Source organism: Salvia splendens, chromosome 3 (genome assembly GCF_004379255.2).
Source record: "Salvia splendens isolate huo1 chromosome 3, SspV2, whole genome shotgun sequence".
Classification (NCBI taxonomy): domain Eukaryota; kingdom Viridiplantae; phylum Streptophyta; class Magnoliopsida; order Lamiales; family Lamiaceae; genus Salvia; species Salvia splendens.
In genome coordinates, this window is record NC_056034.1 from 35,191,336 (window position 1) to 35,261,938 (window position 70,603).

General features: G+C 40.8%; 6 protein-coding genes, 1 long non-coding RNA gene and 1 pseudogene across 12 annotated transcripts in view; 5 read left to right on the forward strand and 3 right to left on the reverse strand.

The window, feature by feature from the left end:
* The window catches only part of LOC121793930, a 5,259-nt gene extending 983 nt beyond the window's left edge, over positions 1 to 4,276 (reverse strand). The window contains exons 1-7 of one of the 2 annotated variants that reach the window (XR_006049196.1): positions 4,160 to 4,276; positions 3,646 to 3,747; positions 3,471 to 3,556; positions 3,068 to 3,111; positions 2,321 to 2,988; positions 1,887 to 2,226; positions 1 to 1,366 (exon numbers count right to left, since the gene is read on the reverse strand). The exon at positions 1 to 1,366 is cut by the window's left edge and continues 368 nt beyond it. This is a non-coding gene — a long non-coding RNA (uncharacterized LOC121793930). The remainder of the gene's footprint in view (positions 1,367 to 1,886; positions 2,227 to 2,320; positions 2,989 to 3,067; positions 3,112 to 3,470; positions 3,557 to 3,645; positions 3,748 to 4,159) is intronic. The other variant, XR_006049197.1, reaches the window with a different exon arrangement.
* A 4,665-nt stretch (positions 4,277 to 8,941) lies between these two features.
* Positions 8,942 to 13,302, forward strand: LOC121795787 (probable ADP-ribosylation factor GTPase-activating protein AGD14). 3 transcript variants are annotated; one of them, XM_042194398.1, is made up of 14 exons: positions 8,942 to 9,158; positions 9,273 to 9,334; positions 9,673 to 9,760; positions 9,845 to 9,912; positions 9,994 to 10,090; positions 10,232 to 10,446; positions 10,537 to 10,642; positions 10,950 to 11,582; positions 11,747 to 11,872; positions 11,949 to 12,062; positions 12,165 to 12,251; positions 12,479 to 12,629; positions 12,724 to 12,769; positions 12,976 to 13,302. In XM_042194398.1, the coding sequence occupies exons 1-14, from the start codon at positions 9,063 to 9,065 to the stop codon at positions 13,028 to 13,030; spliced, it is 1,944 nt and encodes a 647-aa protein (XP_042050332.1). In that variant the 5' UTR covers positions 8,942 to 9,062; the 3' UTR covers positions 13,031 to 13,302. The 3 variants fall into 3 exon arrangements, with proteins under 3 accessions (XP_042050332.1, XP_042050330.1, XP_042050331.1); XM_042194396.1 differs by having other exon boundaries at positions 10,232 to 10,642; XM_042194397.1 differs by having other exon boundaries at positions 10,232 to 10,642; positions 12,485 to 12,629.
* Positions 13,303 to 13,424: 122 nt separating this feature from the next.
* Positions 13,425 to 15,174, forward strand: LOC121795788 (presenilin-like protein At1g08700). The gene has a single exon (XM_042194399.1). It carries the CDS (start codon positions 13,598 to 13,600, stop codon positions 14,915 to 14,917), a length of 1,320 nt encoding a protein of 439 aa, XP_042050333.1. The 5' UTR covers positions 13,425 to 13,597; the 3' UTR covers positions 14,918 to 15,174.
* A 379-nt stretch (positions 15,175 to 15,553) lies between these two features.
* LOC121795790 (membrane steroid-binding protein 2-like) lies at positions 15,554 to 16,969 on the reverse strand. Its single transcript, XM_042194400.1, has 2 exons — positions 16,607 to 16,969; positions 15,554 to 16,086 (listed from the first exon to the last, which is right to left on the reverse strand). The coding sequence occupies exons 1-2, from the start codon at positions 16,900 to 16,902 to the stop codon at positions 15,792 to 15,794; spliced, it is 591 nt and encodes a 196-aa protein (XP_042050334.1). The 5' UTR covers positions 16,903 to 16,969; the 3' UTR covers positions 15,554 to 15,791.
* Positions 16,970 to 22,213: 5,244 nt separating this feature from the next.
* LOC121795791 (serine-rich adhesin for platelets-like) lies at positions 22,214 to 28,162 on the forward strand. 3 transcript variants are annotated; one of them, XM_042194402.1, is made up of 4 exons: positions 22,214 to 22,441; positions 22,521 to 22,682; positions 22,760 to 25,496; positions 25,757 to 28,162. In XM_042194402.1, exons 3-4 carry the CDS (start codon positions 22,815 to 22,817, stop codon positions 27,842 to 27,844), a joined length of 4,770 nt encoding a protein of 1,589 aa, XP_042050336.1. In that variant the 5' UTR covers positions 22,214 to 22,441; positions 22,521 to 22,682; positions 22,760 to 22,814; the 3' UTR covers positions 27,845 to 28,162. The 3 variants fall into 3 exon arrangements, with proteins under 3 accessions (XP_042050336.1, XP_042050335.1, XP_042050337.1); XM_042194401.1 differs by having other exon boundaries at positions 22,214 to 22,682; XM_042194403.1 differs by having other exon boundaries at positions 22,214 to 22,682; positions 25,766 to 28,162.
* A 72-nt stretch (positions 28,163 to 28,234) lies between these two features.
* On the reverse strand, positions 28,235 to 31,641 carry LOC121795792 (annotated as a pseudogene).
* A 14,517-nt stretch (positions 31,642 to 46,158) lies between these two features.
* On the forward strand, positions 46,159 to 47,712 carry LOC121795793 (calmodulin-7). The gene is made up of 2 exons (XM_042194405.1): positions 46,159 to 46,375; positions 47,039 to 47,712. Exons 1-2 carry the CDS (start codon positions 46,300 to 46,302, stop codon positions 47,410 to 47,412), a joined length of 450 nt encoding a protein of 149 aa, XP_042050339.1. The 5' UTR covers positions 46,159 to 46,299; the 3' UTR covers positions 47,413 to 47,712.
* A 4,031-nt stretch (positions 47,713 to 51,743) lies between these two features.
* LOC121796914 lies at positions 51,744 to 53,033 on the forward strand. The gene has a single exon (XM_042195680.1). It carries the CDS (start codon positions 51,744 to 51,746, stop codon positions 53,031 to 53,033), a length of 1,290 nt encoding a protein of 429 aa, XP_042051614.1.
* Positions 53,034 to 70,603: the final 17,570 nt, after the last annotated feature.

Sequence of the window (70,603 nt, forward strand, 5' to 3'; positions counted from 1 at the left end):
TTCATCTTGACTTTCGGACATTCTATTCAATAAAGATGCAATCTTCCAAATTTCCATAAAATAGAGATTGGAAGTAGGGTATGATGAGCCAGAAATCAATGTAGTGATATTGTAAAATGGCTTTAAGAATCTACGCATCACTTCTCCCCTTTCCCACTCTTTCTCTGTTGGACATTGCTTATAATTCAAATCTTCAAATCGAAACATATCAAAAACATGTCGGTATTTAATTCCACTACAAAGCATCAAGTATGTGGAATTCCAACGAGTAGGCACATCCAAGTAAAGAGAAGAAGTGAATTCAACACCATATTTTTTAGCACATTCCTTAAACATCATCAAGATGCCTTCCGATGCTTTTACATATTTAACACTTCCTCTAATCTTTTCTATAGCATCACTAGCAACTTTTAACCCTTCTTGAACTATAAGGTTCAAGATATGTGCACAACATCTAACATGAAAATATTCACCCTTGCACAATTATGAATTTTGTATTTGAAGTCTTGTCTTCAAAATTTGAACCACGTCATTATTGGCAGACGCATTATCCAAAGTTAAAGAAAAAACTTTCTTCTCTATCTTCCAATCTACCAATATTTCAAAAATCTTCTGAGCTAAGTCGGGTCCAGAATGCGGAGGAGGCATAGAACAAAAGGCAAGTATTTTGCTATTCAATTTCCATTTATCATCCTCATAATGCGCAGTTAAACAAATGTAACCCGAATTAGTGCATGCAGTCCAAACATCAGAAGTTAAGCACAACATCCAAGAAATACTATTCAGTCTAATCCTCAGTTTCTCCTTTTCAATTTTATACATATTTATCACATCAGAGGCAAGAGTATTTCTTGAGATAAATTTTACATCCGAGTTCAAATACGAGTGATAATCTCTCACATTTTCAAATTCAACCCAATTCAATGGAAGATCATGTGCAACTGTTATCTTAGTCATCCACGCCCGACAAATTTTTGGGGCAATTACTTTAGACCTAACCTTCAACTTTCCATCATGATCACGTAACATAAAATTCACATTTCCAAACATTGGTTTTTTCTCACACACCTTCAAATGATGACTAAAAAGTTGAAGTACCATGTTTTGTACCTTCATATGTATATGCTTGACCACAATGATTGCACTTGACCGTTAGCTTTCCATCTTTATTAGGCTGTTTTTCCTCCGTAAAGTGATTCCAAACGTCAGATTTTCTCTTCTTACTTTTAGAATCATCTAGAATCTATATATCATCATCACTTCCCTCAACAAAACTTTTCTTCTTACTTTTAAAACCATATAGAAACTGTATATCATCATTACTCCCCTCAATAAAACTTGAAGATGAGTCTTCCATGTCGATCAACTACAACATAAAGACAGAGAACAAGATCAATATAATACCAATTGTACAATTTAAGTAAAAAAAAAATAGATGACAACAAGATCAATATAATATCAATTGTTATATAGCTGTTCGAATAGGAAAACCACATCCTCATTTGGAAAAGCAAGAAGAAACCACAAATATTAAATGGAAATTTGTTGAATAGATTTTCATGGTGGAATGAATCAAGAAAAAATAGATTTTCTGCTCTTAATCTTCAAAAAAGGTAATCCTCAAAAGGTGAAAATGTACAAAAGATCCTTTGGTTATGTTTTGAGTATTAAAAAAAAGACCCAATGTTTTTAACACTAAAAGCTCAAGTTGTGTAAATTCACCTCCGGCAGTTAAAAAAAATTGGGATGCTCGCATTCAAGTATTTTCATTGAATCATGAATATGTAAGTATTCCTAGAAAGATTTGATTTTGATTCAAAAAATAAAAATATAGTGTTTGTGTGAGCAGTAAATGAACTAGAGTATTATTCTGATTTTTGGCGTACACATAATATCTTCAGAAACGACTTGCATCATTGTCATTAGCTCGGCTATGGCGTCGCGTCGGCAGTGTTGTGCATAGTACCTACCCATCATAGCCCGTCTATTTTTGGCACATCCGTTCTCTTGGATTTCATCCTGGGTGAAGAATCGATGCACACAACCTTTGGTTTGGTTGTTCAATAGATACGCTCTCCCATGGGTCAAAGATTAGATGATGAGCATCCCCTACCAAATGGCCCAGGATTGAGCTCCATCTTCTGCCTTTTGTTTAGGACTTGTGTTGTCCCTTCCTTAACCATGGGGAACGCACGTGCAACAACACGTCTATTCAACATAGCATGCCTAATACCAAAAAAAAAATTATTGTAATCAGTTAAGGTCTATTCAATTCAGAACAACATCAATATTGTTCATTACAAATTCCCAACCAACTTACCACAAGAAATGAGAGTGGGCCAGAGAATGCCTTGGTGGTATCTGTTGCCCACATCTCATAAGCAGAGATTAGCGTGTCCAGCACGTACCCGCACCAACTATAGCCCCGCACATTCCCTATGACTTCAAGAATTTGTGAATGGCAGTATCCATCTCCTAAAGGGTTCACTAAGATAGTGTCAAACAAAAAAATGAACAGTTTTCGGAAAAGATCACCTCCTGTCGTATCACTCAGCAACTTCTAAGTGAGGTATTTTGGGCCCATGGTGTTGTTGGTTTTGTTTGCATCACGTGCAAGCTCGTCAACAAACTTGTTGTACTTCTGGTGGCCATCACGTGCAAGCTCGTCAACTAACTTGCTTGCACGTCTTACTCGCAGAGTTGAAGTGTGTCATGTTGCTATTTCACACCGCACCCATTTTGATCGAAATTCTCAAGCATATCGTACGCAAGTTTGCCGGGAAGTGATATCACCTTGTAAAGAACGAGGTTGCCGAACCCCATGTCTTCGACAACAGACATCTGGTTCCCATTTCACTTGCAACAACAACTGTTGGTTCTTCACTGGTACTTCACCGATTTCTTCCATTTTGGTGCAGGCTCATTCATGGCTTTCTCCTTCACTTTTGACCGATCAAGTCATCATTGCTGCTCGTCCTTTCTTTGCTCCTAATTAGTATTTTAAGTTAGTAATGTTAACCACACAGAATGCAAACAAATTAATACTTGAACAAAACAAACCTCTGACCTTTTTTGCTTTTGCTGTATCATCACTTTTCTCGGCATCTGTTACTATCGAATCAGACCAAAAAAGCCAAATGCAATAATTTAATTGGAGCAAGATGGTTTTAACATGAATGCAAACATAAAACAATAAATATCTATAATACTACATCAGATACCCGTATTTAATTCATTGGAACAAAGGTTTTGTTTCATTATGAAGCTAAATGCCTTAATATTTTCATCTTATACAACTAAAAGCAATACAAATTTCCATTATTTGAAACAAAACCTTGTACAAATGAAGTAAATACGTGAAACCTGATGTAGTATTTTAGATATTTCAATGACGTTGCCATTGATTAAATTTGGCACTGATGATGAGATTTGCAATTTAACAAATCAAAGCTTAAAGGACTCTAGCTCACCACGAGTTTCAGACGGAATTATTCGAGGCTAATCTTTTTTGGCGCTATCATTTCCGCCACGTAATGACGTTGACCTCCCATCATCTCTGCAATGCACAACACAACAATGATGGGAACAAAAAAATTTCACATATTCTACATAACAAAAAAAGAATTAGCTGTCCATAATTAATACCTTTCAGTTTTCCAACCGGTGTAACAGAATCATTTAGAAGTTCCAACGTTGCTTGTGGATCAGTTTTGCCATCACCCCTTTCCAGTTCTACCTCATCATTATCTGCAAAAACAAGCAAAACAGAACAAATAGCTAAATCACTTCATATTATCCATGAATCCATTCATGTTATAGTACAACAATCAATGAATGATTACAAACTCAATAACATAACAAATAATTTCATATTGTCAAGGAATTACTTCATGTCATACGGCGATCAATTCAGCTATCATCCAAAAATTCAATAACGCACTACTTCATATTGTGTGAAAAGCACATCATTTAATACAGAAATCAATTCAACTTAAAAATTAAATATGATGGCAATTTACCAATTCAAAGTTTCGAGACAAACAGTTACAAAATATTCAGAGATCCAACCTTGATAACTTAAACAGTAGAGATTTGACCAAAAATAACACCAAAATTCAACCGAGAGCACAAAAAATACCTACAACTAGGGTTAGCTCACCGAGACTTTTGGGTTCAGGTGCCCGAGATCTTATTGTTTTCCACTCGCATCACGCCGAGTTTTAGTTTTTATATCTGTATGCTGAAGCACTGGTTCGAAAAAAAATTTGAATTAAAACCTTCAAAAGCAGAACTGATTACATTTTAAGTTGAACTTACTGGAGCTAGATGATGTGTTCGACCGCAATGGCCTCTCATCTACAACCATAAGAGCATCTCCAATGGCGGCGAGCGGGCCGGCTAGCCGATTTCCGGCGCTCGCCGGTCCGCTCGTCGAACCATTGGAACCGGCGAGCACCATTTTGGCGAAAAAATCGGCTAGCGTTCGCCGATTTGCGAGCGCTCGCCGATGCACTCGCCGGTCCGCTCGCCGCCATTGCAGGCTCAGGACCGGCGAGCGTTCGGTGAGCGAATTTTATTTTATTTTTTTTTAAATTTTCGAAACACTATATATACGCGATTTGCACGTCATTTTCATTCACACCACTTGTTTTAACGAGTACTCTCTCTATCTTAATTTCTGTACAAGATCAATAATGCGAAATGGAGAACAACAACGAAGGTACTCCAGTGACGAGCGGGTCTCAAACTCTCCCCCGGTACCCGTGGGAGGTAGATGAGGTCCGATGCCCGGGTACTACAACATGTACCCGTGGCAGCAGATGATGCCCGGGATGGCACCGGGGGAGAGTATGCCGGGGGGTTTACCGGCTATGCTGGGGTGGACACCCGGGATGCAGATGATGCCGGGAGGGGTACCGGCCACGCAGGGGACGCCGCGGGGGGTACCGGCCACGCAGGGGACGCCGCGGGGGGAAACGTCTATCACCCCAGTTTTGATTTTTCGATTGATTCTTCGCACACATCGACCCCAACGGAGGCGCAGTTCACGCAATATGAGACTTTCTCCTTAGAGGAGTTGGGGTTTGATCATATCGGTGTTCCGGAAACTCCCGTTCAAACGGGGGGAGTAGGGCGGGGTCGGGGCCCCGCAAAGAAGAAGGGCAAGGGGAAGGAAAAGAGGGTCGGCCAGTCATCGCAGCCGGTTGAGGACGACCCCTCGGTGCGGAGAAAGTGGACGGACGCGGAGAACGTCGCGCTTTCCAAGGTGTGGGTGAGTGTCTGTGATGATCCTCTGACTTCGAACAATCAGAGGATCGTCAACATGTAGGTCAAAATTGCTGCAGCCTACATGAGATTTTGCCCGGAGGGAAGGCCGCGCACCGGGGAGGAGTGCCGGAAGGGGTGGGACCGAATCAGGGCTGAGGTCTCCCGATTTTCGGGCTTGTACGCCAACGCCCTCCGCATGCAGAGCAGTGGCCAAACGGAGGATGACTGCAGGAGCATAGCGGAGAAAGCCTTCCCCCAGCCCGGGTTGTATAAGGAGTTCACTTACTGGAACTGCTACGAGGTGCTGAACGACTCCGAGAAGTTCCGGGCAGGTGTCGAAGCTGACTGGCCGAAGAAGCAACGACTGAACTATACCGGTGATTACAGCGGCAGCAGCGGCGGTTCCCACGACCTCCCCGAGGACGCGGAGGAGCTCCCGTCCCCGCCATCGTTCGCTCGCCGAACTCGCCCGGTTGGTCAAAGGAGGGCGCAACGGGAGGCGAGGGGGGGCGCCGGGGGGTCCCAGGAGGTACAGTCGGCATCCCCCCTTGGCCAGTCGACAGATGATCTCAAATTCTTCGCGCGTCAACAAACACGCGCTCAGATGGCCAAGACGTTAGCCGAATGTCGGACGGCGACGGACCCCGAGGAGAAGAGTTTTCTTCACGCAATGCTCGTGAGCATGCGTGACGATTTGAAGACCGGGGGAGCACCGGGGGGTTCCGGCGGATACGGAGGCGGCGGCGACGGTGGCGAGGGGGGCGACGGAGACGAGGAGTGAGGCGGAGGTCGTGTTTTTTTAAAATAATGTATTTTTTAAATTAATGAATTTTTAATGTAAATTATTTTTAAATTAATGTATTTTTTTATTGTACTTTTTAATTTAAATAATATTATTGAATTTCCTCGTATCTGTGTCATACATTTAATTCCGTATTTTGTGTGATTGTCAATTATTTGTTTTATATAATTAGGGGTGATGTGGCTAGGCTATTGCTGGGCTATTTGCTTGTCCTGATGATGTGGCAGGAGGATTTTTAGTGCTGATGATGTGGCAGGAGGAGTTTGTGGCTGGGCTATTGCAGGGCGAAAGCCACTGGAGATGCCCTAAGGGCATCTTCAATAAGAATAGGCCAGCCATTGCCCAGCCACAACCTCCTCCTGCCACATCATCAGCACTAAAACTCCGCATGCAACATGGATAAGCAACTGGACAAGCAATAGTCCAGTCACAGCCCAGCCACAATAAACAAAATTATTAAAAACAAATAATTAACAATCACACAAAATACGGAATTAAATTTACGACACATATATGGGAAAATTCAATAATTTCATTTAAACTAAAAAAAGTTCATTAAAAAAATTGCATAATTAAAAAAACCCCTCTTCCACACACGAATTACGGAATTAAAAATTACAATCACGCAAATACGGAATTAAATTTATGACACGGATACGAGAAAATGCAATAATTTAATTTAATTTAATTTAAAAAAGTAAATTATAAAAAATTACATAATTAAAAAAAAACCTCTCTTCCACACACGAATTACGGAATTACAAAATTAAAAATTACAATCACGCAAATACGGAATTAAATTTACGACACAGATACGGGAAAATGCAATAATTTTATTTAAATTAAAAAAAAAGTAAATTATAAAAAAATTACATAATTAAAAAAAATTTGGCTAGCCGATTCCGGGCCTACAATGGCGGCTAGCGGATAGGCTAGAGCTCGCCGATCGGCTAGCCGTTTTGCCGCTCGCCGCCTACAATGGTTCGGCTAGCGACCGGCCAGCGCCGGAAATCGGCTAGCCGGTCCGCTAGCCGATCATTGGAAATGCTCTAAACATTTAAAAAGTATGAAGTTTTGCTCTCGAAAAATGACTACAAGAGTGGAAATAAACAAATACTTCATATAGTCATTTTTTCATTTGTTAAGAGTGCAAATAAACAAATACCTAGGGCTGGGTCGATACGGTATATCAAATCGAAAATTTTGTATCGTTATCGTATCGAAAGTTTCGGTATGGAAAAAACTATATCGTTACCATATCGAAATTTCGGAATATCGTATGGAACTTTGGTATACCGTTCTGAACGGTATATTGTAATTTCGTACGATATACCAAAATTTTATACCATTTCGAATACCTGTATATCGAAAAATATAATTTCAAAACTGAAAAACTAAAACAAATTAATATGATTTCAACACAATGACATAAACATTGTTCACATCTCCATAATCAAAATCCAACACAACAAAATACCAAAAATACCATAATCAAGTCAAGTCCGAACAAAATACATTCCAATAATTAGCAAAAATGATCAACATCTTGATCTTGAGCACCGAACCCTTCATTTTGTTGAAACCATCTAGAAATATTAACCTACATAAATTCAATAAATATATTTTGAATATATAAATAAATTAAATGGATATCTATTTATGATTTTAAACTTTTAATCTTAAAAAAATAAATTATATTATTATTATAATCGGTATAAACGATATGTATCGATTACTCAATACGTATTGATTTTCGATATATTTCGGTATACAGATAATAAAACGGTATACCGCGGTATAAGAAAATTCATATCGTTATTGTATCGAAAACTTACGATACGGTATTGTTTCGTACCGAAAATTTTGGTATACCGAAAATTCGATATTTTTCGATACGATACAATTGATAAACCATTTTTTCGGTATATTAACCGAACCTACAAATACCCCACGAGAAAAATGACTACAAGAGAAAGACTCTCATATCATCTGCATGGGCCATGCCTTTGAAATTAAGATAGTTGCCTGAATTTTTTTGCATATATACAGAGTTTTTTTTCTGAATTTTAGCATATATACTGAAATTTTTTTCTTTGGCTTTCAAATCAAATTAATTCGTTTTAAATTTACTAGGAGGAGAAATTGCCAACTTAGGGCAGTTAAAAAAATATATAAAACTAAAAAAAATTGATAACTTTTATAAGTATGACATTTCCAGACAAATGTATAGTTGTAAAAAAATATGCACCATATAAATAATTATTGTTAAGTCAACTAGTGGTCACTTGTCTGATTGTTAGAAAAGTTTACTCATTGATTAAAATTGCTAAAAATATTTGCTCCCGAGTTTCTTATATAGCAAATATGTAGAAGCATGTTATTTAATAGTAAAGAGAGGAAGTCAACTTTATTACAAATTCAGCCGTTAATTAACTAATAACTCCATTAAACTATAGCAAAAAATGTACTCCTATTTCATTACCTATGGCTTTTATTTTGGGAGGGCATATCCATGGCTAAATTATTTACTTTACCTTGAAAATAAAAATAAACAATTACTGTATAATTATTGAAATGGCTGTGGAGATTCAATTTTTCTTTTTTTAACAGTACAGCTTAACTTCCAGCTCTATACAGCAGAATCCAGATTCAAGATTTTGTTCTAATTAATTAGCGCCTAATTTAATTGAAACGGTATGCAAAAATATACTTTTGGCAGCACTAGTCCCCTCCCTCCAGACTGACGTTCAAACTATTAAGCACATCGTACTAACCAAATCTAGCGCAGCCTCTCCTGGCGTTAGCGTTTTGTAACGGCCAATAATTATTTAATCATCACCCAAAATTGAATTCCCAACACTGGAGTAGAGAGAGAGAGAGAGAGCCACTGTTAGCAATAGCTGATTCAAAGGAAGCTTCTCTCACACACACACACTCAAATCTCAGTTTAAATTAGATTCAGGACGGATTCGATTGCTTTTTGTTTGCGAAAATGGGCAGCAAAAGGGAAGAAGAGAGAAACGAGAAGATTATTAGGGGTCTCATGAAGCTCCCTCCTAATCGCCGATGCATTAACTGCAACAGCTTGGTATACTTTTTCTATTAATTTTCTCGAGCTTCTGCTAATTCATTCGTTAACGCTATAATTAATTATGCGAATTAGATTGTTGTAATGTTTAACTTATATCATTGTGTGGCGCAGGGTCCTCAATATGTATGCACAAATTTTTGGACCTTTATCTGTACTACATGTAGTGGAATACAGTAAGTGATTTTCTTCTTTTTTTCATGCTTGGAAATTCTCCAGAATTTGTTTATTAGTAGTACTCATTTGTTATGATGCTTTTCATTTCATTTTATGGTCAATGATTATAAAGGGCAGCATATGGAAAGAGGCTGAGGGACACATTAATTTGATAATCATAAGATATGTTTAAGTAAAATTAAAGGCAACTAGATCATTGTGAAGTAGTAGGATATTTGATGCTAAGCTGTGCTTTTCTGATTTGCTTCTAGTTCTTCCACTAATAGGGTATAGATTGATTTTTTGTGTTGGAACTGTTATTCCTGCATACTCTTCTTTACTATGGTTTCTGTTGCAGTCGTGAGTTCACGCACCGTGTTAAGTCAGTTTCAATGGCAAAGTTTACATTTCAAGAAGTGGATGCTCTTCAGAAAGGAGGGAATCAGGTAAAAAGAACGTTCTTGAAACTTCATCTTGCTTCACGTAGATGATGGATTTTGTTGATCATAGATGAAACATTGGTCTTGCAGCGTGCGAGGGATTTATTTTTGAAGGCCTGGGATCCTGAGACTGAGAGGAACAAGCTTGTGGATAATAGGTTACAATTATATCATCTTGTTAAATGAAAGAACTGCTTGTTTGAAGATTGGAATTTAACTCGTGCCTTTCTCTCTTTTAGCAATATTGATAAACTTCGCGGCTTTATAAAGAGCGTATACATTGATAAAAAATATTCCATGGACAAGTCTTCTGATAGGCCTCCAAGAGATCCACAGGTTGTATTTCTGGACCAAAAAGCTCTACGATTTTTGGACAACTATGTTTCTGTTATTTTCTTTTCTTTATAAACTTATCCTTTTAATTTATGAAGACTTTGTCCGTGAATGTTGGCATGACGTTGATCTTATGTTCAATAGAATTTAAGAAGCCAAGAAGATGAAATGAGGCGAGCAAGCTCATATCATTCTTACTCTCAAAGTCCGCCATATGATTTTCAATATGAAGAAAGGCGATACGGGAAACATGCACCTTCACTTACTAGAAAGCCTGGTTCAGATCGAGGACTTTATGAGGGAAAGCTTGCTGGATTTTTGAGTCCCAATCGTTTAAGTGATTATGCAAAGAATGACAGGTTTTCGAATGAGGGTTCTAATTCCAGAATGTCAGATTATACTGGTAATGGTGGAGTTGATCTTTTCAAATCTGATATTTTATCTCCTAGTTCCCAGAATGAAACTTGGAGCCCATTTGGTGAATCAAATTCAAGAGAAGTTCCCTCGTTACATAAATCAGATGTAATCAACAGCAGATTTCATCCTCAGCCTCAGGTATTAGCAGTCTTTATCGCATCTGCATTTTGAACAAGTTGGTGCGCCAAAAATAATATCTCGACTGTTTTTTCTTTGGAAAGAAAATTATTTGTTGAAATATTAATATCGTATACCTATGAAGGTCTGATTTAATGTTGTCTTTTTCAAAATACTTATTGTCAGGGAATATACCTTTCATATGGATTAAACAACAACAGTTTTTACTGTATATGGTCCGATTTAATCGCAACAAAACATCTCTATAATGACTTTGGTCAAGTAGTTCATATGCTTGTAATTGACTCCAGTGCATTCTCCTGTGCAGAGAACTGTATCCTTAGGAAGCTTTGGATATTTTGATAGCAGTTCCACATCTTTCAAGTCATTTGATTCTACAAGCTTTCCTGAAGTTGTGTCTGATCTTGGACATTCTGCTGAGGTTTCCCATGACAAATCTACACCTGGATCTTCAGTGTCCGGGGCCTTTGCTGGCTTGGACCTCTTTAATACACCTTTTGCACAACAAAATGCCTCTTCAACACCTCCAACTGGTATTAATTCTCAATTGCCAGAGTCATTGTTGGCACAATCTGTTAACGTCATCCAAGAGTCTTCCACTTCTGCAGTTCCATCATTCTCTGAGCAACAACCATCAGAAATTCTACAACCTTCACCACTAGACTTGTTCACCTCTCCATTCCAGCAACAATCTGTTGTGTCTAACAAGGAAGAGGCCTCTAATGTGGTGATGTCAAATGATGGAGGGTGGGCAACTTTTGATATGGCTCAGAACATTGAGCCTATTGGCACTGAAAATTCAGCTCCGGCTGCAGTGCCTTATTCTGATGGAAGTATTCTAGGAAACTTTAACCCATTTTCCACCGATGAAAGTTCCTCATTTCAAGCTTCACCTGGCCACGAACCTTCTGCATCTACATTTACTTTTGAAACCACTGATGTTAGTATTATCTTACTACAATTGGCATTTAGTTATCCATTTTTTGCTTGAGAAATTTTAGAATTTGAAGACATCATTGGAGTTATTTATGGAAACTGCTTCAAATTAGTTTATAACAATAAAAAACACCTGAAGATATAATTTAGCTAAAATGTATCTTGCAGAATCCGTTTGATGCTGCGGCTGCTGCTGAAGGACATCCTACCCAAAATGTTATAGAAATTAACAAACAAACTGCTCTTCACTCTGCTTCTGATGCTGAGAGGTTGCTTGGTGATGGTGGATATGAGGTTGCTACATGCCTTTTAAATCCTTGAAGAATTGTTTCTTCTCTTCGATATGTTTACTGACTTCCTTTTGTTTTAGTCTTTGAGTGGTTATGGCAGGGTGACAACTTCAAGTGAGAGTGAACCACCATTATCCAGCTTATCATCGAATTTCGATATAACACTAAATGACTTCCCAATCGGTCCATCAGAGGTACTTTTGTTTCTTTCTTTGAGCTTAATAATCTTGTCTGGACACGTCGTGACTCGTTCGTGATATCTTCAATATATGATGGTCTGTATCTTACTGGTATAGGCTGGCGTGGATTCACTTGCAACTGATCATAAATCCAGCAATCCATTTGATCTGCCCTATGATTCCGACATGGAATCTACCAATATGGTATGTCTTGCTTAATTATGACACACATTCCTGGTATGAATGCACACAGTTAGAATTGTGAATCCACTAACTTTTGTGACACAATTTGTGCATGCTGTATGGCTTATTAGAGGCATTTCATAAATTCTGAAATTACCATTCTGTTCATGTATCTTGATCTATCCAATTTTCCTCAAATATTTAGCTCTTAGTTTGTGTATTACAATGATGTGATGCTTTGTATCTAGTCTCAGTTGTGGAACATGAGCTCTTTGCAAGTAGCTCTGCCAAATTTCCAGATGGCAGCCACTTATGATGATGGAGTAAATCAATTATGGTTTCCCCAAAATCCAGTTCCCTCCTTCGTCCCTGGGGGAGTTTCGTTCGACTCATCCAGTGGTAATATTCACTCACCCCTGCTAAAAAATCCTAAAATGGAACTTTTTCAGTCGTATTATATCCATCACTCCTTACTATTGCTTTTCTTGTGCAGGCTCTATGGGATATATAGCAGAGCAAGCACCAAACACCTCAATAACGTAAGCCCTCTTTATTCTTCATCCAGATTCCTGCTCACTTATTCCATGTCAGCTACATTATGTAATTATATAGGAATCGGGTACATTTCACTTAGGTTTTGCTTTGGTGTAGTATATATCAAGAAAGATCCACAAACTTTCATTGATTGTCACTATTATTTTGTTTCTTAGAATTCCGGTCTCATTAGATGGCTCTTGTCTTGCAGGAGTATCCATACTCATGGTCCCGTTGCCTCCGTTGGTGGAAACCCTTTCGCCTAGACACAGAATCTCTTCATAGAAATGATAAATATTGGCAAAACAAGAGATCACCTAGCTAGTTGTTTGCGCAGATTATCAATAGTTGATTTTCCTATCAAGTTAATCTGCAGTAGAACTTCAAAGAGGCGTATGCTCTCTAACTGTAGTTGCTTTGCTAGCATGATTGCTACACAATATTGTGATTCTTTTTTAATCTATTTTCCCACTTGTTGAATGTAAGAATATTATAGATTTTCTCATTTAAGATGGCCATATATTTGAATTAGAAGAAAGACATGGAGTATTTCTTTTTTTTCTAAATATGAAAAGTAGATATCGTGATTACGATAACTTGAAAATGAAAGATTATTTCAGTAACAATAGAGAAAATAAGCAAATTGTAAATTTCCCAAAAAAGTAGCTGTGTATACTAGTCTTCTTTCCAACCCTTACGGTGACAAAAAGCTCCAAAACCTCTGCATTTTTAATTCAATCCGCCACAGATTTCCCCTTCAATCCGCCCCCAACTCGGCTCGCCCTCGCCGATCCCGCCGACGCTCTCTCCGTCTCCGATCTCCGACACCGGAAATGGAGAGCGGAAGCGTTCTGGAAACTATCGGTCAAGAGATCATCGGCGTGATGGCGCCGGTCTCCGTATGCATGCTCCTCGTCGTCCTCCTCGTCTATACGGTCTACAATCCCTCCTCCTCCGCCGCCGCCGCCACCACCGTCCGCACCGCCGCCAATTTGGTCTACATGGAGTCCCCCACCGATTCCACCGTGCAGAAGCTCGAGGGGGCAATCCTCAACGCCGTCGTCTTCGTTGTCATCATAACCCTAGTTACCTTCCTCCTAGTCCTCCTCTACTACTACCGCTTTAACAATTTCCTCCTCTACTACACCCGCTTCTCCGTCTTCATGATCTTCTCCGCCATGGGCAGCTCCATCCTCATCTCCATCGTCCAGAGATTCAACATCCCCATCGATGCCGCTACATTCTACGTTTTGTTGTTCAATTTCACCATATTGGGCACGATTTCCGTGTTCTCGGATGGGATTCCGATAATTGTGAAGCAAAGCACTATGGTGGTGTTGGGGATTATTGTTGCAGCGTGGTTTTCGCGGCTGCCCGAGTGGACGACGTGGATTGTGCTGGTGGCGCTGGCATTGTACGATTTGGCCGCCGTCTTGGCTCCAGGCGGGCCATTGAAGCTATTGGTAGAGCTGGCATCTAGCCGGGATGAGGAATTGCCGGCATTGGTATACGAGTGTAGGCCAAATGTAGGGAGGAATTCTGGAGCTAGGGTTTCGAATTCAGGGTTTTTCGTAGCAGCAGGGGTTGGGATGAGTAGTGATAACCATAATGGCTCAGTAGAGTTACAGCATTTATTGAGGAATGGGGATAGGGGCACTGCAATGGAGATTCTACAAGGGGAGGATTTGGTCATTCCCATTGATGAAGATGATAGGGCTAGTGGGGGTGAGATTGAGGAAGTGAGAGAAGAAGCAGGGGAGATGGCACCGTTGATGGGAGATGGTGATTCAATTGAAAGGGGTAGTGGTAATTCTGGTCGAGTGGACAACAGTAGGTTGTCGCGAAGAACTGAGAGAGAAGGGATTGAAATGGAGGACTTCAATCCTAGGGGGATAAAGCTTGGCATGGGGGATTTCATCTTCTACAGCGTGCTTGTGGGAAGGGCTGCAATGTATGATCTGATGACGGTGTATGCTTGTTATCTCGCAATCATATCAGGACTTGGATGCACGCTCATATTGCTGGCCGTCTGTCGTCAAGCATTGCCAGCGCTTCCTATTTCGATTACTTTGGGGGTCATCTTTTACTTCTTGACCAAACTGTTCATGGAGCCGTTTGTTGTCGGGGCTTCTACTAATTTGATGATGTTCTGATACTGTGAGCTACAAAACTTTGCTGATTCACAGCATGCTTCTGCCCCAATAGTTCTTGCAATTACAAGTCTGATCCATTCATTGATTCTGAAAATCTTTGTTGATAGCTTTAATGATGTATGTCTTGAAAATGTAATCAGATACTAGATCAGTGAATATAGCTCATTGCTTAGCAGCATAATTTTGCCTCTGTTATTTACTTCACTGTTGGTTATTTTATGGTGAATTGAAAGAATGAAACTGTCTGGGAAGTGTAATTTGAGAATGCACAACACTTGTATGGAAACTAGAGTAACACAAATTCTACTAACTAAAGATTTTGATGCTTAAACTTATGCTATTATGCTGATGAGAAGGGCAACTGTAGGTTTACATCGAGTTTGACCCTTAACACTTTTAATTCACGATGTTTTAGTGAAGGATGTTTTCAACACTGTCCTTTTATATGTCGATGAATATAAGTATTTAATGAGTTGAACAATGCCAATTCCTAATTCAACATTTTAGATGCTCAACGTATCTGTAGAAAGAGCAACGAACATTAACATTCTGCTTCTCCTTTCAGCTTCAAGAAACTGTAAAATCTTGATGGTTGATCATGAGGAACATAAGTTAAACCATTAATGAGAGAAATAGTGAGACCAAACTCCAAACAATATTTTATTACCATACAAAGCATTCTAGTCGCCATTCCTTCATGTAACTGACCAGCATATTACACACACAGCATAGTATCCTCTTACATTTTTGAATCAGTAAAATCCAAACCTCGATCTAAACAGAATATCCAAGACATTTTCAACAGAGATATACACTTCAGTAGAGACTATGCGGTTAGCCAAAAAGGTGAGAAGCATGTGGTCACCAATGTCTCTTACTGCTGTGTTTCATTTCCTTCTGATTTATTCTCTTGTGATTTATCTTCGTCGAGCTTGCTTGCATCACCAACATTTTCAGTTTGTTTGGACTCCAAGGAAAATAATTGACCAACCTTAACATACTTCTCTATGAACTTGTATTCCCAGTCTTGGAGAACCTCCAGCTCTGAATCACTCAGGCCTTGAATATTCCCAGTAAGGTCTTTGGGGTCGAATGACATGAGAGCCAAGGCTCTGCTTGCATCCCTACCAGCAAACAGTGCATATGGGCCACCCGGTCCATAGAACATCCTGCATTAACGCCGAAGGGAGGAAAAACAAAATTATTACCCTCAAATTCAGAGAGATGGAAGCAAAAAAAATTGTGGTAGCATTTGAGAACAACATAGCAAAATCCCTAAATTACCAAATTGGATCAGATTATGATATGACATAGCATCAAGAATCCAGCATATAGACTTAATGAGTGATGCCTGTTAGTTACTCTATATTCCTATCAAATTTCTATATTTTGATAACAAAAATCCTTTGTGTGGAAGATGAAGCTAATTACCACATCGCAGCTGACAGATGAATGATGAAGCTTAGAAGAATGCAAGGCTTAATTATAGAGAGCAATTCATAAGATTTCTCCACAATTCCAATCCACAAACCCCTATCTGAGGACACTAAATTCCAAATGAATTCAACTTTAACTTTAGAAAATCACAATAGATGCTTCCAAATGATCAACATAGCACAGCTCAAGTGCAAGTTGGAAGAAAACTTTGGCAATCCCCAAATTAAAAAAAAAAGATTGAAAAAGATTGACCTAGAACGAGAGACATCGTAGATCTGTCCTTTGATAGCCATGAGTAAGGGCTTGTTGGGATCGGAGCCATCGTATGCTCTCAAATCCTCCTCGGTGACATCGCCCATCTGCACCGGCTCGCGGAGGGCAATTTCGTTAGCCCTTTTGACGGCGGCGTAGTCATCCGCCGCCACAAACATGCCGGACACCACTTTGAAAGTGACGTACATGAGTGCTAGTATAGTGAAGAACGCCGTCGGCGACAGCCCCGTGTAGTTGTTGATCGCCTCCGTTACTGTCTGCCACACTGCCGCCATGGTTCTGGTTCGTCAATTATTGGTGAAGTAAAGTTAAGCTTAACGATTACTGACTGTTTTTTATAGATAGGATAATAATTATTCTATTTAATTTCAAATGTGGTGGCTCTACTCTACTCTGCTAATTATCGTAATTGTTGAATTTATGTCATATGCATAGTGTATAATTTATATTTTCATACTATAATTCATTATGCCGATTAATGTTCGATATTTTGGTAGACTAATTATGAAAAATATTTATATCTGAATAATTATCAAAATATTATATTAGTTCTTAACAAGCATGGTATCCAAGCCCCTATCTCAAGTGGTTGAGAAGGGTGGCAAGGATATGGCACCATCCTGGAAGTCATGAGTTCCACTTTGGGATTAATTTGATTAATTTTCCTGTGGGCCTGTTCAAGGATGGTGCGACTTTGGGATTAATTTGATTAATTTTCCTGGGGGCCTGTTCAAGGTTGTTTCCTTGGGATTAATTTGATGACTTTGGGATTAATTTGATTAATTTTCCTGTGGGCATGTTCAAGGTTGTTTCCTTGGGATTAATTTGATTAATTTTCCTGTGGGCCTGTTCAAGGTTGTTTCCTTGGGACTTGGCAAGCTTTCGAGGCGCGACTTTGGTTCGACTCCTGGATGGCGCGACTTTGAGATTAATTTGATTAATTTTCCTGTGGGCCTGTTCAAGGTTGTTTCCTTGGGGCTTGGCAAGCTTTCGAGGCGCGACTTTGGGATTAATTTGATTAATTGGCCTGTTCAAGGTTGTTTCCTTGGGGCTTGGCAAGCTTTCGAGGCGCGACTTTGGTTCGACTCCTGGATGGCGCGACTTTGGGATTAATTTGATTAATTTTCCTGTAGGCATGTTCAAGGTTGTTTCCTTTGGGATTAATTTGATTAATTTTCCTGCTGTTCAAGGTTGTTTCCTTGGGGCTTGGCAAGCTTTCGAGCCTAGACGCGTCTAAGGGTGGCGGGTAGTCTATCGGGGCTGAACTCGTCGGAGGGAGTGCAGTCTACGAGCCAACATTGGCTAGTTCACGCCCGAACCCGTCGGAGGGAAGCTAAAGTATTCGAGCCACGAGGGGTTGTGGCGGGCTAGTTCGCTTGCCGAATATATCTCGAACTCCTAGAAAAAAAAAAAAGCATGGTTCATATTGTTGGACTTGGTATAGCTGGATTTTGTAACCATATCAAAATAAAATTGGGTAGGTAGATTCATATTTCAACTTCAACAACTCAATATTAACTCTTTTACCTATCTCCATTGATCTGGGTGATATTCTTGGTTTATTACTTATCTCCATCTGGGTAATATTCTTGGTTTCAGTGCATATCCATAATTTTGATAAATAATTTATGGAGTACCACTAGTATTGTTGATTTCAGTAGTATATTGTTGATCTTCGTAGTCCCGCGTAATTTTGACCGCTGGAATTTTATTTTTTTATAAAAGAATCAGAAATTTTTGAAAAAATCCCAGAAATAAACTTTTTTCCACTTCTCCAAACATTTCCGTTTTTTAAATTTTTTTTATTCTCCAATTCATCCCAAAATCATTTATAAATACCACATTCTCCAAAAAAAAAAATTACACCAAAATCTCTAATTTTTCTCTACAGATTTTCATAACCGATTGTTTTGCATTTTTAGGATTTAAATTACATTAGTTTTAATTTTTAGGAATTTGTAATATTATTTTTTGGGTTTTAATGAAGTTTTATTAATTTTATTTTTAAATTAAAGAATAATATAGTGAGACAAATGAATTATTAAGGGTGAGATGGATTGTTGTATGTGTTGTCTCTTATTCAAGAGATGGAATGAAAAAATGGTTAAAAGTGGCGTGTGACACGTGAATAATTGGTTAAAGATAGACAAATTCCACGTCATTCGACCACGTCATCAAAACAAGTTTTTATTTGTAAAGAAAGAAAGAGAATTGAATAAGTCAACACTGATGGAGTACTTCCTTAGTTCGCTATTAAGGATCTCATTTCTTTTTGGTACAAATTTTAAGAAATGTTAAGAAAATAGATGAAAAAAAATTTGTTGAATAGGAGTCTCAGTTGTATAGACTAGTTTTAAATGATTTATGAGTGAAATAAATTAATGGAACCATTTATAGTAAAAATGAATCGAGACTTCAGACGAACCGAAATAGAAAAACATGACTTCTAATCGCGTATGAAAGGAGTATTAGTACTCTACTCTAGTTATGATGAAGCTTGGCCGCGCCAATATTCGCACATCTAGTCAGTAACTCTGCATCTTTCTCGCATCCATTAAAAATTAAACTATACTAATACTACAATTTAATTTATTCGACAAAAATTGAAACTACCTGTATTTTGCAATCGAATCAATGTTACTTGAAGGGTAATTTGCATTAGTACATATGAACATTTTAGTCAGTTCTTATCAATTAGTTGTAGGAGTAATGATTATCATAAATAAGGGAAAATTTGCATTAGTACATAACATATGTACATTTTAGTCTATTCCGATCAGTTACTTGTAATGAATATGAGAAAATAATTGGGGGGAACTGTAATTAAAGTATTAACAGGCCTCATGAACTGAGCCTCAATTTAATTCAAAAAAAAATATCAACAGGTCTTATAATTATGCCCATGCACGCCCATGCCCTTTGCCTTATTATATGTTCCATTCTTGATAGGCTAATAATTATTTGCCGTGTAAGGTCGTGTAAAGAATAAATATATTTGCAAATTAATCGATTCCTAATCACCTTTTGATTACAAATTATGCCCATGCCGACTCTCATAGAGCATCTCCAATGGCGGCGAGCGGACAGGTTAGTCGATTCCCGGCGCTAGCCGGTCCGCTCGCCAAATCATTGGAATCGGCGAGCGCCATTTCGGCAAAAAAATCGGCGACCCGACGCCGATTTTCGGGCGCTGGCCGATCCGCTTGCTGTCGGCTGGCCGCCATTGCAGGCTCCCGATCGGCGAGCGATCGGTCAGCTCAATTTTTTTTTAATTTTTCGAAACACTATATATACGCGATTTGCACGTCATTTTCATTCACACCACTTGTTTTAACGAGTTTTCTCTCCATCTTAATTTATGTACAAGAGCAACAACGTGAAATGAGTAATGCGGGTGGTAGTAGTGGTGGTAGTGGTGGACGGAGGAAATGGACAGATGAGGAGAACGTCGCGTTGTCCAAGGCTTGGGTGAGTGTTTGCGATGATCTCCTCCATTCGAACAATCAGAGGATCGTCAACTTGTGGGCTAAAATATCAGCAGCCTACAAGGCATTTTGCCCGGAGGGGAGGCCACACATCAGGGAGGAGTGCCGGAAGGGGTGGGACCGAATCAGGGCTGCGGTCTCCCGATTTTCGGGCTTGTACACCAACGCCCTCCGCATGCAGACCAATGGCCAAACTGACGAGGACTGCAGGAGGATAGCGGAGAAAGCCTCCCCCGTGCCCGGGCTTTATAAGGAGTTCACCTACTGGAACTGCTATGAGGTGCTGATGGACTCCGAGAAGTTTCAGGCAGGTGTCGATGCTGGCTGGCCGAAGAAGCAGCGACTAAACTATGCCGGTGATTACAGCGGCAGCAGCGGCGGTTCCCACGACCTCCCCGAGGATGTTCAGGAGTTCCCGTCCCTCCATCGTTTACTCGCCGCACTCGCCCAGTTGGTCAAAGGCGGGCGCAATGGGTAGCGAGAGGGGTCGCCCAGGGGTCCCAGGAGGTCCAGTCGGCATCCCCCCTGTTGGCAAGTCGCCAACCGAGCTCGCCTTCTTCGCGCGTCAACAAACGCGGGCTCAGATGCACAAGATCTTAGCGGAATGGAGGGCGGCAACTGACCCCATGGAGAAGAGGTTTCTTCACTCAATGCTCGAGAGTATGCGGGTCGATTTGGATGCCGCTTCGGCACAGTTGGGGGGCTCACACGCGGGCTCAGATGCCGCAGATTTGAGGGTCCTGGATAGCAACGACAACGGCGGCGACGACGGCGACGGCCACGAGGAGTGAGGCGGAGGCGGTGGCTCGTGTGTGGAAGAAGGGTTTTTTTTTAAATTAATGTACTTTTTTAATTTAAATATTATTATTGAATTTTCCCGTATCTGTGTCGTAAATTTAATTCCGTATTTTGTGTGATTGTTAATTATTTGAGGGTCCTGAATAGCAACGACAACGGCGGCGACGACGGCGACGGCCACGAGGAGTGAGGCGGAGGCGGTGGCTCGTGTGTGGAAGAAGGGTTTTTTTTTTAAATTAATGTACTTTTTTAATTTAAATATTATTATTGAATTTTCCCGTATCTGTGTCGTAAATTTAATTCCGTATTTTGTGTGATTGTTAATTATTTGTTTTTTATAATTTTGTTTATTGTGGCTAGCTTATTGCTTGTCCAGTTGCTTGTCCCGATGATGTGACAGAAGGAGTTTTTTGTACTGATGATATGGTAAGAGGAGTTTGTGGCTAACCTATAGCTGGCCCAAAAACGTTGGAGATGCTCTTATACTACTACGCCATTGCACGTCATGTAGATAACTTCCAACAATTTTATATCCCAAATATTTTTCTATTAGTTGGCTCAGCGACCACTCTTTATCTTAATTAAATTGTTAGATCAAACTGAATAATTCATCACTTAAATTCAGTACTGCCTATAGATGTGTCATTATGATATAAGAGAAATGTTATGCTACATACAATTAGCTATAAACACTACGAATGTTAGTCTATATTAGCATTTTTATTTTATACTCCGTAGTATATTTAGTTTAATTCTATCAACTTAGAATTTTTTATTGATATAATATGATAATGGTATGAGCTCTTCACAGTTAATGCTCACAGATAGAATGCGGCATAAGATTTACCTGTCATTTCTCCTTTATATTATTATTATTATTACTAGTAATAATAATAATATTATTACTACAACATTTCAGTCCGTGATAACTTTACTTGATGGATATGGAGTAATGCATTTCAATTATTGCAATAGTTTATCAAATGAAAAAATCACTAAATACAAAAAAAAACAGAGGATCTGCTTCACATATTGTTATAGGATCTTGTCTCCTTGAAATAGAGATCACAATAATGGTTGAACATGTAAATAAAACCATTTGTCGAGGATGAAGACTGGGATTAACTACACAAGAAATATAATTACAAAGATAGGAAAAAAAATAGAAACATACATATTTGAAATAGTATTAATTGATCTGTAAAGTGGTTGTGGTCCTATGTTGTGGAAAACAGTCAGAATAAACCCTTAATCCAAGAAAAAGTAATGATCATAATCATTACTGATCCGCAATTAAAAAATAAGTAATCCGTGAACTCAGCCTCACAGCACTTATGCTGAGCCCTCAAACTACAGCTGTTTAATTCTACTAATTCCATAATCACTTCAATCCATTGCATCAGATCAGATTTAGCTGCATAAAATATTTGACTTCATCTTTGAGAAATATGATCGACAAAATTGACTTTCACTGATTGATTTTTACTACAACACGAGATTTGAAGTTATAATTCCACTTCTTCATTTTAAGGTATTCCTCAAGTTACAGGTCATGTGAAATGATTTGAGGTTTTTCTTCTTTTTCATTGATGTTCCTTTTTGAAAAACAGACACATACATTCACTAGAAAGCCATTTGAATAAGTGAAAAGGGAAAATAGACAGCAAACAACTAGATTCAAGATTTGGCTTAGATGGGTATCTGTTTTCCAACTTCATAATCAATCTCAGATTTCCGCAAGCCTTCTGGGATTTCTTGTTTTGGGTTTTCAGGTACTGTCTGATTTTTTAAATTCTCATCTATAGTTCTTCAATATAAGTTCTTGATCTGATGATGGGGTTTTTGGCAGATTCAGCTCGAAATACACTTGTTTTCCTTTAATTGGGTGGAAATAGAAGGAAAAAATGGGTGTTGAATTGTTGGAGATTGGAGTTAAAGTGAGGAAAGGTGCGATTTTTACGATCAGAGGATGCTTTAAAACAGTTTGCAGTCATCCATTTCTTGTGGGCATGCTGTGTTTCTTGATATATTTGTACAGATCATCTCCTTTGATTTTTCAATTATTGGTGTCTGCATCTCCTATCCTTGTATGCACTGCTGTTTTGCTTGGAACCCTTTTAAGTTTCGGGCAACCAAATATACCCGAAATCGAAGTAGAGGAGAAGACAACTATAGAGGTTTTGTCGATTAAAAGTCGTGTTTTGGGTGATGCTACTGTTGTTGAGGAAAATGAGAGCCACTTTGTTGAGAGATTTGATGAGAATATTAGGGAGGATTTGGATGATACTGCCCCGCTGATTGAGGAAAGATCGCAGGGAAGTGAGGCGAGTGATGGTGAGGAGAGGGGAAGGAAGAGAGAGTTGGGTGAGTTGAGGTATAAGGAGAAATGTGAGTGGATTGAAGACAGGCTTATCAATGGGGATGCCAAGGTAAATGGTGAAGTTATTGAATCAGATGATGAGAAATCAGGTGCAGATTCTTTCGATTCCGAGAAGGTGAATGTGGATTCTCTGGATTCACCCCCTCTCTCTCCTTGGGCACGAGTCGAGGAGCGGGAGGAGGAACAAGAGGAAGAATCAGTGAAGGAGCAAGATGAGGATGAGGAGGGGGGCTCGGATTCTGGATCTGATTGCGCTGAGAGCTCCTCTCCTGATGCCTCGATGGCTGACATAATCCCAATGCTTGATGAGCTCCATCCGTTGCTGGATGAGGAGGGCGGCCCTCAAAATGCTCGTCTCTCCCGTAGTAGCTCAGATGTACCATCAGAAAAGTCACTAAAATCGAGTCATCAGTCGGATGATGAGTCTGAAAATCATGAGCACTTGGAAGCTGCTGATGATGAAAATGAAGACATCGAAGATGAAGAAGATGCACAAGGAGACAAGGACAAGGAGATGAAATCTGCCATTACATGGACAGAGCAGGACCAGAAGAATCTCATGGATCTTGGAAGCTCCGAGATAGAGAGAAACCAACGTTTGGAGAATCTGATTTTGAGGAGGAGAGCAAGGAAAAACACAAGCTCGAGCTTGTTCGCAGAGAGGAACTTGATAGACTTGGAGAGTACCGATCTCCCTTTTAACATTGCTCCCATTTCGACGAGACGACAGAATCCGTTTGATCTCCCTCAAGATTCTTATGACGATTCAGGACTGCCTCCCATTCCTGGTTCAGCTCCCTCTGTTATGTTACAAAGGCGGAACCCTTTCGACATTCCTTATGACTCAAGCGAGGAGAAGCCTGACCTTAAGGGAGATGTGTTTCAAGAGGAGTTCACATCCCAACCCAGAGAGCCATTTTTCCGCAGACACGAGAGCTTTAATATCAGAGCTTCAATATTTGCACCTAAGAGGCAAGATTCCAGGATGAGGCCTTACTTTGTTCCCGAGCGAACAATCTCCGAAGAATCGAACAGTTCTCTGTTTCAGAGACAGTTGAGTGGACTTAGTGACTCGAAGGGGAGCTCCATACCTGAAACTGAATCAATCACTTCAGTTGAGGATATTGAGGACAAGAAGCTTCCAGAAACAGATTGTCTGCCAGAAAGAGAGGTTGTGGAACAAGCAAGAGATGCCGTTGAGGAGGAGGTCCCTTCTCGTGATCCAGAGCTGATTAGCCTACAGGAGGTAGACACTGAAAAGATGATCTCCAAGATGGAGAGTGTTGCCGAGCATATCGAGCATGGAAGTCAATCTTCGGAAGACGGAGATAGTCTAGAGTTAGACCATATCGAGAATAGAGAAGTGCAAGTTGGAGAATCTCAATTGGAGGTGGAGGATGTAACCTATTGCTACGAGCAAGGAAGTGCATCCCAATGCATGGAAGCTCAGGGTTTTGTACATGGTTCAACCATGGAAGCTGTTGAGTCAAGATACAATAGAGATTCAAGCTCCTCATCACTTTCAGAAGTGAGTGAGAGGGTCTTCATTCATACAGAAGGTGAAGGGCTATCAATGATGGAGGGAAACAGAGATGTTGAAGAACCAAGCGTCTCGAGCGAAACTTCTTTAGGAAGTAACTATCTGAATATCACAAGTGCATTGGCTATCGACATAACACAACGGGCACCTGTTTACGATTCTAGCCCCCGTGGACTCGGTCAAAATACATCATCTTCCTCTGTTTCTTGTGATGTGCTTCCCGTATCTGAAGGGAGTCGTCGGGAAATCGAGACAGACATCGAGATGTTGCCTGATTCGTCAATTTCCCAATTAGTAGCAGGTGAATCTATGCCAGTTGATTTCTTTGATATAAGAGATCATGAAAATGCAAATGCTGATTTAAGGCGAAAGTCTTCATCCATGTCTTCTGCTTCGATGGAGGAACATCTCATGGAGAATCATATATTGGTTGAAGTTTCAGTCTCCACTGATGATAAAACTATTCATGGCCTAGTTGGAGTCACTGAGACACAACTTGAAGATGTGGCAAGAACAGAAAGTTCAATCTCCGTTGATTCCTCTGCTGATATTCAACATGACACTGACGAAAATTTAATCTCTATGATTCCATCTGAAGGAAACACATCTCTCTTTTATGAGAGTGCTATCCAAGAGCCAGATTTCAACTATCTCAATGAGGTGCAAGTAAGTTATACTCTATTTTTTTCACGAAAGTTTCTTATTTGTATAGTTTTCTGGTTCAATTGAGATATGGAGAATTATAACATGCATATGTTGTCCAAAGAGTATCTTTCCTTCGAGGTGTCATGTTTAAGGTGTTGATCATTGTTAAAAATGGTTCGTTTAATTTGGTTGGGCTTCATATTCTTTTTTTTTTCCGTTTTTTTCAATATTAACTTAACTATGCTCAGATTTTGAAATAAACCAACACTCTCTTGGATAAGAAAATGCAGGCATTGAGAACCCAAGTTGAGTCATTTTCGGATGATCAAATTACACAAAATGATTTGAACATGCCCGAGGCCCAAGAGCTTGATCATTACATCAACTCTCCGTCAAGTCCTAAATTTGTTTCTGTTCTGCCAAGTGCCATAGGGACAGATAGTTCTAGTTTTGATGAGCGGACAGTGGTGGAAGAAGCAGATGAGATTGTGGAAATTGATAAAGGGCTTTTGTGTGAGTTGGATAATGTTGGGGACTTTAGTATCGGACATTTGGGATCTGGCACGAGCGACTTAGAAAAGCGTGTAGATTCTGTTGGAGAAGAAACTTTGTCCTCAACGCATCATGAGGTTCACGCAGTTAAAGTGAACAAAATGGAAGGTTTTCTTCTTTCAGAGGATTCAAGGGATGTTCATGAACTGGACGCAGAATGTATTTCAGATATACAAACAAGTAGAGCTGAAAATATTGAGGTCTCAAAGGTCGCTGAAAATGATCAAGATTCTCTTCATCAGGAAGCATCCGATGAGGGAACACTGCCCACAGAGAATGAATTCCTGCCTGGTAATTCGTCTGTTAATCATAATCATAAAGATGCTTTTTCTGGAATACCTGAAATGGAAGTGCAATCTGTAGAAAATGTTGGTGCTGTTTCCACAAAGGCTGAGTTAGCATCTGTAGAAACTGAAGTCATGGTGGAAGTTGCTGAGATGTCTTGTCAAGGTCAACTTGATACAGATACCAGTTCTGCGATGCCTGAAATCGAAGCTAGTTCCATTGAAGATGTTGATCTAGCCTTCAAGCAAACCAGTTCTAAAGAGCACGTTGTTTTGGATCCACCTCAAGCTGAGCTTCAGAATCACGAAGATACTGCTTCTGCAATATCTGAATCTAAATCACTATCCGCAGATGACATTGATGCTGCTCCTACTAAAACTGAATCCACGTCTGTGGATACTGAAACCATAGTAGGAGTTTCCAGCTCTGAGATGACTGAAGTTGAAGCAAGTACAGTAGGAGATATTGAATTGTCATTTACGCAAATGAGTTCTGAAAATCCTCGAGTTTTCGAGCCCGTTGATGCAGATACCCCTTCTCCAATTCCTGAATTTGAAGATAGAAAAGTCGAAGAGGTTAATCTTGCATCCAAGAAAATTAGTTCTGTGGAAATCGAGAAGCATGTTGTTCTAGAAGCTGAACTTCACGATCGTGAAGATACACCGGAACAGGAAGTCCTATTGGCAGAAGATGTTCCGAAGCATACTGAATTGGCTTCTGTGGAAACTGAAGTCGTCATGGCAAGTGCTGATCTATCCACTCAAAGTCGATTCCATGCAGAGGACACTCATGAATTTACTGAAATTGAAGCTAGTAAAGTTGAAGAAATGGGTCTGGAATTTGAGCAGATAATATCTAAGGCGACTGAGAAACCGGTTGATTTGGAGCCAGTGGATACGAATTCTACTTCTGGGATGCCTGAAATTGAAGCTGGTTCATTGGAAGCTATTCATCAGGCATTCCAGCATATCAGTTCCAACGAGACCAAGGATTGTGATGTTGGGGAGAACATAACCAAGGATACAGCACCACGCAGTGATGTGAGTGAACCAGTATACACTAATGAGGCATCTCTTACTGAATTTGGACCAAGTGATGATGCTGAAGCGAATCATAAGCAAATGGCTGATAGAAAAACCGATATAGCTGATTGCACTCTGCCACTTGTTGAATCTAGAGAAACGCAAGGAGCCTCTTCCGAACTGCATGTTTCTGATGTTTTTGCTTTGGAGGGTATGGCTCTTCCTTCAACTCAAGTGTCGGATGGTGAAACGAGAGAACATCTAAAGCTAAAGTCGAATGATGAATCATTTGAAGTCAAGGTTGATGATAAGGTAGGACCCTCTGAAAACAAGTCTATCCTTAGCAGTGTCTTTGAGGAGAAAGAGCAAACCCATGGCGATGAAACAGTTAAAGACTTGCATTCTCCATCTTCTGGTAAAGGAAAAAGTAAACTCTCTAGAAGCTCAAGTTCCAGTTCCAGTTCCAGCTCTAGCTCCGACTCAAGCTCAGGTGATACTGACAGAGTATAGGAGGCCAGGTGGGGGAAAGGGGAGTGTTTCGGCCGTGCTTGAATGTGCAATTTTTGCTGCGCAATAAGATGGGGTTCTTTTGTCCTGCAGCAAGATGGTTTCTTCAAGAATGAGTTATTTATTTGATTTCTTGAAGTTTATGAGGTTTGGCGAGGTTTTTTCCTTTTTGGTCTTTTTTTCTTAGTGTTTCTTGTGAGGACTGTTTTGAGTTGAAAATTTGTCTTGAACTATCTTAATCATGTAGTGTGTACTGTAAAATATGTGCAGACTTTAAAGATTGTTGATTATCTGAGGGGAAAGGGTTCGTTTCGTGACTAATTATGTAAGTTTGATCGTCTGTCTATTGTTGCTGCTAGCATCCATTTTTTGGCTTTATACCTTACTACTATATGGAATGAAAGAGATTCAAATACCATAAGAAATTCCAATTACAGATGTTCACCTACAATGGAAAATATAAACAAGCTTACAAGACTAGGCATCTTTCCGACTTAAACATTTAAGAAGGAAAAGGCACCAATTAGGACAACGATATGTTATTGCCAAGTTCTGCATCTCGTACCAGTTGACTAAGAGCAGTTTGTGTCGTAACTTGCAAGTCCCTGCAGCTCTGGACCTTATTGTTCTCAAAGCTGCAAAAACAAAGAAGTCACCAAACCTAATTGATGAAGATAGTGAGAGCAATGACAATTACAACACCAAATTTTTCTCCTTTTATTCGCCTAGACTGACATTTTATCTAAGCCAATAAGATAAATATCAAATCTCAGTGCTTAACGTTACAGATTGAACACATTTTATCTAAGCCAATAAGATAAATATCAAATCTCAGTGCTTAACGTTACAGATTGTTCAATCAGCAGAAGATCGTAAGTGTATAGAATATTGAAGCCATTTATCCATGATTCCAGGCTCACATTAGATGCAATATAATGGAAATTTATAAAAAGTTGAAGCAGTGATGATAATTAGGTGTATCAATATCATGTAAGGCACGACACAGGGGGATGACACCAGATTATGTTATATTCAGCAATGAAGTTTAAATGAACTAATACAGTTAAAAGCCATAGCTAAAACATAAACATATAAACATATAAACAGAGTTGACATTGATGTCCAAGAATCAGAAGAACTTACTTGTTTAAAGGGATGTGCTCAAATGGACCATTGGAAGGTATTGTGCCACACAAATTGTTGTTGGACACATCTCTACAAAATCAAATGAAAATATCAGTAATGCTCACACACAATACAGCTAGAAACATTCTAGAAGAACTAAGTATTAGTCAGATCAGCAACACTTACACAACTTTCAAGGTATGTATACCAGCAAGTGTCCTTGGGATTGGTCCACGTAGTTGATTATCATTAAGACGTCTGGGAGAGAGATGAAAAGGTTATATTTGTAATGAAGTGTTAACTCTGAAAATTTACGATTGCATCACGTTCAGGGAAGAGAAGTAATAGTAGTATTTAATAAAGGGAAAAATGTTAGCTTCGATTGAAATATAATTTGCACAAATACATGAACCACAGAACCAGTAAATGAAGTAAACATTGAATGAGCAGTGAGTATGATAGGAGTAAAGGCTGTCACTCATTTAAATGAAGCACGAGAGGTGCTCGATTTTATAACTTACTCACAAAATCTACCTGAATAAATGCACCAAAGGATTACCCAACAAATCTGGAATGAAACTCTCGAAGAATAATTGCAGAGGCCTACGGCTACTGCCGTCCCAAAACTAATCTAACTCCCAAAGATGATTTATCCATCAGGAGACTCTCTCTATATATAGGCAATTCTAGTGCTAAAATAAAGGAAACAGATAACAACTATTTGAAAAGCAGCTGCCGAGAAAATCATGCTAACCCTAACCCCTTCACTCCACCGTATCCTTCAAGTTTGTTGGCCAAACAACTTCACACTATTTCCCATCCTCCAATCCGTATCAGAGCACCACGAGTGTTTTGATTAAAAAGGTTAACAAAATCATCGAAAATGAAAAATGTATATATCAATGTTAAGATGGTGAAGACTCACAGAAAGACGAGGGATTTCAGATTTCCCAGGGATGGAGGGATATTCCCTGAGATATTATTGTTATATAGATCCAAACTTATAAACTCTTCAAGTTACCCAGCTCGTCAGGAATCGCCCCTTGGATGTTATTTCTGTACAGTTCCCTATATGAAAAGGTCAGTAGTCATTAGGCTACAATAACAGAGACGGTAGGCTGCAAAGCAAATCTAATGATATTTTCATAGACATGGTTGTGAAGAAAGAAGGAAAAAACACATCCATGGATTATGGGCATCCAACTTTATGCAGAATTAAGAATAAAAGAAAAGGTGCATCTGTCAATTAGAAACAAAAGTGCTAATGTTACATGATACTCACAGCTATTGGAGATATTCAAGTTTCCCGAGCTCAGGCACCAGATGACCAGGCAAATTCGAGTTGCCAAGATCCCTATCCAAGTGATAACCAAGTGGAAGTTTTAGGTCCACAATCATCAGAATGCACACAAAGAGAGTTCCAAATATGATGGTGGAAGAGAGGAAAGTCAAACCACAAACAAAAAGAGAACAATATGTCACTGTCACTGTATCAGTCAACTTCAGTATCATGTCACTGGAATGAATGAATAAGCTCAAGTTGAAACTCTAATTCATCTCAATAACTCCAAAACACTTTATGAATAGTTTAGTGTCCTATTTTAAATTTTTGTCAATCATTAGGATTCATCCAAGTAGTGAAAATTTTGAGATTCTTAACTCCAAATCCGCTGTGAAATCTTAACATTTACGACAAGAACAGAATTCGTTAGTAGTATTAGTTAGAACTATGTCTATAATCATATGATCACCTAATCTTCCAGAGTAAACCCTTCTTCAACACACCAGTGACCCAACCACATCCCACTCAGAAGAGCCCCTAAATCTATGATAAATTAATAGCTCAACATGTGCTCTACCTTCACACCAAATACTACCTAAAACATGAGTGTTTTGTTTGCTCATCATTAGAAACATACAATCAAATAAAATATCACTGAATTCAATCAACAGAACTAGTATTCCTTGAGAAACAATTAGACAAGTTTAGAAAATCTTGTAACCATAAATCACACATATTTTCTCATTCCCTAAAACTAGATAAACTTCATCATGCAAAACAAATAGGGGAAATACTAAGTAGGAGATGACCATATTGAAAACCAAAAAAAACAAACAAGCGGCGGAATTCACTTTCAAGCTAGGGCTCTTCAATAACAACCCCCAAAATCAAAAATTGAGTAACTAAACCAAAACTAAAGCATGAATTAAGCAAAACCGCAGCAGCTTCCTCCATGTATTCACTAAATGAAGAGGCAAACAACACAGAGCTACTAATCCAGCAAACACGTAGCAGAAAAAGGCGAAAATAAAGAAGAAAGTGAAAGAGACATTTGATGAAAATCAAAGAGATAGATAGATAGATAGATAGATAGATAGATAGATAGATAGATAGATAGATAGATAGATACAGGCGAGTGACGCGGTTGTCCTGGTTGCAGGTGATGTGGAACCAGGTGCAGGGATTGACAAGGTTGGGATCCCAGCTCTGTAGCACGTTGTCCGGGTTGGTCAAGCTCCGGCGAAGTGGGTGTAGAGCATCACCCTCCGAATTGCAATGAGCTTTAGGCAAAAGCAGCGAGGAAGACACAGCAGCTAAGGCCAGAAATACCAGTAAATCTCCTCTTCCGGCCATACTGTTGTGTTCTGTTTCTGGATGAAAAATTGTCAGTGGAGATTGGAGAATCTGTTTTTTTTTTATATTATTTGATCAGATTATTCTTAAGAGCATGCACAACGCTGGCGCCGGGCCCGCGTCCGTCCGCGCCGCTGGCAAGGACGAGGCTCGTCGCCGCTGCGCTCACGCCGCTGGCACGGCGCTGCTCGATCAGGACACGTGGCGAATGGCAATTGGGCAACGACATAGCCATTGCCTTTGACAGGCCCGTCCCTTGGCCCGTGCGGCCTGTGCGACCGTACATGGCCCCCAATTTTCAGGGGCCTCTGAAATATTTCAGCCCATATACATGTATTCCTATTTTTTCAGCCCAACAAAGTTATTTCTCTTGTATAGCAACGCCCAGGCCTTTTTCTAGCACCGTGACTCCAATTCTGATCGGTTTCTTTTCCCGATCGTAGACCTGGGAGCCGCCTGTTCGTGTTCGGTGTTCCTCATCGACAAACGCCACAACAGGGACCAGCTCACCAGAGCCATCGTTGATCGCTTCTGCAGCGCCTGCCATCGTCTGCCATTGCGATTGGGAGCAGCGCAAACGCATTGTCTTTTTTTCTATAGTGGTAGGCCTCATTTTAGATTTTGGCACATGACCTCTGATTTTGTCGGGACGGCCCTGGCCTTTGAATATTTTTTTTATTAAAAATCGGTTTTTAATTAAAAAACCAATTAAAAATTTTAAAAAAATTCACTTCCCAAAGAAAATATATTCGTTTATTACCGTTTTTTACCACTTTTTAATTTTTTTAATTTTCCCCCCCAAAAATACACACTTTCATCTATAAATACTCTCACTTTCACACCCAAAAATTCACATCAAACTACACAATTCTCATATTCATTCTCTCATATTCATTCTCATCTTCATTCTCTCATATCCATTCTCAATCTTTCTTCCACCCTACAACATAACAATGTCCGGCCAAGGCGATGACCACTCGCCCTCTCACGGTTGGAACCCCGAATGGTTCGGTTCACAACCGTTTCCTAGTCCGGAAACGGAATATTCGGCCCCTCCTCAAACCCAAAGTTCGGGCGTTCCGGGTGGCTACCGGCCATACCCAATCGACGATCAAGGTGCCTCCGAAGGGCGATACGGGTGGACACCGGAGCCTATGCCGACCGCCCCTCCCAAACTCTGACTCTTCCTACTCGCGGTGTCTGCACACCGTACACTCCGGCGGAGATGGATAAATTGTTCAAGGCGTACTTGGAAATCTTCGAAGATGCGGTGGTTGGTACGAACCAATCCAGCGAGCACTTTTGGTGGCGCATCGCTCGCCGGTACAATGAAAACCGGCCGCCGGGAACGATCGAGCGCAACGAGACTATGGTGCGCAACGCCATCGGCCGAGCCAACGATGAAATTGGCAAGTTCAATGGCTATTTCCTTCAGGAACAGCGGAATGTCGGGAGCGGCCGGAGCGAGGTCGACATCATCACTGCCGTGCTGAGCACCTACCAATCCATGAACTGCAAGTCGTTCAAGTACCTCACCGTTTGGCAGGATACGCGGACGCACCTGAAGTATATGGGAGGCGTAACATCCTCCTCTAGCGGCTCCTCCAAACGGTCAAGGTCGGTATCCCTATCCGACGCCGGCTCCGAAGAAGTGGCTAGCCAACTCGCCGGTGCTAACTTAGGTAGCCCCGACGCCGGACCGAGCGGTTCCCAACACCGACCGCAAGGAAGGAAGAAGGCAGCGGCCAGCCGCCGTCGCACCGAACCCGCTCCCTATGCGCCACCTCCACCCCCAAACAACTCGCTGCGGATGCTCTTAGGCCAACTCAATATGGCCGATAGGTCAACTATGACCCTCACGCAACTTCAAACGCACGAGGCCATGATATTGGGTCTCCAAAAACAATTGGGGTTAGTTCCGTCGGATCAGTAGTCTTCCACGAGTAATATTAGCCAATAATTATAGAATTTTTAATTTTTAGGAGTTTAATTATGTAATTTTTAATTTTTAGGAGTTTAATTATGTAATTTTTAATTTTAAGTATTTTAATTATGTAATTTTTAATTTTTAGGATTTTAATTATGTATTTTTAATTTTATTTGTAATATTTATTGTGGTTTTTTTAATGAATTTTAATATTATGGAAATGTTTTTGTTTAATTGAATTTTAAATTGAATTGTGCTCGTCCTTGCGGAAGAGCATAGCTGTGGGTGTTGTGCTCTTGCCAGAGAGCAGGCAGGAATAGTGGCATCGGGCCCATAACCGTGCTAGCTGGCAAGAGCACGATTGTGGATGCTCTAAATCCCCATACCGATTCATACTTAGAGCATCCACTACGCGGCGAGCCGGAGAGACGGGTCCGTCGCGCGCCGCGTTGCAGCACCCGTCCCGTCTCGTCCGTCCCGCGACCCGTCCCGCGTCCCGTGTCGACGAGACAAGCGACGGGCCGTCTCGCCACTCGCCTATGCGACGTGGCGCGACCCGGTGTCGTGCGTGACGCCCACTCGTTGGCCCGCGAGTGGGCGTCGTCACGTGCTGGCGCAATAAAAAAATTTAAAAAAAAAAACGATTTTTTTTTTAAAAATTTAAAAATAAAATTAAAATTTTTTTCTAACGGTAATAATACAGTTTTTTTATTTTTTTTTTATTTTTTTTATTTTAAATTATTTTTTTACTCTATAAATACTCCTACACTCATCCTCATTTCAAACACAACTACACATATATTCTTCTAGAGCGAGGAAGGGCCGAGGCGAATCAAGCCAGGTGACCTCGGGATCGGTCTCGCGGGGAGGCTCGGACACACTTAGAGCATCTCCAATGGCGGACGTCCGGTCGGACGTGCGCGACGGGCGACCGGGACGTCCGCTATTGTGACAGGGGAGGTCGGATACGGACGTCCCGTGAGGACGTCGGGTGTCCTCGGACGTCGGCGCGACGGGCGGGCGGACGTCCGCCATTGTGGCGTGGGTCGGACGTCCGGGTCGGACGTCCGATTTTTATTTTTTTTTTAATTTTTTTAAAACTCTATATATACGGCTCGTTGAATTTTATTTCATTCGCACCACTTGTGTTAACACGTTTCTCTCTCTACATCTCTAATTTCAAGTATATCTAGAATGTCTAGTGACAGTGATAGCGAGAATGAATTGGAGGTCGCTGTGGAAGGTGCGATAGATAGGCTGCTACAGCAGAGGGCGCAGCGGCGGCAGCAGGCTGCGGTACCTCGGCCGATCCATCGTCGAACTACAGTACCCCGTGACCACATTGCTGCACATATTCGGTTGTATGCAGACTACTTCGCTCCGCAACCGCGTTTTGGGGAAGCCTTATTCTGGCGACGCTTTAGGATGCATCGTCCGCTGTTTCTGCACATCGTGGGTGCTTTAGAGAGAAGATACCTGTATTTTAGGATCAGGGAGGATGCAGCTGGCAAACTCGGACTCACGCCCTTGCAGAAGTGCACTGTCGCAATCAGACAACTGGCGTACGGAGGCGCGGCCAACATGTTCGACGAGTACCTCCACATTGGCGAGTCGACAGCCGTCGAGTGTCTGCAGAATTTTTGCGCGGGCGTGAGAGCGATATTTGGTGAGCGGTATCTTCGGAGTCCGAGCCCCGAAGACTGCCAGAGCCTGATAGATATGCATGGGTCGGTGCACGGGTTCCCTGGGATGTTGGGCAGCATAGATTGTATGCATTGGGAGTGGAAGAACTGCCCCGCCGCCTGGAAGGGGATGTACACTACTGGCTTCAAAGCCAAGCATCCCACGATGATCCTAGAAGCTGTAGCTGACTACCGGCTGTGGATATGGCATGCTTATTTTGGAGTCGCCGGGTCGAACAACGACATCAACGTTCTCCAGTCGTCGCCCCTGTTCAATGCTCAGTGCGCGGGCGTTGGTCCCGCCATCAGTTTCGTCGCCAACGGCAACCAGCACAATATGAGATACTATTTGGTGGATGGGATATACCCAAACTGGCCCGTCTTTGTGAAGACAATCAAGCATCCGCTCGGACAAAAGAAGTCATACTTTGCGAGCCGTCAGGAAGCAGCGCGCAAGGATGTGGAGCGGGCATTTGGTGTGCTCCAGAGTCGATGGGCGGTAGTCAAGGGTCCTGCACGGCAGTGGTATATTCCCAACATCGGCGATGTCATGTACGCATGTATCATAATGCACAACATGATTGTCGAAAATGAAGGTGCGGAACTGACTCAGTGGACCAATGAAGATGATACGGGTGCAGGTCCAAGTCACGGCGTGGCCACCGCGAATGTGAATATGGGGGTACCTCATGGAGAGGTCGAGCGGATGCGTGCATTTGCCGACATGCGGCAAACAGATGCCCATGTTCGACTTCAGAACGATATTATCGAAGAGGTTTGGATGCGGAAGGGTTGACGTTGATGTTAGTACTTTTTTTTGTTTTATTACTATGTAATTTTTTTTTCAAATCATGTATGTTTTTTTAAATGAAGTTGTTAATTTTTCCCGTTCGTATTCGTGTTGAAATTTTATTTCCGTAAACGTAAATTGTTTTATTTGTGAATTTGTGATTTTTTTTATTGCGGGAAGTCCTAGTGGGAAGGGCGGATTGTGAAGGGGATGTCCTAGTGACGTGGTAGTGGGATGGGAAGTCCTAGTGACGTGGCGGGAGGTGTTTTCGGGATGTCCTAGTGGATGTCCGAGTGGGACATCCGCCCACTGGAGATGCTCTTATGGTGGCGTACATGACTGCCACAATGGCGGACACTTCCCGCTTCTCGCACGCCCAATTCGCGGCCTGGTGGAACGGAATTGTGCATATGGCAGCACAACTTGGCCTTCCGACTCCCCCTCAACCTCGACCGCCTCCGGAGGATGATTAGCCGGCGGAGTAGTTTTTTTATTTTCTTTAAATTTGTATTTTAAATTATGTTTTGTGTTTTTTTATGTTGTGTGTTTTTTAATAAAGTGTTTTTATTAATAAAGTGTGTTTGTTTTAATTGAATTTGGTTGGAAAAAAATAAAAAATTAAATTAAATGAATAGTAATTTAAGGGACGGAATAAGGGACGATTAAGGGACGGAGGGTTGCAGGTTCCGTACCTTAGTTAAGGGATGGAGGAATAAAGTACAGTGGGGCCTTTAAATAGTAGTTTAAGGGACGGTGGGGGGACGGTAGAGAGCAATGTTTTAAAAATCGGACCGGCAAACGAACCGGCGTCATTACTGGTTCACTGGTTCAACCGGTTCACTGGTCGAACCATTGGTTGAACCGGAATACTGTTTATATATATATTTATTTATTTAGTAGTAAATAATAAAATAAAATTTAATCAAATATTTTATCAATAAATATTATAGTATTATACATTTAATAGTATTATTATAGAAAACAAGTCTTGTACTACTATATTAGAATATTTAATGACGTTAAGTTTAAATACAATAATAAATTATAATACACAATATTAAAAACTAGTATTAAACTCTATGTATAATTATAAAATCCTATATTATAAAATATTAGTGATTGTAAAAGTATAATTAAAATATAAGAAATATATTAAAATTAACAATTTCTTAAAAGAATATATAAAATTAAAATGAATTATCTTAAAAGAATATAAAATTAAAAAGAATATATTTTTAGTGAATGATAGAATTTTATTAATTTTTTATCAACAAATATAATTAAATACATAAATTATACTAGTACTAAGTTATTGTAAATAAAAAATTTAATATTTATGTATAAAAATAAATAAGTTCATAGTATTATTTTCAAAAAGTAATGCGGCAAAATAATATTATACACAAAGATATATGAATAAACATAAAATAAAAATATATATTTAGTAAATACTCCTAGTATATAATCAAATAGTAGTAAACTTTTAATATAATTAATCACATATTCTTAATATACATATATACGTATTAAACACGGATTATTAGTTTATATAGATAAATATTTCGTGTTTAACATATGAAAATAATTTATGTTCATATTACTACCAAGAAGTCCTTGTGGTGTAGTGGTAGAATTGTTGGTAAGTTCACCGGAAGGTCTTGAGTTCGACCCCTATCAATGCCAAAATTTCAGAATAAAATTTTGAAAAGCATTTGAACCGGTTTCCGGTTCCCGGCCAGACCGGTCCGACCGGCCGGTTTCGACGGTTCATGGCAGTTGAACATGTCACTGGTTTTATAGTGCTAACTGGACCGGACCACCTACCGGTTCGCGGTTGAACCGGTCGAACCGGTCGGTCCGGTCCGGTTTTTAAAACATTGGTAGAGAGACAGCGTAGTGGATGCTCTTATGCTCCATGAGATTAGATATTTGACTTGGTCACACAAAATTTAGTACAGTAGCACTTTTGATTGAAGTGGATTTTTGCCCTTTTTTCTAAATTTTTATTCTTGTCCCTCATACAAGAGATTTCATGTATGGACAAAAAAAGAATAACAAAAGAATAAATGAACAGAAAAAAAAAGAAATAAAATAAATACTTAAATCTTATTTTTTTTAATCAAAAGCACTCGGTGTGGGCGAGGGGTTTAGGCAGATCCCCAACCCGTAAATAGAATCAAAATATATCGTTCCAAAACGTGATCCAAGCCCAAAAGTGACTAGGATTCAAAGCAAGAACAAGAGCATATAAAAAGAAAGTCCCACAAATTGGGCACTTCATGCTATCAAGACAAAACTGGAACCATAATAGACAAGTGGGAAAAAAAAGATGTGAATTAATAAAAACTACCATAATAACAAAATCAGTCCACACCTCTGTGTCGGAAACGAAAGTTAGGATATCCCAACTGGTCCATCCTAACAAGCGCCTTCAGATACCGAGGCGCAGAGACTGAATCATAGAAGGACATGACAGGGGTCTGGGCACCCTCCCTGCGAGAAAGTTAGCAGCATGGTTTCCCTCTCTATACATGTGTGAGAAATAAAAACTGAAATCTTTCATTAGGTAATTTGTCATTTCATGTATTTTGTAAGGAAAAAGAATAAGAAAAGAAAAACAAAAGAAGAAAAGGGAAACAATCCCCTAAAATGAAACATTCGCACGCCCTAATCACATGTTATGAAAGATGTGCGAATTTCATCCCTAAAACTGAGGAGCCTACCAATTTAATCCAAAATCTAAAATCTCTCTCTCTAATCGTCCCTCTCCCCCACCCTCTCTCCCCATCACCACCACTCAGTCTCTTCAGTCTCACTTTCCCTCTCACCCTCCCCAATATCTTTCCTTCACCACTTCACCCTTCTCAAAACTTTTACCGGACAAAGCCGAAAAGTACGACATTAGTGGTAAGTTCCATGACCGCTCTCTGTGCTAGGAAAATTTTCGGTGACCTTTTGGCTGATTCTAGGTGCTGAGTTGTTGGGACTGAGATGTAATAATGATAATGTGAGCTTCATCTAGGTTATGATTTCAAGTTGGGTTTCGATTTAGGGATTTTGCTGATGGAACTCTCTTGGCATACAAGTTAGGATTTTGATTTTAGCGGTCGGTAGTGGCGCTTTTCCATGGTCATCGTGGTACCATTTTTGTGTTATGTGTGTGTGAGGCAATGATGAACAAATGCTATGACCCTATTTGATCTTTTTCTTTGATTTATGGTTTTCGTTGGTTGCGCTTTCGCAATGACTCTTTTCCAGCGTGATTCTGGCAAAAAACCGATCTCAATTATTGTTATTGGATTTTCGGTGTTGGTTCTTTCCTCTCTTCAGCGTGTTTACCCACTTGGCAAATCAATCGACGGAAAACGTAATCGACAAGAGTGAAATCGTCGACAAACGGTTTATGGATGAAATCGGAGACGTGTAAAGAAGATTCAAGAAAAAAACATAAAACGACGTCGTTTTGTGTCCAGTCAGAAATTTTGCCAAGTCACGCCTCTAGCATACCACGTGGAATAAGTTTTTAACGGAAATATGTCGTCAGGTCGAGTAGTTTGGGAAATTTGCATGATCCGATAAAGTTCGTGACTTTAGGCGCAACTTTTATAGTTTGTGAGAAAAACCAAACTTTCCCCAAAGTTTGTGACTTTTTAGAGAATTTGCCCATACTCTAATCACCCTTTCGTTTGATCTCTCTTTTAGTTTACCAATTGTGAGTTAAAATTTGTGACCCTTCAAAAGTTCATATTTTTAAGGGATGGAATTTGTTCAATTGTTAATTAACAGTAATAATTACTCCTCACGTCCCATAAATTTTGTCACACTTTGACCAGACACGAGTTTTAAAAAATATAATGGAAAGTGAGTTGAAAAAGTTAGTGAAATGTGAGTCATACTTTTATATATTAATATTATAATAAAGAGTGAACTGCACCAAAGGGCCCTGACTTTTCGCCTTGTAACATCAGAGGCCCCTAACTTTTAAAAATACCACCACAGGGATCTGACAAAACATATAATCACAAATCGTGTTTTTCGGACCATTAGACCCTCAGGGCCTGTAAGGGCAAAATCGGGCTTTTGCATGGCCGTCAGTGCTGTGTCAGCTGCAACACTGTTGACGGGACATCGAATTGCAATTGGTGTGACAGGTTGCATTGCTTGTTGTCCCCTATTATCTTCACACGCATGAATTGCAATCGGACCTGCATTGAAATTTCACAAAATTTTGTCATTCCAAAACATTTCGCCAGGCTTCTCTATATTTTTTCCCTCCAATTCCACCTTCACTTCATCAATTTGCCATTTCGCCAAAATAATTAGCATCTGCCTATCGCCTCTGCCTTTCACGCCATTTTAATCATTTTCATCAATGGCTCCAAAACGGAGACGAAGTGCTGCTGGAGCGTCCTCCGCTCGTAGTTCTTCTAGGCGAAAAAAGAAGCCGACGACTCCATCGTCTTCGTCACAATCACCTCCGGCATCACCTAGACACAGTAGAAGGGGTCGGGGACCGGAGATAATCGACGTAGACCCAGAAACGTGGAGCATTCGCGATCCTCTGCTTGATTTCTTCTATCCGGAAGAAGAATATAGTAAGTTCAAATTTAAAATTGGTTTCAAGGTTTTTGATTGTGATTTAGGGCTCCGAAAATTGGTTGATTTGTGAAACTGTTTTGATGTCCTCGTTTGGGAAATTGTTTGGACTGTGATTTAGGACTTTATATGTGAAAAACGTTGGTTTAAATTTAGACGTTTGCTAACTCTGTACAAACCATAACAGGGGACCATCCCGGGATGTTTTCCGTCGGTTTTCATCACGGAGGGTCAATCTTCGAAATCAATGGAAAGAAGAAGTATGTTGGGGGGCAATTGACATTCTTTGACTATTGCTGGATTCGTCAGTTCGATTTCGTAGATCTGGCAGGCATGGTAGTGCGGTTGGGTTACAATAGGAAGCTCATATGTGAGTACTATTACGTTCATCCAACGTACAGTGCTGGTTGTAGTGGCGTGGAAATAGGAGGCCCATTGCTGCCCATAATTGACGATGCACATCTGGGTCCTTTTCTCAAAGTCGCGGCTACTAGCACAAAGCTAGTTCACATATATGTTGTCGAGATAACACAGGCGGCCGCCTTGCTGAAGAAGCGAAAAGAAGAAGCGGAGGAGTTGCTAAAATTTGTGAATGCTAGTAAAAAACCCACTGTGGTCATTGAAGAACTTGACGAACCGAACCCAATTGTGCCGAAGAGTAAACCGAAAAGGAAGAAACAACACCAGGAGGAGCAGAGGAAACCATCAGCACCATTACTGTTGCTTGAGTGGTACCCTAGGGATCTTGAGTTTGAAGAGTATTTGACCACGAGTTTAGAAGACAAACATCGCGAATGGAAGAGGCAAGAGGAGGCTGCCCGTAAGAATTTGATGGATGCATTTGCATCATGTAGTGCAGAGCAAGCAGAAGCTGTTGTGTTTGATGTTGAAGGGAATGAACCAGTGGTTGGTGTTGTTGGACAAAGAGATGTCCATGAATGCGAATGTGGAGTTGAGGTTGAGGTTGAAGACGTTAATGAACAGGTTAGCCATGGTGATTTATTTTTATTTGTAATTTGTTTATTAAATTATGTACTGAACTGTGATTTTGTGGTAATGTATTGTTGTGTTGCATCAGGGCCTTGCAAAGTTGCTTGCTGAGGAATTCCCACAAAGCGAGCATCGCTTTTGTGTTCAGCACATATACAACAATTTTAAGAAGAGATTTGTTGGTGAAGATTTCAAAGACCGGTTGTGGGAGATTGCCTCGAGTACCACCCTCGAACAGTATTTGGCTTTGATGGATGCTTTGCAAATCGAATATCCCAGTGCACACCAGTGGCTTTCTGGAGTAGCTCCCAAAGAAAAGTAGGTCAAGGCCTTTTTCTCTCCACACACCTGTTGTGATGTGATCCTGAACAACATCTGTGAGACATTCAATTCGAAGATTGCATTGGCTCGCGAGAAAGCAATTATCAGCATGTTGGAGGACATTCGAACAAGTCAAATGGAAAGAATTCAGATCAGAGGCTAATGGATCAAAAGCTACGAGCACGCAGTCCCGCCTGTTATCAAGGAGCTTGTTGATAAGTGGTTCGCGATGGCTTCATCGTGGAGGGCTACATGGAACGGACAGTCTTCGTACCAAGTGTCTGGGCCGTCTGGCCAATATGTTGTCAACATGCGCGATTTTACTTGTTCTTGCAGATTGTGGCAGCTAACCGGAATCCCGTGCACGCATGCTATCGCAACTATCAACAAGAATGGCAACGACGTGACGCGATTCGTTTCCCGATACTATTTGAAGTCAACAATGATCATGCTGTACGAGAATGTCCTCTACCCCATCAATGGGGTAGCCAGTTGGCCGAAGAGTACTGCGGATGGTTCAGTGGAAATGGCGCCACCGAGGTCAAAGCGACAGCGTGGTAGGCCGAAGAAACTGAGACGTGAGGAGCCCCAGATTCGTCTTCATGCAGATGGAGGTGAGTCATTGCGTCGCACCTTCGTGATGAAATGTCGTCGGTGCGGTCTAGAAGGTCATAATAGGAGGACATGCAGCAATGATCCTCGGACAGATGCCCGTTCTCAGGTTGGGGAGACTTCGCGTGAACATGGTGACAGTACTTTACCTGAATCGTCAAACAATCCCCAACGCCAAGAGGTACTATGCAGTAAGCATATGCAACTATATTATGTAATTGTACACAGTGCTTAAGCATGTATACTTACTACACTATTAATTGTTGCAGCCTAATGTTTCGAATCCGAGACCAAGCAGTCGGACAAGGACTCATCCTCAGAGATGCGGCCGCCGCGGTGATCAAGATTGATGGCCTTTACTTATTAACGTTGGTTTGTTTCGGATGGGTTGAACAATTTGTGTCAGTGATGATATTAATAGTATGATTTGTATGGTACAGACTATTTTGTAACAGACTAGTATTTTGGTGGAAGTAAAGTTCTGTGGAAAAATTTTGGTGGTGATATTTTTGTCGATAGCGTACGTCGCTTTGTGATTTCAATCATATTTGAGTAACTTCATTTGTGATTTCAGTGATAGTTTGGTAGTATTCATTTGTGTACATGGTTTGTGATTTCAATCATATTTGCGTAACTTCATTTGTGATTTCAGTTTGGTAGTATTCCATTTGTGTACATGGTTTGTGATTTCAATCATATTTGAGTAACTTTCAATTGTGATTTCAGTTTGGTAGTATTCATTTGTGTACATGGTTTGTGATTTCAGTCATAGTTGCGTAACCTCATTCGTGGCTTTCAGACATAAATGAATAGCAACAAAGCAAAGTGTAGTCGATCAGGATTTCAGTTTGTGATTTCAGAAATGAACCACGGAGTGAACACGACATAACATTGTTATAACAGTAGAAAAATTACAATACATAAGAACAAGATTGTGATTTTTAAGCGTCGGAGAGTTGTTGCCATCTGACCAATTTTCACCGCCAATGCGTCACACTCTTCAGTTTTCATACCCAGTTGTAGCTTCAAGTCTTCAAACTCCACGGTTTTCAAGCGCAATTTCTCGTGCAGCACACCTTCGAGTAGAGATTTGCTTCGAAGTTCAGCTTCGAATTGGTCTCGCTCAAGTTTCACTCTCTGAAAATAACTGTCTTGACTTGGGGATAGACTCGCATCAAACCATCGAAAAAACTTGCAGTCATCGTCCTGCATAATAATTTCTCATTAATCTTTATGCCAACAAAATTAATGGACAACACGATCAAAATACATGGTTTTAACCTTCCATATAGGGCAGCGATAGTAACGTCTACCCGGGTTAGCAGCCGTCCTAGATGTAACGAGCTCGGCCTCAAGATCGTGATTACACTTCACAATTTCTGGACGAGGCCAATTCCAATTGAAGCTTGAGCCGAACGATTGAGAAGAAGAAGAAGACATTGCGTAACGACCTGAATTCAATTCAGGTTGACAATACAAAAATCAAATCGACCAAGAATTGCAAAAATAATTTTCAAATGCCCGACAGTAACCATACAACCAAAAAAAATCAACCAACAATTGCAAAATAAAATTCCAACGGAAATCGCCTAAAACCCTCTTTGATACCCTAAATTCAGCAAAATCCAGATGAAATCCACTAAATTCGAGATCCCGAACGGCTGGCGAAGATATGAAATCCCCTAAATTGCCCGATGCCGAAGAAGGTAAAATCGCGTATACTGTTTTGAGAGAGAAAGAAGAATTTGAGTAGAACTTGAAAGGGGTAGATGAAACGAAAATGGAGGGAAGAAATAATGAAACAGAATTGAAAAATATAAATGGAATTATGATTACACAGGTGCTTGACAAGACCGCACCTGCAAATGCAGTCATAGGGGTGCATCCTAATGCAATCAAAAGGTCTAAACTGCCCTTCACCCCATTTGGGCATTTTTGTCCGAAAAATGGCAAAATATACACGATTTGTGATTATATGTTTTGTCAGATCCCTGTGGTGGTATTTTTAAAAGTTAGGGGCCTCTGATGTTACAAGGCGAAAAGTCAGGGCCTTTTGGTGCAGTTCACTCTATAATAAAATATGAGTGGGAGTATTTTAGTGGAATATGAGGTCCATTACCATAAATAGTAAAAAGTAAAATGTGAAAACTTTTATAAGACAGACGAAAATGAAAAAATGTGACAAACTTTCTAGGATTGAGGGAGTACTTCATTATTTCTACATCACCACTAATTTAAACATGTTGAAGAAAATCAAGTAAACTGATTTACAATATAATTATATAGGTTAATGTATAATGACTTTAATTCGTAAAGAACCTAAATCAGTAATCATAATTAATTAAAATAAATTTCATATATTAAGGACAAAAAAGTTTATTACATTTTATCTTGATTATCAAACACATAAATCAATTACTAGTATATGTTTTCATATATTCACTACCAAACATTATTCTTATTCCGTCACTAATCATTTATCATATCTTTCCTACCAAATTAATCCTTAATCCAAATATGCACTTTGGGTTCGACACGAGTTTAATACAAAATTGGTAAAGTAAGATAATGGTAGAGAGAAAAAACAATTAATGTATTGTTAGTGGAGAATGAGTCTTGTCTTATTAGAGAGAAGAAATTCCAAAATTAGAAAGTGCATATTCTTGTGGCGAGAAATGGTGCATATTCTTATGGGACGGATTATAAAGGAAAGAGTGCATATTCTTGTGGGACGGGGCGTCCCAATAAATATGAAACGTTTGCTCTTCGACACGAGATTTAATACAGTGTTGGTTTGTGAGTTAAAGAAGAGAGAGTAAAGTAAGAGAGAGGAAAAAATAGAAATAAAATTATTTCTATTTTAGAAAAAATTTCATTTTTAATGGGACAGAGAGAGTATTTAAGATTGACTAATTTGAAATTACTTAATTACGTTATTAGTAAGAGCATCCACATCCGTGGTCTTTGCCTCTTTGGCAAGAGTACTTTATTAATTTTGTACTCCATGCTCTTCCCTAAGAGAACAACACCTACATTCATGCTCTTCCGTAAGGACATGCTTAAGGGTCTCACCATCTATTATTCAATTTAAATAAAAACATTTCCATAATATTAAAATGCATTAAAAATATATGATATCATTACAAATTACTAAAAAATTAAAAATTACATAATTAAAATTATAAAAATAAAAATATCCGCTTCAGCCGTGATATCGGTGAAATTCATTTTTAGAGAGGGTTTGAGTGAGAGAGGAAGATGTAGATGAGTTGTATGAAAAGGATGAATGAGAGATAATTTGATGTGAAAAATGGATGATGAATGTGTATTATAGATGATTTTGGGGTTTTAAAAAATTATTAAAAAATCAAAAAAATTCCAAAAAAACGGTAATAAAACGACTATATTTTTGGGAATCTGAAAATATATTTTTTTTTAATTTTTGATATTATTTTTGATTTGTTTTAAAAAAAATTCTAATGGATAATCCGTTGGCGAATAGAAACACGCTACGTCGTCTGTTCAATGGCACGGACGAGCTCAATGCATCGAGCAACGCTGTGTCAGCGGCACGTACGCCGTCCGTCCAAGCTAGTACCGGTGCGGATGCTCTAAGCTGATTAGTAAATAACGCTGTCTTCAACTTTTGATTTCTACAAATAGGAGGCTATCTCGTTTTCGCAGAATCACCCACGCTTTCATTCCAAAACCCACAAATCAAAGACAAGGTAAAAGGAAAACAAGGATCCTTTAATTTTTTTAGCGTTTACAGCCGGACTAATGGCGGATCAGTTGACTGACGATCAGATCTCTGAGTTTAAGGAGGCTTTCAGCCTTTTCGACAAGGATGGCGATGGTGCGCATCTCCTCTTCTCCTTTCGCCCCATATTTTTCTGAATTTTTTAGATTTTGTACATCCTAGCTCCTGTCGTCATTCAATTCATGCTGTGTGTTCTTGTAATTACTCATTAGTTTTCTTTTCGTCGTTTTCCCCCTGCGCTTCTGATGCGGATTTGATTTATTTCACAGATCTGATTGGTTATTGTGTATTTCTGACTTTGTCGAACCTAAACTGTTGCTGCGAATTAGCTTAAATTAATTACGAATCTCCCGTCAAAATGGCGATTTTGAGGCTATTCAGGCATGGTTAATGCATTTTGATGGTTTTGTAGTTTCCTGTGTAAGCCCTAGGGCATTTCTGGTTTGCGAAATGCTATGTTTATGGTTTGAGAGTTTAGCTTCTCTCGGTTTTTGATCTGTTCGGAGATTATGAGTTTGTGATTTTGCTCTACCATATTATTCGTTTAGCTAAAATTAGATCTACCTGTTGAATTAGCTTGCAGTCTTGGTTGTGGATTCCACTGTAGCTGTTGGTCTGCACAGGTTGTGCAAGATCTAATACAGTATCCGTTGACGAATTCGTTGCTAAATGCTTAATGCTGAATGAACTGATCTTAATGTAGAATCTGAATCTCTGAACTGTGAATTTGCTCATGTCATAGTTACTTTCACTGGACAGGTTGCATCACCACCAAGGAGCTTGGAACCGTTATGAGGTCCCTGGGGCAGAACCCCACTGAGGCTGAGCTCCAAGATATGATTAACGAGGTGGATGCGGATGGTAATGGAACCATTGACTTCCCTGAGTTCTTGAACCTTATGGCGAGGAAAATGAAGGACACTGACTCAGAGGAGGAGCTAAAAGAGGCATTCCGCGTGTTTGACAAGGATCAGAATGGCTTCATCTCTGCTGCCGAACTGCGCCATGTAATGACTAATCTCGGGGAGAAGCTGACTGACGAGGAAGTCGATGAGATGATCAGGGAGGCTGATGTTGATGGTGATGGACAGATCAACTATGAAGAGTTCGTCAAGGTGATGATGGCCAAATGATCTGCTCGCCCTCTAGTAAGCCTGTGCAAGCTTCTATGGATAAAAAAAAATATGGAAAAAAGAATGGATGAAGAGTTTGGCTGGCTAGTCTGATGGCATTCTAGTTTAGTTTTCATCTTTCTTCTGTCTTTATGGTTTTGAGTTGTTGAATATTTGATGATCTGCTGTTGTCGTGACTATCCTTTCTGATGTGTATTTGTGACTGCTTATTTTCAGCAATTCTCCTTACGGTGCCACTCTGTAAGCTCTTTTGCCATGATTGTCCAATTTTATCAATTTTGATTGGGGCTGATTCTCTCACTAGGGACCTTTCTGTTATTATTTGGATTAGATTATTTGGAAGAAGCTATTTGTCAAAAGATGAAAATTGTTAGTAATTGTAATCATATGTGTATGAGAGGCTTTCTCATGTTTTCAAAGTGGTTCAAGCATGGAAGAGTGTTGTGAACTGAAAAAATATCAAGTAAGAGTTTGTTGTGGATAAAATATTCTCGCTCGATGGAATTCGACATTCTTGATGTTGGAAGCTGCAACAACATTTGGAAAAGCTTTTATCTTAAGGTTTGATTTGCTAGTCCCAATATATACACTTGATCTTGAACTAATGATAAGGTGTGTGGTACTTGATCTTGAACTAATGATAAGGTGTGTGGTAAGAATGATTGGATGAAAGCAAAATTGACGTTGAATTTCTTGAGGATTCTCTTATGAGGCAATTTTATAAAAATTTTGGATATTTATATGTCACCTCTTCTTGCTTCCACCTCATTTTAAGCGACACATTTTTCTGTTTGGATATCTCACTCTCCAATTGACACAATTCCTAAAATAGAAAATCATCAACTTTATTTTATTCTTTCTCCACTCAACTCACAAAATAAAATATTATGAAATTCGTGATGATTAAAATACTCCGCTTATGGGGTGTTCTGTTTGCAAGATTGTATCCAGGATCAAATTAGTAGTGTGTTTGGTTCATGAGATTTAACCCCACAACTCAATCCTAGATGGATAATCATGAGATAATTAGTCATAGCTAACCCCATATGACTAAGATAATCTCACAACTCAATCCTAAATTGTATCTTGATATTATTTTATCTTGGAAATCGAACATCACTTAGAGTAAGACAAATTGAGTATTTCTTTTTCATGAAATTTACAAAACGCAAGAGTTGTTCAAAGCTTTTATAAATAATAGTGGCGATAAATTGGGTATAATAACAAAGAAAAGTTAGACAAATGCTGGGGAGATCTAAGAAGATGAATAAGCTAATATTCATGGTGTTGACTTGTTGATAATTAATATAAATTGAAGTGAGTGAAACGTGCAACAACACACACAATAATGGGCTAATACAAATTGAAGTGAGTGAAACGTGCAACAACACACACAATAATGGGCTGGTCAACTCGTTTGCCAAAGAAGTTGAAGCTGAATTAGTTATGTGGGAGTACAAGCAACCAATTGTAAGGAAAATGCTGATGAGCAAGGAGAATTGAGTTGTCAAATGATGCATAATGATGCATTACTATTAATGAACACTGTGGAAAAAGTGGGATCCATATTTAAAACCTTTCATCCTAAGAATGATACTAATCCTTCCGTCCGTCATTCGGAGTCTCATTTCCTGATGTCACAGGTTTTAAGAAATGTTAAAAATAATGGGTGGAAAAAAGTTAGTGGAATAGGGGGCCGGGCCAATTGTATATATTAGTTTTAAATGAAACGTGAGAAGAATGAGTTAGTAGAAGGTGAAATTACCATTTATGGTAAAAGTGAACCGGGACTCCTATTCGCGGACGGACTAAAATGGAAAAATGGGACTCCTATTCACGGATGGAGGAAGTAGTGACAAACTCGTATTTTAACTGTTTTATTGGGCGTTAAATGTGATGATAATTGGTGTTTAAATGCATATTACTTGAGTTTACGTCCATATTTCACTATAAAGGTGCTTTGATGAGTTTATCCAGTGTTTGAAGTTAAAATACGTAAAAAAGGGTCAAAATGAGCCAAGCATTGACTGGGGTCTGCTTCAAACATTAATCTGCCTATCAATATGGGGTCCAAATCCTATTTTGAGAGTACCATTATCTTCATCATCGAAAGAGCTTCGCGTGGGTACCTCACACGCCCCAATCGAAGTTTGGATGAGAGAGATACGACTGATCTACGAAAGCTGCGCGGACGGCCGGGAGATACCCGGCCGGGTGAATTTTATGTGCAATAATTCCACCCGGCCGGGTGGACAATTTTGTTCATAAAGAGTCCAGAGACTTCTACCCGACCGGGTGAATTTTATGTGCAATAATTCCACCCGGCCGAGTCCGTCTGACTGACGTTTTTTAGCCCAGACGCGATTTTTCTGAAGAAAAAAATAAGAGAGAGAAGCTAGGGCAACGAAAAAGCATTCTCTACCAGCCGCAAAACACACGTTCCTTCTCTCTGAAGAACTCTTGGAAGAAGATTGAAGATTCAAGCTTCGATTCCTCCGCCAATTGTAATTCGTATCATGATTTCTTTTGTTTTTCTTAGTTTTTGTCTGATTTCCACCATGAACATGAGTAACTAAACCCTTTATGTGGAATTCTTGGTGAAGATGCATTGATTCATAGTTTTAATCCAATTAAGTTCGTTTTTATCTTGCTCTTGTAATTGTTTGAATTATTCTTGTGCTTTTTCCTATCAATTGCTTGATCACCAATTGGGAGTGTTAGGATTTCTTAGAGTAATCGGGAGATGAATTAATTAATCTTGAAAGAAGAATAATTCACACCTTAATTCAATAAAACTCGGGAGAGTTGAGATTATGAGTGGGATCTTTAATCTAATCAAACCTTTGGGAGTTAGGTCTAAGATTTAGAAGGGGACTTCACTTATTACACCTAATCTACAGATTTCTCACCTCGGGAGGGGGTTTAATCCACCTTTGTGATTGATTCAACAATTCTAGAGACTTTAAATGGTAAATTGGTTTTAATTGGGTTAGGCTATGAGTTGTGCATCGGATCCTTGAATTTTGCATATTTCTCCATCATCTTACACAACTTGCTTCCTTGCTTTCTTGTTTAAGTGTTCTATTTTAATCTTTGCATTTACATGTTTTCATTAGTTGTTAGTTTCAAAACCAAAATTCCTGATTGTCTGGATAGTAGTTGAAGTTTGTTCGTGGTACTTAGGTTTACACTTAATTGTCTCTGTGGGATACGATATACTCTTGCTTGCTATTTGCTACGATAACCCCGTACACTTGCGGGTATTATTTGTGTAAAATAAAGTTGAGTCAAGTTTTTGGCGCCGTTGTCGGGGACAATTTTGTGTTATATAGCTTGATATCGTGATAATAATCAAGATTACTACTTCAGACTTTACTGCTTTATTTTTAATTTTATTTTTTTGAGTTCTCACATTTGTGTTTCTTGTTCAGGTGTATGCACACACGTTCTAAAGGCTTGCCTCTAGAACCTTTCGATCCGGAGATCGCAGCAACAAACCGGAAGAAGAACGCCTATAGGAGACTCACACAGAAAATTCAAGCTTCTTTGCCCAACCGCATAGGAGCATCCTCAGTACAAAGGGACCTTTCACCCATCCAATCACCAGTACAGGATCATATTCACTTTGATCCCGTTTCTCCTAGTCTGATGGAGAACGAAGAGGGTAACAACGGTCCACCACCTCCGCCCACTAATGCCGAGCTTCTACGGCATCTGGAGGAGCTGCGTCAACAAGTCAATCATAGACAAGCTGTGGTGCATGTTCAGAATCAGTATGCATACCAAGGCCAGGCAAATCCAACTGTCCATAGCAACATCGCAGCCAACACCTTTGAGCTGAAAAGAGGACTTATTCAGATGGCAGAGAATATTGCTTTTAGGGGCAAATCCACAGATGATCCGAACAAACACATCACCAAGTTCATTCAGATCTGCAACACTACGAAGTTGAATGGAGTGACAGATGATCAGATTCGACTTAGGCTGTTTCCCTTTTCCTTAGAGGATTCAGCAAAGGATTGGTTGGAGAGCTTGGAGTCGGGCTCAATCAGAACATGGGATGTTATGGTAGAGAAGTTTTTAGAAAAGTTTTATCCCCCCAGTGAGGCGATTAAGAGGCAACATGAGATCATTGCCTTTCAGATGAACCCTGTGGAGAATATCAGAGAAGCATGGGGAGATTCAAAGCCTTGATGAAGCGATGTCCCAACCATGGGTTAACCCCGACAGTTCAAGTCATTACATTTTTTAAGGGATGCGTGCCTGAAGCACAACGGGAGTTGAACTTGAGCTCAGGCGGTAATTTTCTCAAGAAATGAGTGAATGAAGCCATGGAAGTGATTGAGGAGCTCGCATCTAATGACGAAGGATGGAGCAACGAAAGGAGTAAGGTGCATAGAGTGGCTTCTACTACAGATCATAATCCTATGAGTGCCCTATCAGACAAGTTGGATGCGTTGACCATGAAATTTGATTGCATGATAATGGGGAAACCTTCTCAAGAGCCCCAAGGAAGTATGGAGGACGTGAACTATGTGAATCAAGGGGGCAACAACAGGTACTACAATAATCCACGCCCCAACTTTCATGGTGGAGGATATAATCAGTACGGGAACACGGGGCATCCCAATCTCTCTTATGAGAACCCCAATAATGCTCTGCAACCACCCACAGGGTTCACAGTTACTGATGGAGTGGTTAATGATCCGAAGAAGATGACCACAGAAGACATACTCAAGTCTTTCATGCTACAGTCCAACAAGCTCATGGAGCAGAACAATCAAATGATGGAGAAAGTTGAGAAAGATGTGCAAAGTATAGTCACCCATCTGAAGTTCGTAGACACACAGCTGAGCCAGATTGCTCAGGCTGTGAGTATGAACCACAAGCCTGGGCAGTTCCCAGGCCAGCCAAATGAGAATTCGAAAGGATGTATGGCCATCCATCTGAGGAATGGCAAGATGTATGAAGGCCCATCTCTGTCTGAGACCACGAAGGACGCTATTCTTGAGCCTAAGGCTGTCGTGGCAGAGAAACTGAAGGGCAAGATAACTGAACAAGGAGACATTGGAGGCACTTCTGGAGTGAAGGTGCCCTTACCTGAAGCACTGAAGCAGAAGACAAAGAAGGATGAGCAGTTTGCTCGATTCCTAGATATATTCATGAAGGTGCACATGAACATCCCACTGATTGAGGCACTACAGCAGATGCCGAAGTATGAGAAGTTTCTGAAGGAGGTGATAGCCCAGAAGACTAGTTGGGGGCAGGTAGACACTATTAATCTAACTGAAAATTGCAGTGCTCTGCTGCAAAGGAAACTGCCGGCCAAGCTGAAGGATCCTGGAAGTTTCACTGTCGACTGCCTCATTGGGGGCTATAAGGTGGAGAATGCTCTCTGCGATCTAGGTGCGAGCATTAATCTAATGCCACTATCGGTGTTCAAGCAAATGAACATTGGTACTTTGAAGCCCACCTCAGCCACACTACAGATGGCAGACAGATCTGTGGTGTATCCAAATGGCATCGTGGAAGACCTACTGATTAAGGTCGGGGAATTTATTTTTCCATCGACTTTATGGTCTTGGACATGGAAGAAGACAAGGGAGTCCCCCTGCTGCTAGGACGTCCCTTCCTTGCCACTGCTGAGGCAAATATAAACGTGAAAAATGGAGAGTTGACAATCTTCATGAGAGAAGAAAGTCAAACGTTTTCCCACAAATCGAGAAGCATGGATGGAAGAACTGAGGAGTGCAAGGTGGTGCGTTTGAAGCACCAAGTGACTACTGAAGAAGGAGGATCGAGTGCAGTCAGAAAAGTGAAGCAGAAGGACTTTTATGAGCTTCACATGGAGACGATGGCTTCCATTGACTCGGAGCCAATAACATGGATCGATGCAGACCATAGTCGCCCTTCACCGGTGCACGCGGTGATCACTACTGAACCCCCTATGATGGGGGGTAAAATACCAACTGATGTCAAGGGAAGAAAGATAACTGCTCCAACACTAAAGGAGCCTATCCCGAGAGAGCCTGAAAAGTGGTGGCTCACCAAGACGTGGAACGATATATTTCCTCATGGAGGAGGATCCAAGCGATCACCTGGAGGCAACTATGGGATGAAAGGGGATCTCGGTTGATATTTGAAGACGTCGGGCACACGACGATAAATAGGTGCGCTGCATGGGAGGCAACCCATGGAAGGTATCTTTTATTGTTTTATGTATTTCTTTTAGTGTGTTTGCTCAGTAGGCATCACCTCTCCACCAACGTTTCAAACTTATTTCTTTGCGTAGCTTTGAATAAGTTTGGGGGGTGATATGGTGGATGGTGAACCTATGAGCATGTTTATTGTTTTCATGTTATTTTTGGGTAGTTTAGGATTAATAAACTCCCTTGGATGAAATTGAATGGGGTCGGAGCAATTTGAATTGAATTCAAGCATGTTTGTTGGATGAGTTGCTAATGATGCTATGTGCTAAAATGTTTGTGAAAACTTGTTGATATGACCAAGCATGCTTGTATGTCTTTATTGTGATTTGCCTAAAGTGAATTGCTCGTTGCATTGTCCTTTGCCATAACCCTGTGAGACTTGAGCCTATATATTTCTAAATGTGTGATTATCGTCATTGTGTTATATGTTTCTAGAACTTGCTCGCGATCTTCCTTGAGTCTACATAGTGAGTATAGATTTAGGAAGTGACGTTAGGCCATCCGTTCTAGCCTTATCTTTACTTTCACCCTAAAATAAAAATCATAATCCTTTGTTAGCCATATTTGAGCCTAATAGCCTATTATTTGATAACTTGGGGTTGTATATATGCTTGAAAATAAGTTTGGGAGAAAATAACACTTTTGGATGATAAGAAGAGTTTAAAGATGAAGTATTGGCTTGAATATCTTTGGGAAAGTGGATGTATGCTTTTAGTTGTGAAAAAAAAAAGAGTTGTAAAAAAAAAGAATAATTTGGTGGTATAAGCTAGGCGAAGCCTAGAGGGGGTATAAGCTAGACGAAGTCTAGAAATGCGTAAGAAACCAAGTTTGGGGGAGAATTGGTAGATGAGAAGAGTCTATAAAGACTACTGAGGAGTTGAGTTGTTTTAAGAACGAAGTTATTATAGTTTCGAAAGGGATTATAAGTCACTTTGGCCAAATTTGCCTCACCTAACCAAAAAGCCTACATTACAACCTACAAATAAGACCTTTCAGATCCTTGATTTATAGTCACAAAATAGTAGAGGAGAGGTTAGATTTCGAGCAAGCCTATGGTAAACTATGCGTGATTGATTGATTTGAGAGCTTGTATTTTACCTATACACTTTGAGAGTGGGAGAATTACACTACATATCTATCTTGTGAGGGCAAATTGACAAGGTTGCATACGTGTTAGTAACTTGAAGCAATGATCAGTTGGTTTACATGTGTGTGAAGTTATTGATGCATGATATTGTTTATTAACTGCGGCAATGATGAGATCCAACTTATGTGTATGAGTTTATATTTGATTGTTGTCTGCTTCTTGTTTGAGGACAAACAAGTGATTAAGTTTGGGGTGTTGACAAACTCGTATTTTAACTGTTTTATTGGGCGTTAAACGTGATGATAATTGGTGTTTAAATGCATATTACTTGAATTTACGTCCATATTTCACTATAAAGGTGCTTTGATGAGTTTATCCAGTATTTGAAGTTAAAATAGGTAAAAAAGGGTCAAAATGAGCCAAGCATTGACTGGGGTCTGCTTCAAACGTTAATCTGACTATCAATATGGGGTCCAAATCCTATTTTGAGAGTACCATTGTCTTCATCATCGAAAGAGCTTCGCGTGGGTACCTCACACGCCCCAATCGAAGTTCGGATGAGAGAGATACGGCCGATCTACGAAAGCTGCGCGGACTGCCGGGAGCTACCCGGCCGGGTGAATTTTATGTGCAATAATTCCACCCGGCCGGGTCCGTCTGACTGACGTTTTTTAGCCCAGACGCGATTTTTCTGAAGAAAAAAATAAGAGAGAGAAGATAGGGCAACGAAAAAGCATTCTCTACCAGCCGCAAAACACACGTTCCTTCTCTCTGAAGAACTATTGGAAGAAGATTGAAGATTCAAGCTTCGATTCCTCCGCCAATTGTAATTCGTATCATGGTTTCTCTTGTTTTTCTTAGTTTTTGTCTGATTTCCGCCATGAACATGAGTAACTAAACCCTTTATGTGGAATTCTTGGTGAAGATGCATTGATTCATAGTTTTAATCCAATTAAGTTCGTTTTTATCTTGCTCTTGTAATTGTTTGAATTATTCTTGTGCTTTTTCCTATCAATTGCTTGATCACCAATTGGGAGTGTTAGGATTTCTTAGAGTAATCGGGAGATGAATTAATTAATCTTGAAAGAAGAATAATTCACACCTTAATTCAATAAAACTCGGGAGAGTTGAGATTATGAGTGGGATCTTTAATCTAATCAAACCTTTGGGAGTTAGGTCTAAGATTTAGAAGGGGACTTCACTTATTACACCTAATCTACAGATTTCTCACCTCGGGAGGGGGTTTAATCCACCTTTGTGATTGATTCAACAATTCTAGAGACTTTAAATGGTAAATTGGTTTAAATTGGGTTAGGCTATGAGTTGTGCATCAGATCCTTGAATTCTGCATATTTCTCCATCATCTTACACAACTTGCTTCCTTGCTTTCTTGTTTAAGTGTTCTATTTTAATCTTTGCATTTACATGTTTTCATTAGTTGTTAGTTTCAAAACCGAAATTCCTGATTGTCTGGATAGTAGTTGAAGTTTGTTCGTGGTACTTAGGTTTACACTTAATTGTCTCTGTGGGATACGATATACTCTTGCTTGCTATTTGCTACGATAACCCCATACACTTGCGGGTATTATTTGGGTAAAATAAAGTTGAGTCAGTAATCATATATTGAAATTTCTTAACGAGGATACCAACAAAATTTGACATTTTAGATTGGTGAAGAATAGTGAATATATATATTGTGTATCCCCAAGTGGCTCATGATATTCTAGCAGTACCCGTCCCACTTGTAGCATTAGAATTGGCATTTAGCACCGGAGGACGAGTACTCGATCCACTTAGGAGCTCATTAAGTTCTAAAGTTGTTGAATATCTCGTTTGTGATCAAGATTAACTTCGCAAGCACACTAATATATTTACTATCGAATAAATTGTTACAAATATTATAAAAATAGAGAAAGGTATTTGGAAGTTTAATGATCTCTATATTTAAATTTATTTTTATTATTTGATTTATCTTATTTATATTAGTCATTTTGTGTAGGCATAACAACTTAAATATCTCAACTTGAGTTTCAACGAATTAATCAATCTTTTTTATTTGTTGAAACATGAACAATATTGAAGACTTGGTAAAAAATATTTTCAATTTAGTGAATTTTAAAGTTTAAAACTATTTTAATTCATTGATTTACTTGTGTTTGAACTAAGAGCATCCGCAATGGCGCCCGTCCCGGCGGACGTCCGACCGGCATGCCGGACGTCCGCCATTGTGCAAATGTGACGCGAATACGAACGTCCGCTGTGGACACCGGAGTTCCGCGGCGTTCTCGAGACGTCCGTGCCGACGTCCGCCATTGCGTTGACCCCACGGACGTCCGTGCGGACGTCCCGATTATTTTTTTTAAAAAAATTCTATAAATACGACTCGTTGAATTTCATTTCATTCGCCCCACTTTTAGTAACGAGTATCTCTCTTTCTAAATACTTTTCTTTCGAAGATAAATGGAGCACCACGATAGTGATTCCCCCGCCACGAGCGAGTCACAGAGACTGATCTTTCCTATTGGCGGAAGTACCCCAATGTCCGCCACAATGTCCGGAATGGCGGGGATGATGCCCCAACCCCAAATGACGGCGGGGATGATACCCGGGTACTACAACATGTACCCGCCTTGGTATGGGATGATGCCCCAAATGCCCCAAATGCCCGGGGTGAGTGCCGGAATGACCCCAATGCCGGGGATGATGCCGCCCCAGATGCCCGGGATGATGATGCCGGGGACACGTGCTGATATATGAGACGTAAGGACGGAGCCGAGTCACGAATTTGTTACTGAAAAGCGTCGTCGTTCTAGAAGAAGAGCACGTAGCAATCAATGAGTCGCTCACTCTCAGCATGAGCGAATATTCCCTGCCAAGATCGTTATCCAGCTGGAGGTTATGCCGAGCCTATAAATAGAGGATGTGCCACCACATGAAAAAAATCTGATCCTTTACTTTCCGTCTTAGTTTAGTTTAGTCCAGTTCTCTAGCTTAGTTTAGTTTTCTAGATAGCTTAGCTTAGCTTAGATAGAGTTTTGCTTAGTTAGAAAGGGCGATTGAAGAAGCGCTGCAGAATACTAGTTATCTGTCGGCGTATCCTTAAGTTTCACGCCGAGGACCTTCTCGGTTTTACTTGCTTTCATAGTTTCCAAAGTGTTAGCTTAGTTTAAATTTCACGCTGTACTGTTCTAGTTTAATCGAAGTTGTTTTCGTTTTCATCCTCGCATTTACTGCTTTAGTTTCAGTTTCGTTACGATGCACTTGACCAGTAGTTAAATTTACATTGTTCAAGTTAGCCAGTTTAATTCTGCCTAGAGTAAAATCAGTAGTTAAAAACTCCCAAGTTAAAGCGTGGCAGCAGCCAACCCCCTGTTCACTATTCACACACTTGATACACCAACTTCTCTGTGGGATCGACCTCGAACGTGCCGCTCTACTGTTAAAGTAGTGCGAAATTGGGAGTTATAAATTACTTTGGTGGGTAAACGAGCGAAAGTGAGATCGACTTGATCAAGTGGCAACGACATTTGCTAACTGATCCAACCGGTTCAGTTATCTTTCCATATAACTTGGTTCGAATCCGCACTTGTCGTTCTAAGCCCCGTCCAAAATGGCGCCGTTGCCGGGGAAGCATGGTGTTATTTTATGTTTGTGCGTAGTGCGTAGGTGTATATAATTTTATTTCTTTCTTTTCTCATTTGTTTTTCCTGGTGTTGATGAGAAGGTACCACCGCGGCGGCCACTGGAATCACCCTCGTATATACAGAGGCGCTAACGCTCATTGGAGAGTCCAGAAAGTCGGCGTTGTCACCACTCGTTACAGAGCAGCATTAGAAGCAGCAGCAGCCGCTGAACAGAACACACAACCACCGCCACCAGAACGAACAGAAGCAGAGATGGCCCTCGCCGACAACGACTCGGGAATTGGTTCTCTATACGCTCATGATGACAGGGAGCCCACACATGCCATCGCCGCTACTCCTGGGATGCGGACCGTCGCAATTAAGTTAGGAGTGCTGGCCGTTTTGTCCCACTTCTACGGTCTTTCGAAGGAGTGTCCGTACGCTTTTCTGGAGGAGTTCTGCCGATACTGTGATATTCAGCCCGTGCCGGCTGGATCCACATCCGAAGATTACTGGCTCAAAGCTATTTCCTTCGTTTTGAAGGACGAAGCGGGTGTCTGGCTGTCAAGGCTGTCAGAAGGATCCATCAGGACATGGGCCGAGTTCCGCATGATATTTCTCGATCGTTTCTTTCCAGCATCGAAGACGAGTGCCCTGGAAAAGGAGATTACAGAAGCCAGACAGGAGTACGATGAGCCCCTCGGCCAGTACTGGGACAGATTCCAAGGGCTGCTTCAACCATGCCCTAACCACAAGCTGGGGGAGCGAGAGATCTACTCGATCTTTTATGGCGGACTCACAGTAGACATCAAGAACGACCTCAACCTCGCAGCTCAAGGGGATTTCTCGAAAACCGCATTTAGCCAAGCCAAGAATATACTGGAGAGGCTGATCGAGGCTAAGCGGTCGTATGAGACTTCTCGATGGCAGTATAGAAGAGGGGCAGTGCACGTAGCAGAGGCGTGCAATGATGAAAAGTTGGAGGCTCGATTTGAGCAAATGGAGAAGAAGCTGCTTGAGGCAGTGGAGAAAGCCAGACCGCCTCCACCACCTGCACCGAAAGAAATGCAGTATGCGCCACCACCGCCTCCGCCAGAAGAGCATCACTATTACTATTGCGAGTTCCCCCCAGAAGCGGAACCGCAAGCCCAAGTGAATGCCCCCGGCCACTGGAATGCGAATGGCATCTGGATCCAGGGTAAACAGAGAGACGCTCCATGGAGAGACCACCCTAACTTCAGGTGGAGTGATTAAAATCAAAGCCAATCACCGCAACCAGCGCAACAGTGCTTACAACTCACCGAAGGGCAGCCCAACTGGCCTTCTCGGATCCAGGATAGACCAAACATTGGAGGGAACAGAATGCAGGGAAGTCATGCAGGTTGGTCAAATGGACCCCAAGGAAACTGGTCCAGCGGAGGACAGCCCAACTGGTCAAGCCAACAACAGGACGGAAATTGGGGATACCAACACCAAGGCACTCAGCCAAGCAGCCAGGGAAGACAGCCAAATAATCAACTAGTGAATCATGTCCCACCGTACCAAAGAGGAAACCAGTACTTCCAAGGGAACCAACAGAATCATTTTCCCCAGAACCAGCCAGAGTAGTATGGACCTTCTGGCTACCATCAACAAGGCTATGGAGGAGGTCGTTTTAATCAGGGATATAGCAAACAACAAAATGAAGGTCCAGGAGATATGATGATCCCACATCAGACCTATGATGCAATGCGAGAAATATAAGAAGCCCAGAAGGAACAGAGGGTTGCACTAGATATGCTCACAAAGCAGTTATCTCAGGTCGCCATGTCACTGGGCGAACTGAGGGGAAATGAAGGAAAAATTCCGGCTACAGTGCAGCCACCTATCGAGCGAGAGAATGTCAATGCAGTCTCTCTGAAATCAGAAGGAGTTTATCAAATCCCATCTGCGAGTTCTCCATCACCTGAAGATGAACCCAGTCATAAAGAAAGCTTTGAGTCCAGCACCTTGGATCAAGTGTCAAAAGAAGGAGAGCCTAGTGCCCTTGGACAAGTCACTGAGAAAGGAAGGATGGTCGAAGCAGAAAATAAAGCCGTGGTGATCCAGCCAAGTGATCTTCCACCAAGGAAGACTGACTCAGGGGTGTTCACACTCCCAATTTCCATCAGAGACGTTCAAATGGAGCACGCAATGTGCGACCTAGGGGCTTCCATCAATATTATGCCGTATTCTATATACGAGAGGCTGGAAGAAGCTAAGCTTGTCAAAACCGATATGGTGATACAGCTAGCAGACGGATCTTGCATTCACCCCGAGTGAGTTCTGAAAGATGAAGTCGTCAAGGTAAACAAATTCATGTACCCCGCCGACTTCAGGGAGCGGAAGAGTCTACCGGAGTCCTTTTGGGAAGGCAATTCCTATCTACAGTCAACGCAGTCATTGACGTCCGCCATGGAAGCAGCTTACATTCGATATTGATAAAGCTGTGAGGAAGCCACAGGACAGTGAGAGCATGCAATTGGTGGATACTATCAGACCTTCGGAGCAAAAGTGACTAGAAAGGAACTCTTCGAAAAACCGCCCTCTGATTCCACTGAAGATGAACAGCTTAAGAGGGAAGCAGCCGAATGGTTCGATGCAACGATGACTGGGGAAATGGATGATCAAGCCATTGAAAGGGCAATTATGGATTTCTGTAAACCGCCACAACCAGCTGAGTCAGAAGAGATCACTCAACCAGAAGGGGTAAAAAAACCACTTGACCAAGCCGCCCCGTTGAAAGGAATGCTGAAGGAAAATCTCTCGCCTACAAGGCAACTATTGTCTCTACCTACATCGCCAGTTACCCTCAAAAGCCTGCCCAACCAGATGTACCAATAACCAGTCAAACCAAATCTGCAAGGACATGGGGTGGTCAAGAGGAAAACAACAGACTTGATAGAGATTGACTCAGATCTGTGCATGCATTCTGCCATGATAGAAGGAGTGACATCCCGCCTTGATCGACAATGCATACTTGACCCGCCTCAAGGAAGGAAGAGCTCGTGGTGAGGCAGAAAGATCTACTCTTCCAGTATCAACCCAAACTGATATCCATGAGGCAGAGTTCAAAATGGGCAGACCCTCGTACCATCATGGCAGTACACACAAAGGAGGTAGACACACGCCAGGGAGACCTCCCCCCCCAATTCGTTCTCTTTTGTAGTAAAGGGTAATCAGGTTGAGCCCTACAGAGGCAAGACCGAAGCGGGTATGGTGGAAGAAATTCCACTGATCCTGCCCAATCTCAACCAGTGACCAGGTAGAAGGAATGATCGGGTACTCATGGGTAGTCTGCTTAATCAAGCAACAAATTATAATCTATTAAACTGATCAAGTGACGTCCTAGGGGAACTCGGTCAAATCCTGAGAGTTAGTGTAAATATTTTTCGAGTTAGTTTTTTTTATTTCTTAGTAAATTAAAAGTCGGAAGTAAGGATGGACACTGATCAAGTGGAACTATTTGAGTTTTCATCTGGAATTAATTGTCCACTTGATCAATGCAATTCCAATTTAATTAGTGGTACAATGCTTTCGTTGATCAGGGCAGGTGATGAAAGGACGTGTACAGTGACTGAAAGGGTGTCAGGAAGCGCCAACTGCCGCATTGGACAGAACGTCCTGGAGAGAGGGAGACAGCGTATCGGAGAAGCTAAGCCAGCTGGCACTTTGAAAGGACGCGCCTGTACGTGAAAAGTCGCAAAGATCTGAACAGCCGCATGGATCTCAACAGTAGAGAATCCTAACAGCCGCAATATCAGTATAAAAGGCAGATTTCAGATCCGGATATCACTTTTTACCAAATCGCCTACAGTACATTCTCTTTGCTCTCCCATCCCGCTCTAAGTTAAAAAACCCTTGCCCGACACCATCATTCTCTTCAGCAAAGCCTATCACCATTACCAGTCAAAATGTTGTTGGAACAACTCCCAACTTCATCCTCCTCTTCCAGTTCCGGCGACAACAGTGGTGACCGAAGGGCCTCACCCCAGGCCCAAGTTGAAAACCCTAGCCCATCCTCTCAACCTCCACCACAAACAAGCGCTGCTCCGCTTCCCGAGGTGGACGAAGAAGCCATCAGGCGCCTAGATAGAATCCTTCGGAGCATGCCTTCCGATACGGATATTGCGACGGTTTACGCCACCGTAAAAGCCTGACTTGGTATATCCTTGTCAAAGGAGAAAGCCTCAACCTCCACCTCCCAAAATCCTCCCCGACACCCCCCGTCTATCTCCCAAACACAAGCCCCCCTTCACACCCCTGAACCTACACCCGCCGTCCCCTCGGCACAGTACAGTGGAGGCGATTCTGAGAAAGAATGGGAGCAACCGGCCGCCACTCCAGCCGCCGAAACAGAATTCGTGCCGCAACCACATGCGGAAGGCACAGCCGCTCCAAATGCTCCGACACCACCAAGTGGCAGAGGCTCCAACTCCCCTACTCTCCTAGGGCCGATACAACCGATCGAGGTTGTGAACATTGACGATGACTCTACGGAGGACTTTCTGCCTCCCCCAGTGAAATACTACAACATAGGGGGGCAGAATGGACCTTCATTCCTCGGGCAGAGGATGAATCAGTCCCGAAGACGGAGGAGGAGCCGCTGCACCGCTGGACGCGCAGAAGGGAAATCCACACGCTGACGGAGGAGGTGGAGATCAGGGTGGCCAGCATGCATAGGGCGGAGGAGGAACAGGTGGAGAGGCCCCGCACAGTGCGGAGGCTGTTGAATGAGCCAGGGGAACCAGAAAACCAAGGAGTCATTGGGGCGATAAATCAAGAGGCCTGCGAGGCCGAGGCCGTTGAGGGCAGCCGTCAGAAGGCTGAAAGGAAGAGGAAAGGGAGGAGGACTGTGTTGTCTTCCCCAAAAAGGATGCGCCCTGCAACCCGGGGCATTGAAATTACTGATGCAGACCAACCTGCCCCTTCACAAGAAGGAGAAGATGGCAGTGATACAGAGGGGAGAGAGATCCGGTGGGCCCGGACATCCCACAGGCAACAAGGAAGGCCTGCACCACCCCCCACCAACGACTATTCCCGACAAACTGTGGTGTTGACCACGGACCTCCTCCAGCGGATGCTGGAATTTGAAAACCCCAAATGGGCTGAGGAGATCCACCAGAGGGTGACGCCCACAAAGAGGCTGAAGGCTGGGAAGAAAATACACCAGCCAGCCCTAGCGACTATCCGGGTTGAGGAGAGATTTTCCCAGTACATTATTGGGATTGGTTTTGACTGGCTGTTGGAGATCGAGGATACCTTCGTGCCCGAGGACCTGGCCAAAGAATTTTTCACGTCCTTCCAGTTTACCGGAAGCACAAACTTGGAGGCCAGGAGCGTCTCCTTCCGGGTGTTTGGGCGTGAGCAGACAATGAGCCTGAACGAGTTTTCCGTGAGGATGGGACTCTATACAGAGGCCCAGGTCGCTAGTGGAGAGTGGTTCGGGCGTGACATTGGCCTTCCTCAAAGGAAGCCGGAATTTGATCAGCAGGCCGTCTGGCAGGTCGTGTGCAACGGACGTGCCCCCGACTTTAAAGCCTCTCAGTCCAGAGGAACTCATATTGCTGATCCGGCCCTCCGCCTTTCCCAAGTCTACCTTGCCCGCAATCTCCTTGGCCAAGCCAATACACTGGCGATTATCACTCTGGCCGAGCTCTACTTTATGTGGAGCATGAAGGAGCAGAGGAGGGTGCACCTCAGCTACTGGATGGCCTACTCGATAAATCAGATTGTCAATCGCCCCACCCCCCACCTCAACGTCTGCCACCTGCTTGGAGCCTACTTAAGGAGGAAGTGGACCCTGGTGCTCCACAGGGACGTGGGGCGTCCCAAACGTTGCCCTAAGCCCGAATTATTTAACCTGGAATTCTTTGTAAGAATACAGGTACTTGAACGGGTACCCGGTGGGAAACTTCGCTTCTACATAAAGGCTAGGCAGGAGAGGCAGATGGAGCAGCAGGAGACCAGCCGCGAGGAAGAGAGGAGGACGGCCGATCGTCCGGCAAGCCCTGAGAGGCAACAGAGACGAAGGCTGGAGATGGTCACCATGACAGAACCAAAGGAGGTTGCACGGACTACCAATGAATGGAGATTCCGTATGGAGCAAATGATTACGCAGCTGGTGGAGAACTCACAAGCCCAGCTGGTTGCTCAAGCTAGGATTCTGGAGGCAATCCGCCAACAGACCCTTGTCAGCCAACCGTTACCTCCCTCTACAAGCTCTCCTCCGTCTCGGCGCCCATCATCATCCCGGCCACCCTCAGCATCTCCCGGTCAACCCCCCAGAAGGCATTGAGTATACCCCCCCCCCAAACTCACTCATTCAAGTTTCAAAACAATTTGTTTTTTATTTGTATAACTGTAACCCTGCTCCACCTCACACTTAGACCTTGTTGGGTCTAAGTGTGAGAAGTTATGCATGTTTTTGTTGGTTTTTATTTGCTTATGTGTTGTTTTTCTGTTGTGATAAGCATGTTTGATTGTTGGCACTGCCTCACACTTAGCCTAGTGTCTGGTCTAAGTGTGAGAAGTTTTCCTCAGTTTCTGTTGTGTCGTTGCCTGTACCTAACCCTTTTTCCACTGCATCCACTCCCTCGAGGACGAGTTCATATGCAGTGGGAGGGGGGAGGGTTAGTTCCAGAAAATAAATATCGTACATGTCAAGAGTTTTGAAAATACAAAATACCAGTTAGTAATAAATAGGCAATATGCATGGAATTGGATAAGTGGAAGGCTTGATTACTTTGGGAAGAGTTAGAGAAAGAAATAAGTATGTTTACATGTAGAAACCTGATTGCAAAAAAACTTGATCAGTTTGAACGACTTAAGTATAATGGAAATGCTCAATTTAAAAAAAACTTACTGTGAAGCCTCTCTATATGTGAGTGATAAGACAAAGTAGAACACTTTCTACTATTTTTACAAAAGAAAAAATATTTTTACGAGAGGCTGAACTTAAATATTTAGATGAAAATTGCACAAGTAGTAAGGACTAAAGGCATTAGGACTTAACCAATTTGAGCCTTTTTTCTTTCGCTCCACGAACCCGCCTCGTCAAGCAAGGCACCCCTTAGTTAGCCAGGTTGAGCCCATACACTTTTACCCTTTCTTTGATAACCAAGACCTACACCCATATACTTTTTATAAACACGTGAGGAAGAGGGGTCAGAGAGAAAAGTCAAAATAAAAGGGTAGCCGGGTTGAACGAGTTAGTCAATCAGGTTGATCAAGTCAGAAATCAAGTAAAAAAATTATTATTGAGAAAAGTTTGAGAAAGGAGGGCAGGAAAAATTTGTAACCTGACCCAGAAGTCGGAAGTTAGAAAATAAAGCCAAAAATTCAAGGCTAGAAGTCGCCACTTGACCACGTAAGATATCTAGTGGCGAATTAAATAGTTCAATTCTTTGGGCTCTTGACTCATGTGTTTTTCCTTTTATAGTTTATGTCTTTAAAATTTAGAACCCCTAGGACCCTACCTTGATGCACCACTACCCTTAAGCCCCATTACACCCGAAACAAAGACCTTAATGAACTATCTTGTGCAATCCGATTTGAGGTATTTAAATTTGTGGCAATACCGAGTGAACAGTCCTAACATCTCTGGTGAGAAATGAGTGACTGAGTAAATCCAATAGTGGTTTTTAAAATTGAGCAATCTTGATGAACTAACACCTTGATCAAGTAAAAGCGAAAAGGAAGAAACATAAGCTGCTGACAAATGGATTAACCTCGACCTCGGGTATGATTGTTGGAAATTTATTCGATCTAATGCATCTATGCGAATATGTGTTTTTATTTCGAGTCTTGTTTTCTTTTTCGTTTTCTTTTACCTTCTTGAAATGAGTAAACCATGCCTGAAATTTGCCTTATCTTTTTCTTTTCTTTTTCTTTATACTTGGGGACAAGTATGTTTTAAGTGTGAGCAGTTTGATAAGGCTCATATCATGCTTCGATTTAGGGGTAAAATGTACGCTACTTGATCGGTTTTATCGCGCAAAACAAGTGTTAAATGTGCAGGAATGCCGCTTGACCAAGGCAACAAGGCCAAACTGATCAAGCTAGTACAATAGGCGAAAAAGGCCAGATATCGGGGGAAGTTGATCAAGGGGAGTAACCAAGCAGTTAAAGAGGGGACCACTGGATTTCAGAAGAATGATACGCAAGGCTATGAGCTGGATGGTGCGCAGCATTCTGTTATCAAGGACAACTTTCTAGAAGGGGACACGTGCTGATATATGAGACGCAAGGACGGAGCTGAGTCACGAATTTGTTACTGAAAAGCGTCTTCGTTCTAGAAGAAGAGCACGTAGCAATCAATGAGTCACTCACTCTCAGCATGAGCGAATATTCCCTGCCAAGATCGTTATCCAGCTGGAGGTTATGCCGAGCCTATAAATAGAGGATGTGCCACCACATGAAAAAAATCCGATCCTTTACTTTCCGTCTTAGTTTAGTTTAGTCCAGTTCTCTAGCTTAGTTCAGTTTTCTAGATAGCTTAGCTTAGCTTAGATAGAGTTTTGCTTAGTTAGAAAGGGCGATTGAAGAAGCGCTGCAGAATACTTGTTATCTGTCGGTGTATCCTTAAGTTTCCCGCCGAGGACCTTCTCGGTTTTACTTGCTTTCGTAGTTTCCAGAGTATTAGCTTAGTTTAACTTTCATGCTGTACTGTTCTAGTTTAATCGAAGTTGTTTTTGTTTTCATCCTCGCATTTACTGCTTTAGTTTCAGTTTCGTTACGATGCACTTTACCAGTAGTTAAATTTACATTGTTCAAGTTAGCCAGTTTAATTCTGCCTAGAGTAAAATCAGTAGTTAAAAACTCCCAAGTTAAAGCGTGGCAGCAGCCAACCCCCTGTTCACTATTCACACACTTGATACATCAACTTCTCTGTGGGATCGACCCTGAACTTGCCGTTTTACTGTTAAAGTAGTGCAAAATTGGGAGTTATAAATTACTTTGGTGGGTAAACAAGCGAAAGTGAGATCGACTTGATCAAGTGGCAACGACATTTGCTAACTGATCCAACCGGTTCAGGTATCTTTCCATATAACTTGGTCCGAATCTGCGATTGTCATTCTAAGCCCCGTCTAGCGGGGTACGATGGTGAGGCGGGGGCCGCTGAGGGGGAAGGGATCCAGCGGGAAAAAGAGGACCGTCTGGAGCACAGAGGAGTGCATCGCGCTTGCGAAGGCGTGGATCAGTATAGTGGATGATCCATATATCGAGACTACCCAGCATATCGACAGGATGTGGTGGCGCATTACCCAAAGCTACCTCCAATTCAAACCTCTAGGGGGAAGCCTCACAACGGAGAGCAATGCCGGAAATAGTGGGAGCGGCTGAAGAGACAGCTCAGCCAATTTGCCGGCATTTACACAAACAACCTCCGCTCGGAAACCAGCAGCATGTCTGCCGAGGATGTGAAGCTTCTGTCTTACCATCAGTTCAAAGACGCTGCGGCGGGCTTTCGGGGAATTCAAATATTGGTATGTGTATCTTGTGGTGCAGACTTCGGCCAAGTTTACTGCGGGTGTTGAATCTGGCTGGCCGAAGCAGGCGAAGATCAGCGCTTCCAGGGAGTACAGTAGCAGTAATGGTTCCCACGAACTCCCCCCACAGAGGCAGAGTTCCCGACACCTTAATCGTCGGCCCGATGGGGTAAAAGTCCGCGGCGCGGATGACGAGTGGAAGAGCCAGCGGGTCCGCCGAGGCCCAATCGGCAGCTCCTACCCAAAACGATCCCAAGCTCCCCTCACTCGCCCTCGTCGCGCAACATGAAACCCTGTTATGTGCAATGGTTGAATGGTGGACATCAATCGATCGCCATTACAGGTCGTCGCTGAAGGATATCATCAACAGTATGCGGCGCGATTTGGGGTTGGGAGACATGGCGGAGAGTGGCGACGAGGGGACTACCGGCGGGGACGACGAGGGCACTGGCGGCGGGGAATCTGAGGAGTGAGACAACGGTTTTTTTTTAACTATGTAATTTTTTTTAATAATTATGTATATTTTTTTGTACTATGTATGTTTTTTTTAAATAAAGTGGTTGCAATTTCTCCGTATTTGTGTCAAAATTTTAATTCTGTAAATTATTTAATTTGGTGAATTTGTGAATTTTTATTATTGTGGGAAGTCCGTCGGGATGTCCTTGGGGATGTCCGCCACTGTGTAGTGGGATGTTCTTATGACGTGGCAGTGCAGTGAGAAGTTCTTATGACGTGGCAGTGGGTGTTTTTGGGATGTCCGCCGGGACATCCGCACCTATGTGGATGCCCTAAGTGAATGTTATGAAACTCTATTTTTGTTGCCCTGATTGATGTGATATTTGTGTTGGTTGATGGATGCTAATAATGTTATATGATTTTTTAGATATTTGTTATATTAGATTTCATTTTCAGTCTTCAGTTTTTTTTTATTATTTATGTAATTTTGGGTTTTCCATTGAATTGATTTTTTGATTATTTTGGTTCGATTGGTTATAACTTCAGAAAATTTTATTTTTTGATTCTGCCCGATATGAACAAAAATCTAACTGAAAAGCGAATATTCATTCTTAGAAAATAAGGCCTCGAGTTTTCCGCCAAAATTGCAAGATTTCCGCGAGTTTGTTTGGGCTCACCGTTTAATTAGAAGTATTGTGGATTATCCAAATCAGTTAACTTATAAATATATACCATAAATTAATAATATTCAAACACTATTTAGATATTCTATTAATTATTTATCTAGTTTAAAATCTAGTACTACTATAATTTATATTTTGTTTAACAAAATCAAAATTTTTTGGACAATCATGATATGATTGTTTAGCATCATTCCACTTAATAAAATTAGTTCTAGGCATGCACACGGATCGGAAATCGCCGGTTCCGGTTCATGAACCGACGGTTCACGGTTCATCATTCCCATGAACAAGAACCGGAACCGCTGGGAGTTTAAAATCTAGTACTACTATAATTTATATTTTGTTTAACAAAATCAAAATTTTTGGACAATCATGATATGATTGTTTAGCATCATTCCACTTAATAAAATTAGTTCTAGGCATGCACACGGGTGAGCCAAATATAAATACATAAAGTATTATTCTTGGATGTGTTAGCTCTTTCTTTCAATATGGGATAAAACTCCTTATTTATAACTACATGATACATCTCCATTATCTTTGTTTATATCAGTTTATATCTTAACTATCTTCTATTATTATAGCTTAACAACAAATATAATTACATAAAGTATTATTCTTTAATTCTTTATCATTATCGATTTGTTTGTGTATAAGTTTATGTGTATATTAACTAATAAATACCATTATAATTTATACACATTAAGATAATAATTATTATACAAATTGTATTAATCTAGTGATAACTATAATATGAATAATTATTTATCTATATACAAATCATATTACTCAATAATTGTTTATTCTTATCTATCAAGAATATATTCACAAATAATAATTTTATTTATATAAACTATACTACATCTATTAGAATAAGAACTATTATACAAAATCATACTATTAGTCTACTACTAATATATAAACTATATTATACCACTAAACAAATCATTCTTTAGTTATCTATTTTTATCATTATTATACCAATTATATTAATTGTTATTTTTTCACATTTTAATCAATATACCGAGAAAAATTAACAACATACTTACATTTAAATCCAATTATTTGAACACGTCCACATTCTATAAATATACAAATTATTAGCAACATGCAACATTCAAATTTAATTAAACTATTCTAGTTGGTGCTATTATTATCTATAAATTTGTCTTAGAAAAAGAATCATAACAAAATTAAAGATAAAGTTAGTGAATAATAAAATGTAGTAAAAAATAAAGAAAAGTAGAAAACAATAAAAGTTTTGTATCCCACATTGGAAAAAGATGAATGAATGATCTAAATATGTAGTTATAAAAGAAAATACTTCAACATATTTTGTCCTACATTGAAAGTGAAACAAAAAATATTCAAGATGTCTCTATAAAAGAGAAACAACCAAGAATGGTTTATTAGAATTCTTAAAAGTGAGCACATTTAAGTCCAATTATTATTATTATTTGAAAACATCCACATTCTATAAATATAGAAATTATGAGCAACATGCAACATTCAGATTTAATTGAACTATTCTATTTGATTCTATTATTATCTATAAATTTGTCTTAGAAAATGAATCATAACAAAAATAAAGATAAAGTTAGTGAATAATAAAATGTAGTAAAAA

Excerpts from the sequence above, each read along its gene's own strand:
- LOC121795791 (XM_042194401.1), top strand. The coding sequence starts at position 22,815 with ATGGGTGTTGAATTGTTGGAGATTGGAGTTAAAGTGAGGAAAGGTGCG. Across the intron at positions 25,497-25,756 it reads ACTATCTCAATGAGGTGCAA|AAAATGCAGGCATTGAGAAC; the intron begins GTAAGTTATACT and ends CTCTTGGATAAG.
- LOC121796914 (XM_042195680.1), top strand. The coding sequence starts at position 51,744 with ATGGAAGTGATTGAGGAGCTCGCATCTAATGACGAAGGATGGAGCAAC.
- LOC121795790 (XM_042194400.1), bottom strand. The coding sequence starts at position 16,902 with ATGGCGGCAGTGTGGCAGACAGTAACGGAGGCGATCAACAACTACACG. Across the intron at positions 16,087-16,606 it reads TACGATGTCTCTCGTTCTAG|GATGTTCTATGGACCGGGTG; the intron begins GTCAATCTTTTT and ends GCGTTAATGCAG.
- LOC121795788 (XM_042194399.1), top strand. The coding sequence starts at position 13,598 with ATGGAGAGCGGAAGCGTTCTGGAAACTATCGGTCAAGAGATCATCGGC.
- LOC121795793 (XM_042194405.1), top strand. The coding sequence starts at position 46,300 with ATGGCGGATCAGTTGACTGACGATCAGATCTCTGAGTTTAAGGAGGCT. Across the intron at positions 46,376-47,038 it reads TTTCGACAAGGATGGCGATG|GTTGCATCACCACCAAGGAG; the intron begins GTGCGCATCTCC and ends TTCACTGGACAG.
- LOC121795787 (XM_042194396.1), top strand. The coding sequence starts at position 9,063 with ATGGGCAGCAAAAGGGAAGAAGAGAGAAACGAGAAGATTATTAGGGGT. Across the intron at positions 9,761-9,844 it reads TTCAGAAAGGAGGGAATCAG|CGTGCGAGGGATTTATTTTT; the intron begins GTAAAAAGAACG and ends TTGGTCTTGCAG. Across the intron at positions 10,643-10,949 it reads GATTTCATCCTCAGCCTCAG|AGAACTGTATCCTTAGGAAG; the intron begins GTATTAGCAGTC and ends TCTCCTGTGCAG.